We start from the raw sequence: 72,089 nt of genomic DNA, 5'->3' as shown, positions 1-72,089 counted from the left end.
TTCCTCACTCAGTTTGGGGGAATTGGCCATGCTAAATTGCCCGTAGTGTTAGGTGCATTAGTCAGGGGTAAATGTAGGGGAATAGGTCTGGGTGGGTTGCTCTTCAGAGGGTCGGTGTGGACTTGTTGGGCCGAAGGGCCTGTTTCCACACTGTACGTAATCTAATCTCTGAACAGGTTAAATAACAGAATAGTTCAATCACTTAAAGAAAACACTGGGTGGTGTGGATGCACTTAGCAGGCTCTGAGTAAGTGTATTTTTCTCAGGTTATTCAGAATAACTGGGACTCTCTAGGAAAGATATTTTAAAAGCCAAACAAGTAGTTATTCCACAGATTTTATTTTGAGATTTGTTTAACTACATACATGTGGGTCACTTAGGCACAGAAAACAAATAAGCAATTTACAGGTGGATCCATCTATTGGCCCAGCATCAATAAAGATATTGATCATGAAACGTGACAACTCGATCAGCATCAGAGATTGAGAGATGCTCCTATTCCATCCCAAGTTCCTCTGAGCCATGGTTCAAGATCAGAACTGATATTTTCAATGCTTAAGGGCATGACTGCATTCTGTTTATTGACTATTTCACAAAATTCTCTTTTTGAGGACAGTCCATGTGCAATAATTGTGAACATATCATCTACCGTGTTTGTGTGTTTGATTTTCTTTCGTGGATTGTGCCTGGGGGTGATTTGCAGTGCATTGTCGTACCCTTCACCACTGGCCATATATTCCCCTCCCCTCTCCTTCCTTCCTATGTCAGTATTCTGCAGTGACCGTTCCATCCTGGACACCTTGGTCCATTCCTATTCCACTCCCAACATGTTCCCACAGCCCCACAGGACCTTGCTGTGATATCACTAAAGTTAGAGTATCTGCTTGTTTATTTCCTGCATCCTTCCTATCCAGGACCCCAGACACACCTTCCATTTGAAGCAGCGATTTACCTGCGCTTCACTCAATCTAGTCTACTTTATTTGCTGCTCATAGTCTGTTCTACACTGGGGAGAAGAAACACAGGTTGGGTGACTGCTTTGCAGAACACCTACGTTCTGTCTGCAAAAAAGACCCTGAGCTTCCCATTGTCTGCCACTTCAACACAACCCCCATGTTCCCCAGCCAACATCTCTGCCTCAGGGTTGCTGCAGTGCTCCAGGGAAGCTGAGTGCAAGCTGGAAGAACAAGACCTCATTTTCCACTTGGGGACCCTGAAGCCTCCAGGATTTAATGTCGAGTTCAATAATTTTAGGGCCTAAGCACCTTCTCACATGTCCTTTCCCCTAACCCCCACATACCAGTCCTTGGCATCCCATGGGCTGCTACCACAACCATGCCATTCTCAGCAAATAATGGTTACATTAGCAGCTGTTGATTCTCCTAGGGTGACTGTTTCCTATTCCTTTGTCTGCTGAACTGTTGTTTCTTTCTCACTGGGGCTCCATTTCTGACTATCGTTTACTCCTCTCCCTAAGCCCCCCACTCCACCTTCGGCATAAAGACCAGTCTCCTCTTAGCTGCAATCAATTCTGAAGAAGGGTGTCTGGACCTGAAAGATTAGCTTTGTTTTCTTTCCACAGATGCTGTCAGACCTGCTGCATTGCTTCAGTAATTTCAGTTGATGTACCTCATACCTCCTGGTCTCTGCCACTTTATTCTGCAAGGGAGAATCTCAGTAGTTGGAAGGTCAATACGTTTATATCATGTGGTTGTCATGGTTGACTGGTGTGCATGGTGTGAGATAAAGGTGTGAGGATTAGAGCAATGCTATTGGTGTGAGGGTGGGGCCATGCAAGTCACGCTCGATAATAAAGTTGGGAGATGATTGCTGATCAATGGGTTCTGAGAATAGCAGTTGTTTATTGTGCTCTTACTTTTGCAGACACTTTAATTATCTTTGATAACGTGTGAAATGTGAACACTTTGAAGAGTGACGACATAGTGCTAACACCACTGGATCAGCAACCTACAAGCTCAGGTATGGACATAAAGTCTCACCATGGCAAATAAAGGAATTTGAATTCACTAAAATCAGGAATAAAGACATAGTGTAACAGCGACAATCTAGCTACTGTCAATTCTCTGGCCTACATGTGACTCCAGACCCACACTGATGTAGTTGAACCTTAACTGCCCTCTGAGTATTTAGTGATGGGCAATAAATGCTAGCCTAGCCAGCAACATTCACATTCCACGGTCGAAAGGAAAAATGATTTGTTCGTAGTCAGATTCGGACATTAACTGACTACCTGTAGCAATTCCAGCGAGAATGCACCTCTGTTTTAAGTAATCCAAGATTAACTCTAACCAGTGCCCTCTGCCCAGGTGTGGAGCACTCAACAATGGGACTGGCATCAACTGCACGCTGTGCTCATGTTCATTATGAGACAACGTGAAATTGGCATGCTGCCTGCACTGGGAGCAATAGGCACGAGTTAATTTCACTCCTGCGGGTGCTGGTTATCTCAGTGGGCTGGACAGCGAGCAAGTATTTCAGAATAATGCCAACAGTGCAAGATCCAATCCCTGTTCCAGCTAAGGTAGATATATGGGCTGTCTCCTCACCTTGAGCCAACGTAAAATCACATCTTAAGTTATGGTTCAGATAAGAGGAAATCCATTTTGACGTTATAGATAGGAGGAAGATTACGATACGGAAATGATTACTTGTGCAATATGGCACCATTGATCATTATTCTCTATATGTAGATGTCCTTTCAACAGGATTCACAGACATAATTGTCTTATTTCCTCAGAGAATTGCCCTTCCAATAACGTGGTAATGCATAAACCAGGAAGATATTTGCAGGGTGAAGTGAGGCAGTGTGGTTCTGAAGCACTAATGCTTAATGCATTTCCATTCTTTCATCCACCTTCTTAACAGAGGAATAGAGTATACTTATTTGAAATTAATTAGAATATTCTTTGACATAATGGACCTGAAAGATTAGCTTTGGATGAAGTATCTGGATTCTGATATAACGCAACAGTTCTGCTCTCATGCCAATCACATTCTAAGAAAATTGCACAATAGCCATACCATTTAAACTAATGGAGCCGGAATCACGTTATAACCAAGACAGATAAGGAACGTTCACGATCTACAATAACTGTCTAAATTCTTCAATTGCGTAAAAACCAATTTGCATTGAAGAAACACGTATTATTGCAGAGCCAACTGTATTTATTTATTGTTACGATGCTTTACATAACCAAACCAGTGATGTTGTCAACACTGTTTAATGCCACCTATCTGCATTTGGAAGTTAAGAGAGGTGCACGTAGTTATATGTTAGCTGTGTTGTATATGAAAAGTTACAATAGATTTAGGGCTATTATTACCATAAGTGCAAAGGAAGTCACATGACACTTGGACACTTACATGCAACAATTCTCTGTGATTAATTGACAGCAGGAAGCACAGTTTTGTTCTGAATGGACACAGCCTATGGCAGCTTTCTAAAGTTAAGAGCTGCAGTCAATTCAGGTTACTGGAAAATGGCAAAAGCATACACCTTTGGTTCAAATGTTTTAAAATTGGCATGCGCAGAATGAACAAACCAGTCACCCTGTTATGCATAAATGTTTGGCAACATTTCATTCAGTTCAAGCATTATTTAACTTGTTAACTTAGCCCTGAAAAAAAGCACTTGGGCCTAATCTAAAATCTGAAAACACATAAACTATGATGGCTGCTCATTGAGCTGAATTTTCATGGGAATTACAAATCAATTCCAGTCACAACAAACTCTAAGCTCTATAAAAAGGGACATGGAGGCCTACCAAGTATTAACAAACTGAATTGAAAGATTCTCACAAAATCTGCAATTCCCTTCACATTTGCCATTGTGTGTATAACCAAAGTTCTCACCGCATTTTATTAAACCTCTGCTCCAAATCTGACACAGGTGAATATTAGCACCATTGCAGCAGTGTTTACAGCATGACAGCAATGAGGTGATCATCTTATTGAGAGGTGCTACAAGTTTGCTTTACTTTATGTATTAATTATAACCAGTAGCCATTCTGCAAATTCTGTCACAACATTTCCTGCCATATTAGCCAACTCGACAGAAAATATGATTTTAGCAGCAGAGCTCTTGTTCCCTCTCCCTTTTTCACATATGTACACTCTTTCCCTCCTTCACTCACTCAGTCCAACTCTCTCATTCTTCCTCATTAGTCACGCAGTCTTTCACTCTCCTTCGCTCATGGAATCGTCCTCTCTCTCAAAATCACAAGATGCCCCTTGCCCAGGTTCCAGAAAATACCATCAGACCTCTTCTATTGTGGATGATACCTGAGCAGGAAAGAGGAGAGACTCGACATTGTCTCAGTAACTCAGTGCTCCTTCTAGACTGTCCGCAAGTATTGCTGCCTTAAGGTTTCCAAACACATTCTGAAAAGTGCAGAAGATGCAGAGCTCGAAAGAAAATGAGAGGGAATGCTGGTCACAATCCCCAATCCAGAGCGTCTGTCCCTTATAACTGCCCAGCAGACATTCCATGCGTTGTAGTCACTCCTACAGCAGTTTCACCATCGCGGATGCATCTACTCGCAATGGTCCTCAGACAGAACACAGCTACGCATGCTGCCACTGTTCGTTGATCTTCCAGTCTGAGGCCTTTTGATTGATTAGATTAGATTCCCTACAGTGTGGAAACAGGCCCTTCGGCCCAACAAGTCCACACTGACCCTCTGAAGAGTAACCCACCCAGACCCATTTCCCTCTGACTAATGCACCTAACACTATGGGAATTTAGCATGGCCAATTCACCTGACCTGTGCATCTTTGGATTAGTGGGAGGAAACCCACGCCGACACAGGGAGAATATGCAAACTCCACACAGACAGTCGCCCGAGGCTGGAATTGAACCTGGGACCCTCGTGCTGTGAGGCAGCAGTGCTAACCACTGGGCCACCATGCTGCAACCCATTGGTTCTTCACAAATCTATAAGCGGAAAATAAAGGAGAGAAATTATCTCTGATTGGAGGAACATCTCTGTGCAGAGGCTTCCATGTTTACTCCCAGAACTTGAAGCTCAAGAAGCAGAGTAGGCAGCAATCCTGGTGGGTGATCTGCGGAACTCTTGTTGTTAAAGCCTGCTCTGTACTACTAACAGTGCTAACAGATTATTGCCCCTTAAGTTTGCAGAACTGATTGCCTGGGTTCAACGTTCAGATGTGCAGCCTCTGAGAGATTCCACATATGCTAAGCAGCATGCCAACCTGGTGGCTTTCACCACTGGAAATCACTGCTGCAAATGGACTTTGGAAGTCCATGAGGCAGAAAAATATATCAGAGAAACATCAGAGCCCAGGCTCCTTTTATGTTGGGATTTGTCATCTTCTCATTTCTATCCAGTGTATGGGAGAATGGGAAACTGCTGATCAATGTGGTGAGAATGCATAAAAAATGCATGATAATGGGGAGTGAAAAAGGTCTCTCACTGCTCACTGGAGGGAGATTCTCATCTCATTATTCATTGGACATTTCCGTCTTGACTTTGAAAACTTGGTTTCTGGTGATTTTCTGACTGACTCGCCAATGCTCACATCATTCAGGAGGTGAAAGATTAAATCTACAGTGACTGAGGTAAGATGGTTCTTCAGTGCACTTGTGATATGTCAATTTCGAACATACACAGGTGATGACAGAGAATGGCTTTGACTTTGAGAAATAAGAAGAGGAAAATCTTTGTGTGGAAAATCTGCATTAGAAACGGTATTTGGAATGATCTTGGCCACTGTTGTGAGGCTATTAAAACTCTTTGTCAATATGTGGAATCATTGAGGTCACATGAATTTCTTTAGAAACTGCACTCTGTAGGATGTGAAAGAAACATCGGGATTCTTGACCGCAATAACCAATAATACCTTCTATCCAATCTTTACTGTAGCCAATAAACTGTTCATGGTGAAGCTGGGCACTCCATTACTGCTGATCCCTTCATGTTGTCATATTGTGATTACTGCTGTCCAAAAATGTAGGTTTGCCCCCCCTTTAATTAGTCACTGTGTTTTAAATACTACAGTATTACTCTGTTGACCTCCCTCCCATTGTGGAGTAGTGAATGGCATTACTGCTGTCAATGTTCCCCTACATTGTGTTTAGGAGACCTGGAGGCAAATGCTACAGATTAGTGCACAATCAGATGAATATGCCCTGCCAATTATCAGACAATTGTCAAAAAACAGACCTTCACAGAGATTTGCAAAACCATGCACTTTATTTTTGTCTGGTTGTTTAGAAATGTTTAGGAGAAAGTGAGGGCTGCAGATACTGGAGATCAGAGCTGAAAGATGTGTTGCTGGAAAAGCGCAGCAGGTCAGGCAGCATCGAAGGAGCAGGAGAATTGACATTTCGGGCATAAGCCCTTCTTCAGAAATGTTTGTATGTCAGCTGTGTTTTCAACTAATTTGGTATTCTACATTTGCTCCCTATATTGTTCCCTCTCTTATCTCTGAGCACAAACACATTTCTCTCTCCTTCCTTGGAAACACATTTTTGTAAATGCGACTTCCATTAAGAAACCTGGCATCTCTGCTGGACTTAATCAATCTCAATATGTTCAAGAAGATAATGTATGTGAAGGCAAGTAAATCATGCAATCTTCATATTAGCATTATATGGAAATTAGAAAACAGGTTTGTCCCCTCACAATATTATCTTTTAACTGAAAATCATTAAATTAAGACAAAAGATTAGAGACACAGATGGAAGAGATGACGAGATTACAGAATCCTTTTATTGAACTTTAATGCATCCATATTGCAATTGTCTCATTACTTTGGCCGTATAATTTAATATTAAAATGGATTTAAACTCCACTGGGGTAATGTATGGTCTATTGGTCCTGATTTTAATTCTAGGACATCGACCATCAGTTACTTCAGCTTCAGTGGAGTGTTCCATATGCTGTCAAGTCGATTGTTGGAAAGGGACACCATAGCTTTAATTGAAAACTGGGTAGAGAAAGAAATTTTAAATAGAGTGAATGAAGGAAAAGGGGATACAAAATTAACGCAGAGAAACTAACATTGAAATAAAACAGCAATATGTCATTTTCATCCTTTTCTAGTTTATAAAACAACAATGCACTCAGAATAATGTCTATTATGGGATTTATTTTCAACAGTGATGCCACAGAATTTTCTGCACTTCCATGTTCTTCATGCTTTTATTTTCATTTGTGCTATGGATAGTTGGAGGTTTTTAATCACCATTCACACTGATTGCTATCTATCAGGCACACTGAGATGCCTTATCTTAAAGAAACTGCACTGTGCTCCCATGACCTAGAATGTAAGAGTTTTGATGTATAATCTAAACAGGTCTTTATTATACAGAAAATGTCCCCTGAAGACAACATATGACTAGAAACAAGTTCAGAAGTGTTAGCAACCTAATGTAACTTTTCATAGTGAGCATCTGAGAATGAAGGTTCCTACTGGTTCAGGGAAAACGAAAGCATGTTAAAATTGTGAGTTAAAAACAGTGCAATGAGAAAAATGGTTTTGTGTTCTGTCGAACTGAAGCACTAATTTCCAATTATCTCAGATTAATATTTGTATTTTGTAGCCAAAAAGCCTGAGATTGGAAAATGGGGGCAGTTCTCACTTTATCATCGCTAAAATCAAATGTTAATCTTGAACTGAGATTCCAATGAATTTTAGTTGTGTTGCTCAAATGTAAGAGTACAGTCAAGCCTCCTTAAAATTAACTCTCAAACAGAAACTCTTTGAAGACAGTATTTATACATGTCTTAAGTTTCATGTACAAACCAGATTTATCTGGTGCCGTAAAAGATCATGACCTTGTCAAATTGTTAAAATGCTAAGATTATCAGGTAGTATTATAGAAATCTCAGATAAAACTTTTTGGATTTTCTTTTGTATCTTCCTGCTGGGGGCCTGTCCACAGAGCAATGTGTTGACATTGGAGGTTCCATGCCCAAACCATAAAAAGGTGCTGGGGTTTACCAGGCAGTTTCCCCACTTGGCAGAGAAACACTTGCTGCTGTCAAAATCATGGAAAATTCTCTTAATCGACACTCCAAGAGGCTCAGCTGGTATTTGTGAGAGAGAGGGCCATCTTCCCAAATGATGATAATATGCAAGTTAGTGGGAACATGTCAGACCATCTAATACCCACCTTCCTTTCCAATTTCAATACACCTCTCTCAACTCCTTCATGTTCAGAGATATTATTGCATCATAGTGTCCTATTCAAAGTATGGTTTTGACATGATTTGTAATAAAATAGTACCCATGTACACAACCTTAAACAAGAAACTTTCTAGGCAATGATGAATAGCTTCACCAAATTGGTTGGTACCCCAGCAAGATAAATTAAATAACTTACTCTTTCAAGAGACATGACCATCACTGACAAGTCCTGAATGTATTATTTATCCCTGGATGAACTTAAACTGAGTGAACATTTGGGCCATTTCAGAGAGGGGTTAATAGTCAACCACATTGCTGAGGGCCTGAAGCCATACATAGGTCAGACTAGATAAAGATGGCAGATTTTCTTCTCTAAAGGACATTAGTGAATCAGATTAGTTTTTACAATAATTGATGAGAATTATGGTGGTCACCATCACTGAGACAAACTTTCAATTCCAGATTTTATTAATTGAATTGAAATTTCACCAGCTGCTGTTGAGATAGAATCCATACAGTGTGGAAACAAGCCCTTCGGCCCAACAAGTCCACACTGACCCTTCAAAGAGTAAGCCATTCAGACCCTCACATTTTACCCCTGACTAATGCACCCAATCTACACATTCCTGAACACTGTGAACAATTTAGCACGGCCAATTCACCTGACCCACACATCTTTGGATTGTGGGAGGAAACCAGAGCACCTGGAAGAAACCCACACAGTCATGGGGAGAATGTACAAACTTTACACAGACAGTCACCCGAGACTGGAATCGCACCCAGGTCCCTGGTGCTGTGAGGCAGCAGAGCTAACCACTGAGTCACTGTGTCGTCCTATATTTCTGCTGATCTCCAAGATCTAAGCCTTTGATTTATTTAGTGGGATAACCAGTATACCACAACCTCCTTAAGGACCTATCACTCATCACATAGTACAAGGCCATTATGAGGGATTTCAACACAAATGTAGCTATGACAGCCTTGGTATTTGACAGTGGAACACACATATTTTTGGAGAAATGGCATCCTAAGGTTTAAATATTGTGACAGAAAACTCACACTGTTTACCAACTGGAACAGCATGGTTTGTCACCTAGATGAAGGCCCAAAATAGATGGGGAGAAATTTAAATACCTGAAATTAGATAATGAAAATAAAGGGCAAACATTTATTTGAAGTTCCCACTGAAAGATTAGTCTGCCATGAGATAATTAGCAGTGACCTCTATAGTGCTTGGAACGAGGTGAGCCAGATGGACCACACAGGACATGAGTTCCCTGATCGGGGCTGTTAATCTGATCCAATCAGGAGCCCTAGCTGACAGATATAAAGAAGAGTATAAGAGGTTCTGTTCACGCTGAGAGTTGGTTCTGATGAAGCCAGACCAGTGTTAAGTACGATACTTGTGTAAATAAAGGGTGACTTGATGACGGTACACCAGCCTCTGTTGAGTTATTTCAGTGGTGATGAAAAAGAAACACTCCTGAAGAAATGTGCTCACAGCAGTCACCTTTGAGTAAGGGTAAACAGTTCTGACACCATGCCATTATTTGGGAAGCTTGACTCATTTGATCCTGCTGTCTGGGACAGGGTCAAGTGTATGGAGAGAATGTGTTTTTTTTCCAGGCAATTGGCATTGAGGCAGATGAAAAGCAACAAGTGATAATCCTGACAGTTTGTGGACACAGCTTTTTCGGTTATTTGGAGCCTAACATTTCCTGAAACATCAGATTATAAAACCTTTCAGGAGCTGACAGATTTAGTTAAGGAGTATTATGACCACAATCCTTCTCTAATTCTGAGATGCTATTGGTTTTACTCAGTTCAAGATACAGGGGCATCCATATTGGGATTTTGGACTAGGTTAAGATGACTGGCAGAAGCATGTGACTTTGGTTTAACCCTCAACGAGATACTGAGACACTGTTTGGTATGTGGGTTTAATGATAGGACCATGCAAAGCACCTACGAGCTGAGGCACAACTGAACTTTCAACAGGCACCATAACTGGCGTTGTCATTAGAAAACATAGCAAGTGGAACATATGAGTTGCAGGGTATTTTGATGGAAGTGGATACCTTCACCTCTCTGACTGAGCTGATGGGACATCACTTGAGTGAAGGCAATTGCATAGCCTCACTCAAGACATATCCTGAACAGAAGGACTCGAGGTCAGCTCACAGCAAAACCTCAAAGTAAAGCCAAGCTGTGGCTAAACACTTCACATTTTCTTCAGGATGTGGGTCAGCAGGCTATTGGAATTGCTGCCAGTATGTGGACTCAAGACAGCAGAAGAGTCCCACTTGACCTGAATTGAGTAAGAGAACTCATAGGCTGGTGCCCAGAAGAGTGCACCCTGGAAAATCCATCTACGTGGTTAATCCATCTCCAGTTAAATTGCTTAACAACGTCCAAATCAGAATCAATCAAAATAAACATCTGGTTAAGTGGTCACCCAGTTCTAATGGAGGTTGATACCAGTGCAGCTGTATCAGTGATAACAGAACCAGTCTTAACAAAATTCATTCTGGACTCCAACTGTTATGTTTGTGTAAGTCCTCAGATAGACTGAGAACCTAAACTGGGGAACCTTTACAGATTAAGGGTATGTCTTCGGTTCCAATCTCATTTGAGAAACAGCTAGTTCAATTACCAGTGATTGTTGTAAAAGGCCTGGGCCCAAGCCTGATAGGGTGAAATGTTTGGGAATGGTGCATCTTGATTGGCTTAACATTTTTCAATCAGAAAATGGCTGCTTGTGTAAAATCCTAATTAAATACCTGGAAGGGGACTATCAAAAGAGCCAAGGCCACCTTGCATGTTAACCAGGTAGCAATTCCACAATTTTGCAAGGCCCACTAATAGCCATTTGCCTTAGTGCAAATGTAGAGGCAGAAATCAGAAGACTGGAAAGTGAGTGAAAGTAAAAGGTGACTTGGTGACAAGATACCAGTTTCTATGGAGTTATTTCAGCCTCTCACCGTTTGCTGATGATTGCTGCTTTCCTCCCCTTTGGCTACCATGTCTGCCACAGGCCAGTTCCTTCTGGATTTTGTTGGCCATTCTTTGTTCCACTGTCAAATATCTTGGCCCCGAAAGTCTGTGTGTCGCTGGACCACAACACTGATCCCCGGTTCCTGGTTCCCTTTAATAATTAAACTGAGAGGCAATGAGGTGGTCTTGTGTGAAAAGTTGCTTATTACAATTCGCAAAATACCTGCTTGATGACAATGAGGCTTGCAAATCAATATTGGGCACAGATAAAGTCTCAGTATTCACACAGAGAGATTGCTGTTAACATTCCCTGTTATCAAGAGTCTTGAACATGGAGTCTAATGCTCCTTTAACTGTGACGGCTTCATAGACTAAGACCCACATTCAAAAATGGATTATTAAAATTATAAGGAATAAGCAATGATATATTCTTTAAAACCTCCAAAGAGAAATTCTCGAACAATTCTCACAGAACGGAAAGTGTGTCCAAGCACTTAAAATCTAGAAAGAGCTCTGTTTACCAGTGAAACGTTTGCTTCAGTTCATTGTTATTATTTTGCTTTGGTTCAGTTGCTTCTTTTGTCCATTGGAATGGGGAATCTGGAGTAAACATTGGAACATAGAAAAAAAGCAACAAGAGTAGGCCATTCAACCCATCGAGCTTGCTCCTCCATCAAGGTAGTCATTTAACTCATTTCTGTTTTCCTTCTTTCCATATCTTGCGATACCATTCAATGTCTTGACCTCAAAAACCTTCTGTGGCAGAGAATTCCGTAGGCTCAGCATTCCCTGAGTGAAGAAATTTGTCAACTCAATCCTAAATGGCGTACCCTGTATATCTGTGACCTCTGGTTCTGGAATCTCCATCAGGGACATCCTTCCTGCATTTATCTTAGTCCTGTTAGAATTTTATAGGTTTCTATGAGGCCTCCCCTCATTATCCTAAATCCCAGTGTACACCTTCCGCTCTCTTCATAAGTCAGCCCTGGGATTCCAAGATTCTGGTGAACATTTGTTGCACTCCCTCCACAGACAGAACATCCTTCCTCAAATAAGGAGACCAAATTGGACACAATTTTCCAGTTGTGGTTTCACAATTACAGCAAGACATCCCTGCTCCTGTACTCATATCCTCTCACTATTAAAGCCAACATAGCTTTTGCCTTCATCACTGCCTGCTGTGCTTGCATATTTACTTTTGGTGAATGTGTACAAAGACACTCAGATCTTATTGCATTTCCCCCTTTCACAATCTCTCGCCATTCAGAAAGAATCTGCCTTCCTGGTTCGTTACCAAAGACGATAATGTCACATTTATTCATATTATACTTCATTTGCCAGCCAAACACTCAAGAATGCTGAGCATCTCCTCAGTTTTGAACATAGAAATTTTGAGAGGTTTCCCCAGAGGCATTTTATCTCAGATATGGGCTTGAATTTGCACAAGTAAGGAACTTCAACTTGAGCAAAAATGTCAGAAATTGGCCACGTAAAGAGTGCAGACACAAAAAGTAGAATCACTCTAATGTAGTTGTAGCAGAAGATTAAGGAGGACTGGACGGCGTAAGGTGAACCTCAGATCTGCTGGGATTTTGTCCTTCTAAAGTTGTTCTTAAAATCATGATCCTGGATTGAAAAGTCATTCTAATTATCTCAATTACGTGGAACAGGCAATTTTGAAGTACATTGCAAGGGTTTCCTTTCTATTGATCTATGCCCTGTATCATATTCGTCTGCTGAGTACAAGTTTTGAATGAAAGCCTCATAAACTAAAAATAAAATTACAGAGGCATTCATTATGTAAAGCAAATTGCCTTTCGATTCCCTGAAAGCAATGGTGAACATTTTCTTTTCATCTTTAATTGACTTGGTTGCACCTCGGATACTTGTTCTTTGAGTGTCAGAGTATTATATGCAGACTTTTCATTGATCAATGCATGAATTGATCCAATGCTATCAAATAATAGTAAAAGATCCAGAGACAAAAGCAGTCACTTGGAGGAGAAATCCCTGGGTGCAGACAATATCAATGCTATAATATCTTCAGCTTTTTATTGACTTTTACACAAAGTCAATCAATCTTTATTTAATAGCAATTAAACATTGCAGTGACAATAATTGTGCATTAAAAGACATGCTACTGCCCTAATAAAACAATGTGTTCAACACAATGAAAAACAATGTGGAAAATTTGCAATATGGATAACGTAAAAACAAGCTAGATAGAGTACATTATTTTACTATGTAGCACATGTACGTGCTTAATTCAAATGTCATATTCATGAAACAGTGAAAAATTGGTCATGAAGAGATTTTAAAAAGGCACTGATCAACATAGAGAGAGAGGAAAATAAAACATAATTTGCTAATCGATGATTTCAACACACTTCCACTGAAATAGCCGCGACCAACAGCAAGGAGCTGAAATTGAGTCCGATTGCTCTAGTTTTTTTTGAAATCTTTTCAGCACCACCTTTGGTTGCCCACAGATATCTACATTCACTACCATTACAGCAGCACTGGCTGCTTTTTAAATGGTTGCCATAAGTTTGTTGCCTTGATGATGAAGCTTAAAGTAGAGCTCAATTTTCAAATTGAAACTTTATATACCATAATTTATTGCAAACTAACAGTCTTAATTACACATAGATTTCAACAAATAATAATGTGCTTTCCAAACAGGTTTATTCACGCAACTGTCGCATTGATTGGATTAGATTTCTGCAAAGTTTGTACAAAATCAGGAGAATTCCAAAGATATTAAGAGTTCATTTTTAAAAATAAATATGGCTCTTTTTTGCTCATCTGTCTTCTTTATGGTCTTTTTTTTCTTGATTTAACTAGCAGTTGTCAAAATCTCCACTCACTTATTACACAGAACCTGTAAAATAAAAAATGAATTAGGAAGAAAGTCAGAGCTGAATTTTATGAGAAAGTAGCAAAGTGTCATTTTCATTGAGTTTTGTGGAGAGTATCTCTCCGTGAAACCTGATGGATTCTTTCACATTCATTGTCCCAAAAATGCTTCATTAACTAGCTCCCTATGGCACCTCGCTCATCCAATAATGGCCCAATTTTTCCATTCATTGTACAATGAATTATTTCCCTGACTCTAGTGCTATCTTTGAAGCCCAGACCCACTCCCAATCAAACATTCACCACCTGGCATTGCCCTTCGTTGTGCATGTATTGAACAGCATCGACAAACCAACACTACTCAGGGCACAGGGCGGCATGTCTGTCATTTCATTGCACATGCAACTTTACGTTTCCACACCTATCAGTGTTTAACATCAGGCCACACTGTTGACCTGTCCTTAGCCTACCACTATGTCCAAGTCACTGCTATGCCCACTGTGGCTCAACATCTTATCATTGTTCAAAGTGAGACCTCACACATAGGAAAACATTCAAACACTTCAAACCAGCATTGTATTCAGCAAAAGTAAAAAGAAATCAAATGAACAGAAGCTGTATTTTCCTTTCAGAACAAAAACTGACTGTCGAGCACCAACAATTTTTACAGTCAGTGAATGATCATTTACTCTCATCTACCAGAACTGACTGTCAGTTAAGTCCTGTTTGGCTTGCTGTGCGTAGTACTGCTGCACTTTATCATGCTGATATTCCTCCTGCTCAATGCCTTCATCTCCCTAAACAGAGCACTGCTCTTGCTTTCCCAGTATGTCAGCATCCATCATATCCTGCCTGCCAGGAATATACAGCACACTCTGTCTGGACTGTATTGTAAGGCTGCTCCTGACTGATCCAACCACTGGAGACCTCAACTTCAGGTGGCCTACCATCTGCTACACTCTGCCCTGATTGAAGAATGGACTGCATTGTATTGACACTGCCCATTAGTCAGAGGTTTCTTTCATGGAGTCACCAACTCTTGTTCTTATCCACTAAGGCATTGAGCCCCTCACATTCAGCAAAAGCATGGGATTTCTCAAGTATCATAACAGTTCCCAGGTTTCTCAGATGTGGTACTGACGGTCACAGGAGACTTGAATATTGATAAGAATGAAAGACAGTACAGAACAGGCTCAGGCTCTTTGGCCCACCATGACTGTGCTGGTACATCACACCTTTTATAAACCCAAAACCTTCTGCCTCTACTGTATCCGAATCCCTCCATTCCTTGCCTGTTCATATATTTGTCAAGGTGACTCTTAAATATTGCTATTGTATCTGCTTTGATCACCTCTTCTGGCAGCTTGGTCCAGGCTCTCATCACTCTCTGAGTAAGGAACCTGCCACTCACATCTCCTTTAAGTTTTCCCCCTTGTACCTTAAACGTATGTCCCTAGAAACTAACATTGCTCGCCTGAGGAAAAGACTCTGACCATCCATTCTATCCATAGTTGTCATAATTTTTTAACTTCTGTCAGATCGCCCCTCAGCCGCCAATGTTCAAGTGAAAACAAGTTGAATTTGTCCAATCTCTCCTCATAGCGGAGACTTTTCAAACCAGCAACATCTTGGTAAACCTTCTCTGTGTCTTCTCCAAACTCTTCACATCCTTCTTATAATGTGGCAACCAGACCTGTACACAATATTCAAAATGTGGCCTAACTAAAGTTCTGTGTAGCTGCAACATGATTTGTCAATTTTTATACTCTATGTCCTGATCGATAAGGGCAAGCATGCCATACACCTTCTTGACAACATTATTCATTTGTTTTGCCACTTTCAGGAAACCGTGGACCTGTGCGCCTAGATCCTTTTGTCTGTTGATAATGAAATAGAACCATTTTCCATTGGTGAATTCAGCTGTATTATGAAATGCTCCCCTTAGAATGATGTGTGTACAATCAAATGTGCCATGCCCCTGGAGGTGCCAATTGTGTTGGTAAAGCCTTCTGCCCCAAGCTGCAGCACTAACCGCATGATGGGAAAGGAGGTGAAGTGTGCAACCGAGCACAAATAGCATCAGTAATAGACTTGATGCATTCTGATGAATGCAGCATCAGTTATGTACTGAAGATACTGTCGGAAATTTTAAGCGTTGCATGAGTATTAACATCTCCTTCCAGCTCCGCATCATTGATTTGAGAGATTGCATTATAATATTTTTTAAAATGCCTTGAAAATGGGAGCAGTTGATCATCAAACTCAGTAGCCTGTTTGGAGAAAGTGAGGACTGCAGATGCTGGAGATCAGAGTTGAAGAGTGTGGTGCTGGAAAAGCACAGCCAGGGCTAATGTCCAAAAAGTCGATTTTCCTGCTCCTCGGATGCTGCCTGACTGGCTGTGTTTTTCCAGCACCACACTCTAGAGCCTGTTTCCACTTTTCCTCCATATCCTTTGATTCCTTTCACCAAACGTCCTATATCCAACCCCTTCTTGAAATCATACAGTGTTTTGACCTTGACTGCAACCTGGAATTCCTTGTTACCACCAGCGTGGCTGAAGAGAGAATTGTTCCACTTATGGGGAAATCGATAAATAGAAATAAGCTAATAAGAAATCCAACAAAGAATTCAGAAGAATCTTCTTTCTCCAAAAAGGGTTAAGATCAGGGAGTATATGACCACTGGGAGTGGTTGAAAAAATGATTAAAACAATTTTACAGATGAAATTTAAAAGGAAGCTCCAGTTTTGGAATCAATGAACACAATAACAGATGAAGAAGCTGGGAGGAAGTTCAAGGGGAGCATTGATTCCAGAATGGACTGGTTGGGCTAAATGTCTGCTTTTGTTGCATATATCATCGCTAGGTATTCCAACATTCTACTGAATACAGTAATCTATTGATTACAGTAAAATAATGGCACTGACATATTCTTTGTCAAATATTGTTCAATCTTTTTTAAAAGCATTTATAAGGAATGTCGATGTTTTGATATGGAATTCATACATAACTGGACAAAGAAAACAGAGTAATATAGCCATATTACTGAACATCTTGTTATAATTGAATGAAAGCTATCAATGGATGGAATTTCCATTCCAAGATTCATCAGATGCTCAACATCAAGAAAAATACCGTCATGATCTGACTAGCAAATTCAGAATCTCACTCTTGAAACTCCAAATTCATCCTATTTACAACCTCCTTCCAATTGTTCTCTACCCAGTAATTAGACAGAGCAAATTCCCGACAGGTAAATCAGGACAGTTACCAGCAGATTGCAGCTTGCCAAATGCCTGTCTTAGTCATCATCTTAGCACTACTTGTCCTGCACAATGTCCCTATGTGGCCATCGGCTTCTCTAACTTCCATCCATAAAATGTCACATGGGCAATTCACCAGCCTCACCACAAAATCATGCTAGCTCTAGGACTAACTTAGTCATCATTCTAAGCCGTCAACACTTAACATTGCAGCTGATGAATTAGAATTAGAATCCCTACAGTGTGGAAACAGGCCCTTTGGCCCAGCAAGTCCACACCGACCCTCCAAAGAGTAACCCAGCCAGACCCATTCCCCTAGGAGAAAGTGAGGACTGCAGATGCTGGAGATCAGAGCTTAAAAATGTGTTGCTGGAAAAACGTTGATTCTCCTTCGATGCTGCCTAACCTGCAGTGCTTTTCCAGCAACACATTTTTAAGACCCATTTCCCTATCCTATCATCCTATAATTACACCTGACTCACGCATCTAACCCACGTATCCCTGAACACTACAGGCAATTTAGCATGGTCCATTCACCTAACCTGCACATCTTTGGATTGTGGGAGGAAACCCACACAGACACGGGGAGAATGTGCAAACTCCACACAGACAGTCACCCGAGACTGGAATCGAACCCAGGTCCCTGGTGCTGTGAGGCAGCAGGGTTAACTACTGAGCCACTGTGCTGCCCCAAATGCCTAGGAACTGCAATTCTATTCAGTCGTTTTGTGTTCAGAATAGCTACACATCTTGTGCATCGAGATAGGATACTGTTACACTACATGAATACATGCAGCTCTGGCTTATGCTTACTTGTTAGCACTCACTCACGATAGCTCTTATTTGGAGTCAACCAGTCTTTGTCTGATTCACGAACACAGAGAGGCTCAACAGGCTTTGTGTAGTGAAAAACAGAGTTAAAGTTTCAAATCTGGTATGACTCTTCAAAAATTTCAGCATTTTTGTCGGCTTCTCATTGCTTTCTTGCATCATTAACTTTAGCTTTGAAATACAAGCTGCCAGCTTCTGTGGTTTAGCTCGCTTTCTAGTGCAGAGATAGAGGCAGGAAGCTTGTGATAGCAGGGAGTATTGCGCCAGTCAAAGGATGGAGATGTATGGAATTATGCTACACCATCATCAGAACAGCAGCATGTGCCAGCAGCTTACAAAGCAAACGCACTGCTATGCTCCAGGCAAATAGCCATGTGAGAGAATCAAAGGAAAAGAGTGATTCATGAGGTAAACGGAAAATCCAGTCAGTCAGGGGAAGCCGCTATATTCAGTCAATTTACAGGGAGTTGGCTAACCGATAGTCCTGCACATCACATGCACACAGTCTTGGGATTGCAGATAGGTCAGTTGATGTGCTGGTGAGACATCAGTATGGAGAGACAATCCTGGTTTTTTCTCCCCCTGCAATGAGGTTCAGGCAGAGATTGAGTATGAGGAAAGTGAGTGGAAGAACAGTTAGTGATAACGTAGGAGCTATAAAAGTGATGAGGTATCCCCAGTGAATGAGCAGGAAGCACAAGGGGCATGAAACATCAGTAGTTTGCAAGGATGAGATAGGTATCATACTTAGAGTGATACCCCTGAGCATCTAAGGGAGTTGAAAGAAGATGGTAGCACTTACCCTTATAGAGCACACAGGGCCATTGACCTTCTTTCTCCTGGGCATCCTATCCGACTTGAAATACAGCATTGACTGTTGCTGCAATTTGTGTCCAGGTTGGCTGGAGTCTGATAATGCAGCCTTCTTTGGCAGTCAGCAGAAAAAAAATGGGCTTACCTCTCCACCTGCCCATTCATAAGATCTTCCGAATCCCTAAGCCGGAAATGATTGACTTTGTTTCGCAAAAATTTTCAGTGTTGAGCATTGCAGTTTGATGGCTTGCAGTATCTGAAGTGGTGTGTAGCTGGGCTTTAAGTATGGCATCAGAGTCATGGAAAATATGATTATCCATGAAATACATCCAATGTCTTGGTTGTATAATGGATTTAACAAAAAGCAAAGATCTTCTGAGAAATGACCCAAATGCCGTGAAACTCACTCGCTACCTCACTGTGACTGTAAATGGGAAAATTCAACCCTATATCTTGAGCATCTTGCAAAATATTTCAAAGAGCAATCCATGTCGTTTTGCAGACATGCATTGCTATTAAGCTACTGAATCACACTTGCCAGAAAGATTTGGAGTCCTAATCTGTTCTGAGTTCACTAATCCCAGGATAGTAGTGAAAGTGTGTCGAACATCATTCCTTCCAGGTTAATGAGAGGTAAACACAACTATACAGTTATAAATTTTGTTGATGTTGGATGAAAAATAAATAGGGTGTACAAGGCATTTTATCTTGCCTACACAGACACTCGCACCTGCCTCCTGCCTTTGATATACACTGTCGAGATTAGAGTGGTGCTGGAAAAGTACAGCAGGTCAGGCAGCATCCAGGAGCAGGGAAATCAACGTTTTGGGCAAAAGCCCTTCATCAGGAATAGAGGCAGGGTGCCTGCAGTGTGGAGAGATAAATGAGATAGGGGTTGGGGTTGGGGGGGGGGGGGGGGAGTGGGGGAGAAAGTAGCATAGAGTACAATGGATGAATGGGGGTGGGGATGGATGTGATAGGTCAGAGAGGAGGGAGGAGTGGATAGGTGGAAAGGAAGATAGGCAGGTAGAACAGGTCATGGGGACGGTGCTGAGCTGGAAGGTTGGAGCTGGGGTGAGGTGGGTGAAGGGGAAATGAGGAAACTGATGAAGTCCACATTGATGCCCTGGGGTTGAAGTGTTACGAGGCGGAAGATGAGGCATTCATCCTCCAGGTGTCGGGTGATATACACTGAACTAACCAGGCAGAGTTCATGATTCCTGCTCACTGCAGAAGTACAGAAATTCACTTGATGAACAAGATGCTCTTTATCAACATCTGTTTTAACTTCAGTGTCCAGAAGGAAAAACAATAAAATATGCAATAAACAAATTGACTCAAGAAAATTAGGAAAAGCCCTGAAGAAAGTCAATTAATGTTGTTTACGTTCCAGGTCTTTTGATTCCAACGGCAACTTTCATGTACAAAAATAAAAAAAACTCACTCTCCAGCTTTCTTAAAAAAACAAAATTGCATTTATATAGCAACTTTTAGCATTTCAGGCTTTCAGGTAACCAAACCAATTACATTAGATATGCACCAAACAGCCAGGGGTTATGTTCTGCCATGTCTTATGATGTTGACACACCATAATTTAGGAATTGGCTCTTTTCACTATCAATTGTCAGTTTTAAGTCACAAATCACCTCTTCAGTGGGAGTATTGGATGTTTAGATAATACCTTTATCAATGAAAATGTCTATTATCTGTAACGTTCAAGCTGGGGATGTCAGAGGCTGATGGGGGCTCCCTACAGAGCTTTATAAAATCATGAGAAGCATAGATAGAGTGAATGGTCGTGGTCTTTTCCCTGGGACAGGGGAGTGCACAACTAGGGGGCATAGGTTTCAGGTGAGAGGGGAAAGATTTAAAAAATGACCTGAGGGGCAACTTTTTCACGCAGAGCGTGGTGCACGTATGGAATGAGCAGCCAGAGGAAGTTGTGGAGGTAGGTACGTTACAAAATTTGAAAGGTATTTGGATGGGTCTATGAATAGGAAAGGTTTCAAGGAATATGTGCCAAATGTTGGAAAATGGGACGAGGTCAGTTTGAAATATCTGATTGGTGTGGACGAGTTGGACAGAAGGGTCTGTTTCCTTGCTGTATGACTGTATGACTCTTGAAGCACAATAAGCCACTTGGTACTTGAGCTTTCACCGCCATTTAATAACACTGTGACTAATCTGATTATGTTTTGAATTCCACATTCCATCAACTTCAATCACCTCTGGTTCCCCTGCCCAACAAGAAGCTAACTAATTCTGTCTCAAAAACATTTGATGAACCTTTCTCATCACCTCTGGGGCAATGAGTTCCAAAGTCGCAAAACTCTTGGAAAGAAATTTTGCTCACATTGATCCCTGATTTTGGACCATTGTCCACTAGCCTTGAACTCACCCACAACAGGAAATATCATTTCTATGTCCATATTGTCCAGACTATTTAAGATCTTATACACTTATATAGGGGCAGCATGGTGGCTCAGTGGTTAGCACTGTTGCCTCACAGCATCAGGATCAGTGTTCGATTCCACCCTTGGTTGACTGTCTGTGTGGACAGTTACACCTTCTCCCTGTGATTGGATGAGCTTCCTCTGGAGGGGCTGGCTTCCACTCACAGTCAGAGATGTGCAGGTTAGATGGATTGACCATGCTAAATTGACCATAGGCCAGGTGGATTAGCCATGTGAAATGCAGGATTGCAGGGATAGGGTAGGGGTGGATTGTTCTTCGGAGGGTCAGTGCGGACTCAGTGGGCCCAAGACCTACTTTGACCACAGGGATTCTGTGATACTCCAGTGAAGTCACCCTCTTCTATACACCAGTGAAAACTAGCCCAGTCTGTGCAACCTTTCTGCATAAGGCAAGTCATTTCAGATATCAATCTAATAATGCTCATTGGAATTGTTTCCAATTTATATCCTTCCTAAAATAAGGAGACCAACTCTCACCAATACCTTATGTAACTGAAGCATAACATTCTTACTTTTATGTTCAATCCCTCTCATAATAAATAATAGCATCCCATTAATCTTCTTGATTATGTTCTGTATCTGCACATGTATCTGTATATGTTTTGTGCCTAATCCACCAGACGCATAGATCTCCGGTCACCTCAGAATTCATAGTCGTTCATTATTAAGTCATATTCTGCTTTTTCATTCTTTCCACCAAACTGTACAGCTTTACATTTTCTCACAATACACTCCGTCAGCCAGATGTTAACCTACTCAGTTAACGTCTCCATATGCTTTTGCCTCACCCGCAGGCAGTGATGGAGGGCAAATTAAATCTGATTCGCGTATGTACCCTCACACACAGCTAAATCCTAAATTAAGATTCATACAGAACAGCCACTTAGAAGAGGTGAGGAAACAAAATCAAAAGTGTAACACGAACTTCAACCTCCATGAAGGCTCTCAGCACGTCTTTTACACTTAAAGGTAAGGTCCTAGGGAGTGTTGCTAAACAGAGACCTTGGAGTGCAGGTTCATAGTTCCTTGAAAGTAGAGTCACAGGTAGATAGGATAGTGAAGAAGGCATTTCCTTTATTGGTCAGAGAATTGAGTACAGGTGTTGGGAGGTCATGTTGTGGCTGTACAGGACATTGGTTAGGCCACTTTTGAAATATTGCATGCAATTCTGGTTCCCTTCCTATCGGAAGGATGTTGTGAAACTTGAAAGGATTCAGAAAAGATGTACAAGAATGTTGGAGGATTTGAACTATAGGGAGAGATGTCATGGAGAAAATGTAGAGGATCACCAGGCGACGCAGAAAGTTCTTCAAGAAGTAGGTCTTTTATTTGCAAACAAAAAACTGTGACACTGAGAAAGCAGGTTCTCAAAATGCCCCTGAACCTCAGTGTCCTTAGTTTTTTATATTTTTTTTATCATGTTTCTGTTAGCTTATTAGCATGTCCAACTATATTAATCAAAGTATCTCATTGTAGCTCACAATAAACCAGTGATGCGAGTTCCTACCATCTCTTTAGTTGTACATTCTACTTAATATTATTCTAATGACAGTTAGATATTTAATCGAAGCTTTTGCAACAATGGTCTTTCATTCTGGACCCTACTTAATATTTTCCTAATGACATGATTAGATATTTATTGTTATGTCTCAAATATATATTGTCCCAATCTTGTCATAATGATACTCAACAGATGAGGCTAATTTTACTAATTGTGTTATCTCATCTCGCCATAGTGACCTTTCAGCCTTAACCTTACTCTGCGAATTGGTGTAAGAGCATTCCAGTATTCTTATCCCAATCTGCCTTCCACAGACCCCTTATAACAGATTGCCAGTGGACTCCATGTTTTAACCCTTCCTTTGCTTTCATGCTCTTTATTTTCCATAGAGGTTGAATAGGCTGGGGCTGTTTTCCCTGAAGCATCGGAGGCTGAGGGGTGACCTTATAGAGGTTTATAAAGTCATGAGGGGCAAGTCCTGGGGTGGGGAGTCCAGAACTAGAGATCATAGGTTTAGGGTGAGAAGGGAAAGATATAAAAGAGAACTAAGGGGCAACCTTTTCATGCATGGGGTGGTATGTGTATAGAATGAGCTGCCAGAGGAAGTGATAGAGGCTAGTACAATTGCAAAATTTAAAAGACATCTGGATGGGTACATGAATAGGAAGAGTTTGGAGGGACATGGGCCAGGTGCTGGTGGGTGGGACGAGATTTGATTTGGGATATCTGGTCGGCATGGATGATTTGGACCGAAGGGTCTGTTTCCGTGCTGTACATCTCTATGACTCTAAGACTCTAAGTTTTAAATTGCATTTACCATGTTCAAACACCAATAAATTGATCCAGTAAAAAGAGAGCATTTCTCCCTCCTAATTGTTCGTGGGATACTAAAAAATGCAATAAAATAAATGATTATTCTTTTTCTCAGAGGAATGACAAAACCAGTTTCAAGCTTTTAAGCATCTTGTCCTAACAATTCCCCACCATAATCAATCACTGTCAAATTCTATGCAGTTTTAATGATGTTTAAATCTTGCAATTTCCATTTCCATTTTCTTTCTATTGTCCAGTAGCTTGTATTTGCTGATTTGTTTTTGTCAGAAATGACCCTACGTTATTAGGTACTGGTGATTTAATTTGGCACAATTTAAAACCAAGTGGATTACTCCTTTCACACATCAAGAAATAAAAAAGAAAATTTACAATCCAGGCTTCTGGGACAGAGAAACCCTTTGACCCAGACTAATAGTAAAATACATTTTTCCCGAAGGAAACCATATAGGTTTCAATGACATTTCAAAAATATTGAGTAGAATCTTGCAGTGGTGGTGTCGGTCCCTCCTTTGGGGCAGCTCAGTGGCTCAGTGGTTAGCACTGCTGCCTCACAGCACCTGGGATGTGGGTTCAATTCCAACCTCGAGCCACTCTCTGTGTGGAGTTTGCACATTCTCCCTATGTCTGCGTGGGTTTCCTCTGGCTGTTTTGGTTCCACAGTCCAAAGATGTGCAGGTTAGATGGACTGACCATGCTAAATTGCCCAGGGATGTGTAGACTGCGTGGGTTAGTCATGGGAAGTGCAGGGTTACAGAGATGGGAATGGGTCTGGGTGGAATGCTCTTCAGAGGCTCAGTTTGGACTTAATGGGTTGTATGGGCTATTTCCACACTGTAGCGATTCTATGATTAATCACTGCAAAGCTGATGTGATACCCTTGATGAATCTTTTCTTGATGGTCTTCTGTCAATCAAGCAGTTCTGAGCCCATTGACGGGCTTTCATCCAGAATCAGACTCCTGGCTATGGACATCCATCCTTCCCTCCCAGTCAGGGGTCATCCGTTACTGGGCATGTCATGTGGAATGCCATGGCTGCAGCTGGAAGGTAACACGAGGATACAAGGGCGAGTGAAGTATTTTTTGTTGGGGGGAGGAGGTGGAAAGGTAGGCTGGTAGCTGGTGTTTTCAATGCTGGTGAGGAGGGAGTGCAGGGTAACTCTGATCAGCCACCGTCCTGCCTGCCTAGGACCTAATTTCAGTGGAAATGGCATTATGTTGGTGATCAGCTACACCTCCACTCAGCCTAATTAAAAATTCTTTCCAACCCCAACTTCTACCCCTCTGGGACTGGACATTACTGCAACTTATGTCACATTTTGGAAAGATTGTAGGATGGATTTGGGAAAAAAAAATAGTAGAACTTTCCCAGCACCATGAGCATGGGCAGGAAGGTTACGAAAATAGCATGAGATGGCCAGGGAAGAGTTTCTCAGTAACAGGAGCAAAAAGTCCCAGATTCTCACAAGTAAGCAGCAGAGGCTTAAATATATTCATCAACATCGCATTATCTAATCTTGCCCTCCTTAATGTATAATTCCTCTTTCTCCACTCAGAAAATAGAAACTAGACAGAAACAATGCCCAACATGAAAGCCAGACTGGTGACCTGATGATGCCAGCTGGCTGTTTACTCCTGCAGATCTCCACCTTGGACACCAGGCGTCAACATCTCAGAGCAAATTCTTTAGGCAGTAACCATACGTAACACCCCTGTCAACAGAAGTTGACATCCAAACCATTTCAGTCGCTCTGTACTCTCTCAGCATGAATGAAAACCACATATGGTAAGGTTTTCTTCGGCTTGCTCCTTCGAAGGAACCACTAGAGATCTGTAGGAATCTCTCACATGTGTGAGGTGTGTTAGATTCGACACAAATTGTATGGAGAATGCCATACCATGAAGCAGCTGACTTTGTCAGTAGGAAAGGCTTCTATTCTATCAAGAAAGAGCACAGTGAAGGGTGGTAGGTGAAATGGAAGAGTCCAGAATGATTTTCTTAACCATTCAAACATAAATGTAAAGATATGAATTCGGCCATTTAATCTCTAACACCCATTGCTGTTACTTCACTTTCTTGTGTGCCCCTATATCCTTCAACTTGTTTGTCAATGAGGAATCCATACAACTTGCCTTCGAGACATTCAGTGACCCTACCTTCATTCAATTTGGCAAGGAAAATTTAAATTTGTATAAAAAAGTATTAATAACTGTTTTGCTAATTATTAGAATGCACTTTCAATGATGTCAGATCACATATAGCTAAAAACTTAAGGGGGAAATGTTCCGAAGAAATCCTGCAACAGCTTACCTTGTAAATAGTTTAACCATCCAGTCAATTCTAAATAGTTTACATGGTTCCCTGCTCTCTCACAGATATCAATCATATTTTTAATACAATAATGACACTCTGTGAAAGAGAAAAAAACTCTCCTCATCTCTGTCTCCCACACAAGGGAACATCCATTTGCCATTTACATTTTCAATGCTGGCCCTCAGACCCTTATATATTATATACACATTCAAACTGATCTCCTGAACTCACAATGCAGCAGTCTGCAAGAGAGCCTCTGCCTGTCCTTGACCACAGATTTCCCATTGTCTTCCAGAAGAAAGTGAGGACTACACATGCTGGAGATTAGAGTCGAGAGTGTGGTGCTGGAAAAGCACAGCAGGTCAGGCAGCATCCGACGAGCAGGAGAACTGATGATTCGGGCAAGAGCCTTTCATCAGAAAGCCCTTCATCCCATTGTCTTACGATGAGTTATTTAACCAACTATGTGAAACTAGAGCCACTGGGTCCTCCTGCTGTGCTCTCATATTCTGTGCACTGGTGAACCACAGTAATCATTGACACTTTTAGAAAAGTTGGAATGGCATTGAAAAATACAATCTAATTGCACCTAACAACCTTCAATTGCAATTCTGACAATGGGTCACTTCAACTCAAAACTTTTTATTCTTATTTGCTGACAGAATATCAGATACATTGCAGTCCTGCAACATCCATTCAGATTTAGGAGAAATATTTTAGTGACAACAATCCCGCAGAAAGCAAAGCCTTTAGAAAGTGTTTCCTATTAAATCGCTGCTATACACAAAGCACAAAACCGACTAAGAATGAAAGGCTAAGTTTAAGTGCAAATTGAACAAATTGTACAAGTTCGGCAAAATTTACACATATCCAATTTCAATCCATTGTTGTCCCACATATGAAAAGCACTGTCACATTTAAAAAGAAAAACTCCTCTGTGCTCAACTCAGCACTTTCTTTTCCTGTGTGTGGTGGATGCATGGTTGGTATCTATATTTGCAGCAAGTATAAATCTATCCGCTCCTGGACAGCGATGTAAGAATTGGTATCGGATTTTAAGCACTTAAACACTTCTTGGGAATCAACAAGAAAAAAATACTTCCTCAACCTCAGAATCACTGCTGTGGAAGGAAACATTTCAGGCCATAGTGCTAGCACCAGTTCTATTACAACAAACACTATATTAACGTGCACCTATGGGACCAGGAGTATGCCAGTTGATCAAATACTCTGGTTGATCAAGAGGTCCACATAACTAATGTAAAAACACACACTAAGTAATAGGAACATAATGCAGAGGGTATACACATCACCGTTATACTTTATTTATGACAGAATTGTTTAAATAATAATGTAACTTTATCTTAAATAAAACTTACCAGTAGACAGCCTTCTCACACACACCCTAAAATAACCACACAGGCATCATGGTAGATCATGGTATTTGAGGAGAAACTGATTGGCAATTGAATTAACTCTCGATATTTTATTTGGCCATTTGATTGAACATCAAATATTCTTACATAAATAAATGTATATACATACATAAATGTGACACATAAAATATTAAAAACAAACTATAATAAATGGACAGAATAAAACAGTAAGCTTTGTGGTATTTGAGGTATATAATTTTCACCAGTTCATCGAGAGTGCCGAATCATGCAGTGCAATTTAAAATAATGCTGTACCCAATATCAATTGCCTGCCTTTTCTCTGTATCCCAGTACACCATTTTGATCCAAATAACCATCCAGTGCCATCCTAAATGCCTCAATTGAACCTGTATGCACCACATTTCCAGGCAGTGTTTTCCATCCCCTAACAGCACTTTGTGAAATAAACATTTTTATCACATCTCCCTTGCCTTATTTGCACATCACTTTAAATCTACATTGTTTTTCCTTTCACAAATGGGAGCAGCTTCTCCTTAGCTACTCTGTTCCACTCACTCATGATTTTGAAATCCTCTTTTAAATCTCCTCTCAGCCTTCTGCTCTTCATGGAAATCAGTCTCAACTTATTTTTTGACTTCTTGGGATCATATTGTTCTAAATTTTCTGATGTTGGTTGGCATCAGGCCTCAGTAGAATACAGGGAAGCATCTATTCACATTTCCAATTGAAACCAATGAGAGAATCTTCCATTATTGCTGGCTGTCAATGGAACTTACAGCTTGAAATATTCACCCTCCAAAGCACACTGTTTTATAGACTGAGAATTCCAATGAAAACTTTTAAAAATCTGGAAGCTCATTTTCTATGTTTGAGATGATGCTTTTTCAAAGTCTTGTCAATGCCGTCAATGAGCAGCTGTAGCTTGTTATGAGCTCTAACCATACAATGTCTTGAAAGTTTCATTATAGATAACAAAGTATTCAGTATTCCAGCTGTTTCTAAGGAGACATGAAATTAGGTCATTACATCGAAATAATGGTGCACACCAACTGTTTCACATTAAACTACAAAGGAATAATAGAGGTTTTGTTCCCCATTAGAGCACTTAAGAATGGGGTCTAAAGAGCTCGATCTTCCATACTGGGTTAATGTGGTAGCTCATTTTTTCCAATCCAGTAAATCAAGTTTACAAATGAACATCCAGGGAGAATGCATCCTACCTGTAAAAACATTGTAGAAAAATGGATGACTGACAGTAAGCTGCTGGATGTGACTTGCATTTGCATGCCAAGAGGTTTTAGTCTTGACAGAGTTCAGGTTCATTCTGTCGTGTATTTTCTCATATATTTGAGAGTTCTCCTTAGTGTAACCTTGTCTTGCTGGTAAGAGGTCTTCTCACTAAACCCGGTCAGGAGTTACATTAGCAGCTACTAGTCTATTAAATTGGCTTTTCTCTGCAATTTTCTAACAGAAAAAAAAACTCACTCCTTTGAACTCGGTTTAATTCCCCTGACAGTCGATAGTCCCCAACAAATTCTTTTTAAGTGTTCATGTAGTTGCTTCCATGTTTCAAATTTAGTACTATTTTAAAATTAAATATTGGCAAACCATGTTATCACATCATTACACAGCTCCTGTTATAATTTGGATGTGCCCTCTGGCACCAGCAGAAATCTCTATTTGTAATTCTATAGCAGTTATACAGTGAGCCATAGATACCCTCTCCACTGTCAGTGCACATTTCAATTAAGAAATTAGTGCAGGTATACAAACTAAAAATATGGGGTAGCAAGTAAGGCAGAGTTTGGTAATTAGCAGTCAGCCATTCTAAGTAAAGTTGTTCTCAGAATATCGAACTTTTAAATTTTTTCTCAATGTTGGGCTTTAAGAATAGTATTATTAGAACACTATCCATTAAAATAATTAAATCCCTGTTAAGACATGAGGTGAAAAGGTCCACTGCTTAAAATGAGACATGATACATGAATTAATCTGAAAAGTGATTATGTGATTTCATTGGCTGCAAAGCATGCTGGGACATCCAAAAGTTGTGAAAGGTGCAATGCAAATGCAAGTACTATGTTTCCATTTTCAAACAAAAGTGGTTAAAAGGAGCTTCAGTAGAGATTTTTATAAAATGAAAGAATTGTGCAAATAGAGAAAAATGTTTTTGCAGAATGCAAATTGAACTAGGCACAGAGCGAAAACAGGGGAATGGGACTAAAAGCAATGGAAATCTAACTCATGGAGCCCTCTATTTGATTTCACAGTATTAGTAGAATTCCAGAAATGAGAATTAATGTGCCATGATTAATCCCAAGTCACACGATTATAGAGGTACCAGTCAAAAATAGATTTCAATAATACAAGAGCAAGGTTTTTAAAACATTGAATTCAAGCAACCATTATAACTCCTGTCTTTTGAAGTCTATGTACAACAAAACATTAAATAATTTGGAAACTTAAGAAGGACCAAAATATCATTTTACCTTTATTCAGTGCCATTTATTTCCATCACTTGATGACAGTGAGGCACCATAATGCTTGTTTCTCCATCAAGGTATTTCTGTGTCTAAATCTGATTATTTTAGGATAGAGAAATGTGAGACAACCTTATTTACTGACTTATGATGCAGGTAGTTCCAAATCTGAATTGACAAGTCTAAATTCAACCAGATCAGAGACAAAAAAATTGCAAACACTACAATTTCCATCGTATATGTGACTAGAATATAAAGGTTAATACTTAATTGACTGCAATTCAACACCATGCACCATGATTATGTCATGAAGACATTCATTAGGACTTGGATGGAGAATAAAATTTGATCTTGTGGGAGACAGAGCTAAGGCTTAGTCCTCCCAATAGTCTTTGATGTAATGTAGAGCCTATTCTTAAAACCTTTAACTACTTATTATAATCAGCTAGCATGTTGCTTTTCTCTATCAGATTCTTCTCACTAGACCTTCTCATTACTTTTGCATACACAAGACCATGGATGTCCCTAAAGGATCTTCACAATTAGGAGACATGGATGGCAGCACAGCATAACACTAACCATCTATCTAATTGCAGAAATAAGATCAGAAGTATATGATGTGGAGATGCCAGTGTTGGACTGGGGTGGGCAAAGTTAAAAATCACACAACACCAGGGTATAGTCCAACAGGTTTATTTGGAACCAGCACTTTGAATGTTAGCACTTCCAAACTGTTGGACTATAACCTGGTGTTGTGTGAGGTTTTAACTACATCAGAAATATAAGAAGCGACCTCATTCATCATTGATATCAGTGCAAGGTGCCCGGCATCCTAATCAGTCCACATTGGCAATTCTGACAACTACCACTCACCTTTTTCCGTCAGGCCAACAAAAGAAAGGGCAATACCTACATTCTGGTTATGTGCTGAAAGTTTGGTGAGGCTCTCTACCTTAATAATAGTTTGTAAAGGCACTAGTGAAGGGTTTTAAACTTTTTACTGTGATCTTTTGATGTCTGTTTTTGAGTGAAATAATGTATTTGAAAGGCTGTATTACAAGGCAAAATAGCACAGATCTGTCAGTTTATTATCCAAGATGTTTCAAAAGATAAGTTACCAGTCAGCAAGATTGAATGGAACTTTGGTACACTACATGACCCTTGTAACCAAAAACCCAGGGGAGCTGATAAGAAACAATTTCGACAGTTTGCTGAAATAAGAAGCAAGATCTGATGAATGGTTAAGAAATTGTCAAGTGTTAGAAGTGAGGGCAAACAAAATATGGTATGTTCAGCAGCAAATCCCAGAACTTCTTTCAAGTCACAATCCTGAGATAACCTAAGGTTTTATTAAAACAAAAGTGACATCTCAGCCCAGACAATGCATTAAAGGTGTGAGGTTATAGGCTGTATGTATTCCAATTTTGAGTCAGACTGGTTCTTTTTCCAAAGTAAGAACTTATGATATGTCACATAGATTATATAAAAGAAAAGTAACTGCCTACAGGTTGTGTGCTTTTTGAACAAAATAGAATGTATCTGCAAATACAAATTCACCCCACAGACCTATATGTGTGTGTGTTTGTGTGTGTGTGTGAGAGAGAGAGAGAGAGAGAGAGAGAGAGAGAGAGAGAGAGAGAGAGAGAGAGAGAGAGAGAGAGAGAGTGAGTATGTGTGAGTGTGAGAGAGAGAGAGTGTGTGTGAGTGTGAGAGCGTGTAGGTGTATGCATGATAGAATGTGCACGTGAATGTGATGGAACATATGCCTGTGAGAGGGTGTGCCCATGAGTGTGAGTGAGGGGTGGGTATGTGTGGGTGTGCCTGAGAGAGAGTGCATCACTATGACAAAACTCCTTTTGCACAGGTTCAATGCTTATTCCTGGAGACAAGTTATAGATTACACTGTAATGGTATAAACTTCTCATTTTCTTCAAAATGAATCCATCTGAAACAGTTTCTGGCTCCTCTTAAGTTTTATTCCTGAATTAGCTGTTTAAAGCACTGGACCATGCCATAGGGGTACACATTATAAGAGTAAATGGTATATATTAGATTAGATTCCCCTACAGTGTGGAAACAGGGCCTTTGGCCTAACAATTCCACACCGACCCTCCGAAGAGTAACTCACCAAGACCCATTTCCCTCTGACTAATGTGCCTAACACCACCGGCAATTTAGCATGGCCAATTCACCTGACCTGAACATCTTTGGACTGTGGGAGGAAACTGGAGCACCCGGAGGAAACCCATGCAGACACGGGGAGAACGTGCAAACTCTACACAGTTGCCTGAAGTTGGAATCAAACCCTGGTGCTGTATTGCAGCAGTGCCAACCACTGAGCCACTGTGCCGCCACGTTTACGTTGTGTTATTCAGCTATAAGTGATTTAATTAACTTCTGTGTATCCCGTCATGAGTGGCTATCCCTATGGACATCCACATGGTTTTGCTGGCTGATGATGCTTGCGGAGTTTATCTAGTTGGCCCACCTTTGAAGTTCCTCTGGGCACATTGCATGTTTTGAGTTTGGCGTCAATTCACGTTGAAGCAAATTTCAGTACTTGCCTCCAGTTATTCTGGCTGATAGCAATGTTTTCCCAAGAGAACTGATCTGTAATTTGTAAGGCCCTTCCTTAAGGCATCAATACATCATTTGTACTGATTTCTTCATGTTGTTTGCCCGGAGGCAGTTCCCCATTGAAGACCTTTGTTGGGATCCTGCAGCATTCATTCAACATTACTAGCCTGCCTATTTAAGTTTAGTTACAGAATCAAGGATTGTTACGGTGCAGATGGAAGGCATTTGGTCCATCGTGCCTGCACTGGCTCTTTTACCCAGACCAGCTTTATTATCTCGTGCCAATCTCTTGCCTTTTTCCCATGTCACTGCACATCATTATTTATCAAAAAGAAAAATTCAGTGTCCTCTTGAATACTTCACTTGAAACTGCTTTCACCAAATTTCCAGGCATTGCATTCCAAAATCCTAACAAACCTCTGGGTGAAAAGTTTTTTTTCTCACAACACCATTGATTCATTTGCACGTCACTTTAAATCTATGCCCTCTATCCAGCCTGCTCATGATTTTGCAATCCAATTCTTTCTCAGCCTTCTGATTTCCAAAGGAGAACCATCCGATAATTCTTCAGTCTTTTCTCAGATCTGAAGTTTCTCATTCCTGGAGCCATTCTGGTAAATCGCTTCTGCACTGTCATGGATGTATTCTATCTTTCCAATAGCGTGCACCCACAACTGTGCACAATACTCCAGCTGAGATCTTAATAAGTGTCTTACACAAGTTCAACACTATCTCCTTGCTTTTGTACTCTATGGTCCTATTAAGAATGCAGAGAACTTTGTATGTTTCATTTACTGGTCTCTCCACCTGCCTTGCCAACTTTCATGGTGGTTCAAGGTTGTAGAAAGAACTTCATACCTTGCCAGCATACTCAATATTAATAAAAATGTTTATGCATGAAACCAGTAATTGGCTCTGTCAATGGCATATCCATGTCATGAAGCCATATGGTATTGATATAAAGCATCAATGATCAGGACGGTGTAGCAGAGAAAGCTTCTTATTATCTCAAATCAAAGATCAATTCTTTATCCTGAGTTTTGACCACTACGAGATTGTGTGTTTATATGAGATGCTGTATGGATAAAATGAATATGCATTTAATGCTTGAAAATTTTGCATTGATCTGTAATCTTTTCGATCTTAAGAAAAATAAGATACACCACGCACTCTTACAATCTCATGTAATTTAAAATCTGATAGACATCTGACCTTAATCTTGACTTTCTTTACATTTTTATATTAATAAAGTTTCATTAAAATATCAAATGAAGCTGATTGGGTGTGAATTTTCAGTTTAAAATATTCTGAGCCTACTTGGCTGTCTAACACAGAATTTCATGTTAGATCTGGTATCAGGAGACTATTGTAATTCTTATATGAAGTCTAAGTATTGGTATATGTAAGAATTTATGTTGACACAAATATACGCATTATAGTATAAAAAATGAAATGATTGGAACAGCCTTACATACAAATTTAACAATAAACATAACTAAGTTTGAGTGAGTTTGTATTCCTTCTGGATGTGTTATTTTTGTCTCTGCAAAGGTCTGTGGGTGGCACGGTGGTCAGCACTGCTGCCTCATAGTGCCCGAGGCCTGGGTTCAATTCCTGCCACAGGCAACTGTCTGTGTGGAGTTTGCACATTCTCCCTGTGTCTGCGTGGGTTTCCTCACACAGTCCAAAAAAAATGTGCAGGTTAGGTGAATTGACCATGCTACTTTGCCCATAGTGTTAGGTGAAGGGGTAAATGTAGGGGAATGGGTCTGGGTGGGTTGCTCTTTGGAGGGTCGATGTGGACTTATTGGGCCGAAGGGCCTGTTTCCACGCTGTGAAAAATCTAAATATCAGGCCTCATGAAAATCTACCTTTAGTTTTAACTTGGAAGCATATTACTCTAATGACATTTTATTTACCCAAAAGTAGAAGAGTGTTACATAAACATCAGTGAGTGAATTGTTCTGCATATGGTTAAATTTGAAAATAATTAGAAAATCTGCAATTCCTGGATTTAGAAATCTAAGGCATGTTGTTTCCAATGAGAATGCAATAGAGTGCAGGGGTAAGAGAGGGGATATCGCACAGACGTTAGTGGAGTGGATTCTCCAATGTCTTGGATTTAAACATTACAGTTTATAACAGCTTTGCATCTTTTGCATGGTTTGATCTGTAATCCACTGCTTACAGGAGCAGGTCAGAAATGGAATGTGAATGAGCTAGGAGGTGATTAGGATATATACAATGACAACAATGCCAGTATTCAGATTCAATGCTGAATCCCTGGAGATGCCACGGGACACAGTCAGCAGCGAAAGGTACAAACATTTCCCTTGCATTTGGAAGAAGAAATCTGCTGTCTCCAAGAGGATGTGGATTAGAATTAGATTACTTACAGTGTGGAAACAGGCCCTTCGGCCTAACAAGTCCACACCGACCCGCCAGTGCGCAACCCACCCAGACCCATTCCCCTACACCTAACCCACACATATTTGTTTGGATTGTGGGAGGAAACCGCAGCACCCGGAGGAAACCAACGCAGACACGGGGAAAATGTGCAAACTCCACACAGAGAGTCGCCTGAGTCGGGAATTGAACCTGGGTCTCTGGCCCTGTGAGGCAGCAGTGCTAACCACTGTGCCACCGTGCTGCCCATTGCAATGATTGCAATGACTGAAGAGACAACAGAGTCATTGTTTGTAGATCATAAATAAAATGTAGGAAACAATTTAGTGATCCCACCAGACAGACAAAACGAATGCATATGCTGATTTACTTGCATCCTAGGGCTTAAATCTTAGTACAACTCACCAATTGCACAGATATCACTTTCCATCCATAAATACCTTCTCTTGCTAAATGTGAAACATCACATCTCTGCTCTCACTGGCTTATATTACAGCAGCACCCCACCTCTATGTTGTTTAACATGCTCATCTCCCCATGTATCCAGCCACCGCTGCTATTAACAGCACTGAATGCACTGAAGCCTTGGGTGAAAACGTGAGCCTGCATCACTCACAAAGATCTGTTTTTTTTTTGTCCCCTGCCAAAAGAGTGAGCGCAAAATGCAAGTGACACATGGAGGATGGAAGTGGTCTGTGATAACTTGAGGAACCTATAGATTCAGGAGAGGATGTCATCGAGATTAGTTATACATCTGGTTTGGGAACTCAGACAGGGAGCTCAAAAATATTTTATATTCAACCTGTTCTGAGATTCGATTACACACCTCTGGAGAACATGAGTCTTGAGCCGAGGCCTCTTGACTCAGAGGTCGGGACGCTACCACTGCATGAAGACAAACTTGAGGACTGTAGATGCTGGCATCAGAGTCAAGGCCAGAGTGATGCTGGAAAAGCACAGCAGGGCAGGCAGCATCCGAAGAGCAGAAAAATCAACATTTTGGGCTAACCCCATTTCTGACGAAGGGTTTTTGCCTGAAACGCCGATTTTCCTGCTCCTTGGATACTGCCGGACTTGCTGTGCTTTTCCAACACCACTCTAATCTTGACACGACCACTGCACCACAGCACCTCTAAGGAAGCTCATGGGTAGTTTGTGACTGAATTAAATACGTCTGCGAGGCACACATTGACTTTAAATCTTTAATGACTGAACATTGAGAAACCCAACAGAAGTGGGGATCTGAGTGACTTTGCCGGAAGCCATGGTTACTGTACCACCCTGAAGCAGCAGAAATCATAAATTTAAGAAAAGTAATTCACCAACGGTGTTTTCATTCAGCAAATGTTCATATTTCATTCAGCAGAAAGGCTGTTTAATGCAAAGGGTGCATGGATGCAGAGCTTTGTATGAGAAACCAAAATTTGGTAATTGTCAAAATTATCTCTTTCCCACAACTAATTCACAACCAAATTGTTTGAATTCAAGGGTCCTTGCATGTGGAGCAAAAGCTGCTGGAGATGCTTGAGATTGACATGTTGAGGACCAATTTCCTTCTACGATTGCTTTTTCAAAGGATACACACCCCTGAGCCAGCGTAAATGTTTACTGAATGCATTTAGACAATGACTGAATTTTCATTGATGTTTCACAGCTCACAACTGCACATAAGCAGACTTGGTGACAGGAACAGCTGTTGTAGTCAACCACTGGTAGTGCACTGTCACAAAATGTCAAAAGCTCAATGAAAGCTTATAGATTTATCAAAATCAAATCACAATATCATTACTAAATGGTTGTTGCAGTTCTGAGGAAGGGTCACTTGACCGAAACATTAACTCTGAATTTTCTACACAAATGCTGCCAAACCCGTTGACCTTTTCCAGCAATTTCTGCTGTTTTCCTGATTTACAGCATCCACAGTTCCTTTGGTTTTTACAAAATATCATTGCTCGGCTGTTGATGCACCTCAATCCCTGTGGGTCTGACTCAGGTCCGAAAGGAGGGGAGACCAGTGCTATCCAAGCTCTGGAAGCAGATGCTAAATGCTGATATAATTGTGGGAAAGGAGAGTGATGCAGGTTGAGGAGCAACTTTGGGAGATGTGACAAATGTGCCAGGCAATCCCCATAATAGTGGAAAGTATGGAGCAGTCCAACTTGACCAGTTGTGAGTCAGTTCTGTATTTAATTGTGGAAGCATTGAGCATGGAGAATGTAGCTGTCTCTGTTAGTATTAGCAATAATGGTCTAATAATCAATCATTTGTCAGAGACAAGTCTGTGGGCTAGTCTAATTAAAACATAAAACACATTATAAATGATGAAGTAGACATTATGGCAAACTAACTGAATTCTACATATTTATAGATCTAAACAGTCTATCTGCCAGGCAGAGTCACATTACTGTACACTCACAACATGTGGATTCCTTAAAGCGGAACTCTCTTAAACACAAAGTACGCATACCGCAGTCTCTATGGATTTTCAAGCGTAGCTCTGAAATGTGTTTATTGAGATATGGACCACATCAATGCAGGAGCTGTCCCTCATTTTAAACAGCATAAGAGAAGTTTTATTCATGATTTGTTACAACAGAGATCTTTGTTAAGCTGCTGTCCAACAGAATGATAAGAATAGAATGTGCTAGTGCAGGAGAGCAAAATGGCAAAAAGTAATATGCTAGTGGGAACTTTGTACAAAAACTCCCGTGTCTCATCCATTACCACTTACAAATCCTGTGTACACAATATGCTGTTTCCCCTCTTAGTTGGTAGAGACTGCCCCTCAGTAGGTGATGGTGAAGTAATCTTTAACAAGATCCCTGGGGGCTGCAAATTCTAGTCATCACAAATCAAAAACAGAAGGCAGTGTGGGGATCTGCGGAGTCAGGTTCTTCTTCTGTTGAAGCCTGCAGTACATGGAAACTGTGGAAGTCATAAATTAAAAATTTATAATTTAAATGGTAATGTAATTGAATAGACATTGAGTATTACTGAACAATAGATACATTCCGTTGAAGCTTTTCATCTTGTACTCATCAGCACAATTCAGCAAGAATACATTCAAGGAGAAAACTAACAGGTATTCTACATGAGAGAAGAGTGTTGATAGTCTGGCTCGTGAACTCTGATTAATAGAATGTACTAATTAGTGCTGATAGACAGCTAAGAAGCAGGTTTTAATATTTTAAACTGATCAGATTGATTCAGACTGCTCTGAATAATGAATCAATGGCTGTTACCTATTTTGTTCAGTTGAAATAAGCACATTCAGTCTTAAAAGATTTGTAACTTCCAGTGCACGCATGTATACCATGCTGTTAAACTGACTAAGACTTCGAAACTGTTGTCAATGTAACTTCTCACACATTCAGGATTATCCAGCAAAATTGCACTCTGCAGGCAGAACCCCATCTAACAGGAGATATTGTGTTAATTTGGCAACCGTGAGTTAGTTGAATATGATCATTAGCTTGCTTGTTGCAAACAGCCAAAGGGACGTGCTGTTTGATGCAATTTACCAGACTGTAAGATGCACAGCATCCATATCTGGCATCACACTAGCACTGAAATTCAGATCCCACATCACTCATTTGTCTGATAGGCAAAATGTCTTTTTAACTTGACAGGAACATCTGTTAGTGGCAAACACTACTCATGTTGCGATAGTACTGCACTAGGGTGAAACACACTGTTTCACATGTGGTTCAAGCATTTGAAATACCTTACCTCAAGTTTACATGGTGAGAAAATGGTTTGGATTCGATTAGCAAGTTTTCAATAAGGCCAAGTTTATAGCTATGGAAATGTGGGGATCCCAATGTAGATAGACTTGTGGTAGCTAGTTGCAGAGAGCCCTTGTTGGTTTCTTAAACAGCACATTGAGGAAAGGGAGTTTATTTGACTGCTCCATTCAAATATGAACTCGAATGAAGGATGGAGTCTAGGTGGACATGCAGCTATGGATTTAAATTTAGCAAATGCATCAACATATCAGAAAAAAAAATTGGAGGTTAGCTGTAATTCCAACAAAGACATATTTCATATGGAATCCAGCAAAAATATTTGTGACAATGACTTGACAACATCATCAACTTGCATAATTCTAAGTTACAAAGGGCATATTGACTCGGCAGATGTGCAATGATTGCTGATTGATGTGAAAGATTGTTTTATGTAAAGTGAATGGAATGCAAGGTAGGAGATTGATAATGATTGATTATAATTGCCATTTTTTTCTAATCTAACAACCTAATTGAATATTTCAGCAATATGTGCATCCCTCTCAAGCCAGAGAGTAAGGTTAGTATCTAGCCTGGTGGTTGCTGCCCACGTTTATATTCCTGTTCATCCTCCTTTTCTTCCTCTTCTTCAAAGTATTCATCACGGTCTGATGAATACCTTGATCATTTCTACCTCTAATCCTCTTTGCCATGTGCTGAAGTACAAATGACACATGAGATGTCTTCAGTGCAATGGAGAGAACAAGAGGCAAAACAATTGAGGGCACAGGTGACTTTTACAGTTTTAGACAACGTGTACCCACCAGATCCAATAGGATGGAACCCCTCTCAAAGGACATTATAGATGCTGGCAACCACCTGCCAAGGACTACTAGATAAAGAAAGCTGAACCTTTGCCCTCTGCCCTTTCACATTGGTGATGACACCTTTAATATTTGTCATCCTATCATAAAACAGAATTGTGCTGTGTGGCTTCAACTTACATCTTTTCTTACAGTACACATTTTTTTAGATTACTTACAGTGTGGAAACTAGTCCACACCAACCCTCCGAAGAGCAACCCACCCAGACCCATTCGCCTACATTTACCCCTTCACCTAACACTACAGAGAATTTAGCACAGCCAATTCACATAACCTGCACATGTTTGGATTGTGGGAGGAAACCGGAGCACCCGAAGGAAACCCACGCAGACACAGGGAGAATGTGCAAACTCCACACAGACAGTTGCCTGAGGTGGGAATTGAACCCGGGTCTCTGGCGTCATGAGGCAGCAATGCTAACTACTGTGCCTGTGCCACGCAATTCTCTATGATAGCAGAATAGTTTTTGCCAGAGAGTATGCTTGTCTTCCTTGTTTGGATCCATTGAAGTTGCCTGTTTCAAAACCTTGAAAATTCTCACAAAGCTCTGTCCTCCCAAGAAACTCTGAGAGAGGGATCTGACAAAGCAACTAGAAGCACTGAGTCTTTATGGGCATAGCAGAATCTGAGTATTAACCAACCTCATGTAGTGTCACTTATTTGCACCTCTTTCTCACTGGTGACTAACAAACCCCAGAAATGTATGCTGGAGATCTTAAATTCATATTCCTCACTGATTCAATTCAGAAACATCTTCATACCATCTGCTAGCAATGTTAACATCTGTGCTAATTACTGGACACCAGAATGTTAATCCTGCTTCCAACAGGCAGCAAATGGTGTACCTGTCAAATCTGGAGATCTGGACGTAAATTGGCCCACACTTGAAATCTCTGCATTTTTACTGCTCACCAGTGTGCAGTTCGGTCTGTCTCTACATGTAGCAAAACCCGGACAACATTCATATTGAGGTTAATAAATGGCAAGTAAAATTTGTCCCACACAAGTGCTTTGCAATGTTCATTTCCAACTAAAGTGAATCTATTTCCCCTTGACATTCAAAGGCATTACCACCACGATCAACATACTGGATGTTAGCATTGATCAAAAACTAGGCATATGAATACTGTTGTTGTAAGGGAAGGTCAGACATTGGGAATTCTGCAGCAAGTAACTCATCAAGGAATAAGAGCGGAGTGATTCAGGACTAAGACGAGGAAGAATTTCCTCACTTAGAGTGTTGTGAACCTGTGGAATTCTCTCCCATAGAAAACTGTTAGGGCTAGTTCATTAGTTATATTCAAGAGGGAGCTGGGCATGACTCTTGTGGCTAAAGAGTTCAAGGGATATGGAGATAAAGTGGGATTTGGATACTAAACTTGCATGATCTGTCATGATCATATGGAATGGTGGTGCAGGCTCGAGGGGCCGAATGGTCTACTCCTGCACCTGTTTTCTATGTTTCTTTCTCCTTACTTTGCAAAGCCTGCCCACCAGTGACAAGGGCTCAATTCAAGATTGAGGTTGTGATGAATGGTCTCCATTTGTCTGAATAAGTCCAGCTCCAACAACAATCAAGAAGTTCAACACAATCCAAAGCAAAGCATTGCATTTTATCAGTATCCCATAGACGGCAGCTGCATTAATTCCCATCACTAGTGATACATAGTTGTAGCTGCATGCACCATCTTAAAGATGCACTGTGGCAACTGACTACGTTTCTTCCTACAGATCTTTCAAACTCATGATCTCTGCATCCTCAAATTTCAAGGGCAGCAGTTACATGGGAATGCCACATCTGCATGTTTTCCTCTAAGTAACATACTATCCTGATGTGAAACTATATTGCTGTTCATTCACTTGTGCTGGGTTTACATCCTGGATATCCCTCCCTATTGGAACCATGGGTGTACCTGCATCAGATGGACTGCATATGTTCTACAAGGCAGTTCACCATCACCTACTGAAGGTTGAAGTATAAATATTGACCCAGCCAGCAATACCAATGTCTGGAGCAAGAATTAAGCAAAACTATTTTATTGAAAAAGTTCTATGCAAAAAATTGCATATTTGCATGAGCAAAATTTGAACATAAAAAAAGTCATAGCAAGACAATGTTTTTGTGGAAAAATATCAAAAATTGGGATTGATTAGAATGGAACTGCAGTTTGTGTCTGTAGTATTTCTCCTGTAAATTTCAGCACAAAGGAATATTCCTGAATTTATAATCTCCCTCTACTAACCACGGTCTTATTGCATTGTAACTTACGTTCAGGAATGTTGCTTCATTTCGCAAAGAGTCCATGTGACTTGACTAATTTATTAATAATGTTTTGTGATTTTTGTGATCGGTAAATTTGGCAAAAGAGAGAAGATTCAGAAAGAAAACTTGAAAACCAGGATAAATTATCTGATCTCAAAAACACACCAGAAAGACGACATCTCGAAAGGGGTTAAGTGATAAAGTTGGAGCATCAATTAAGTGCTGAATGATTGCATTTATAAATAACTTAAAAGGAACAAGTATTCAGCCAAATGCGACACATTTTGTGAATAGGTCATCCTTACATTCATTATTGAATTATCGCACCATTAACTAAAATCCATAAAACCTTACTGACATCTCATCAATGGACAAATCTTAAAAGCAAGTGGTTTTATTTGTAGATGACATACACGACAGAATGTAATGAAAATCATGAGAATTACATGCAAATTAGATTGTCATTAGGAATTACAAATCTCAGTTGGCCAATAAGTTGTAGAACAAAATGTCTCAAAGGTCAAGGTTACACATTTTTAAAAATATAATTAAAATTATGTGGGGAATTCATCAAAACATCCAACTCACTCATAAAGTGACATGATTTTCTATTTATTGACATAGTTTTCAGACTTTCACAACATTTTGATCATCCTAAATGATCAGTCATACAAGCATTAAGAACATTTAATAGTAGGCTGACATGTTTAGCACTCCTGGTATCTTAGCTTTTGTTTCTCTTGTCTCTTCTGAAGGGCCATTGAATTTGGTAATAGCTTCTTGCTGGAAAATTTCATCTCTTTGATCTCTCCCTATATTACGTTTTATCTCATTTGGTTCAAACATGAACTTCTCTGTCATAAGAACAGAAAATGCTGGAGAAACTCAGCAGTTCTGGCAGCAGCTGTGGAGAAAGAAACAATGTTTCAAATCCAATGATTCTTCTTCGAAACAGATGCTCTTCCAGTGTTTTGGTTCCAAAGTATATTCATTGGTTACAAACATTACCTCTCCAAATGTTCTGTTTTGTTTCAAATTTCCAGAATCCACAGTATTTTGCTTCCAGTTAACTTCCCTCTACATTGATTTTCCTCTTATTCATCTTTGGGTCTGTTCAATAATTGCTGCAACAAAAAGCTGGAGATCTGAAAGTGAAATAGGTAAAAAGACATGCCAAGCTCATGAGCAGCAATGAGGGACAAAAAAAATGGTGTTCACTCCACCCAGACTGAGTAACTCACAGTGTTTGCTGAGCTGGTTCAGAAATGTTACACGGTTATCAGTTTTCTGCCCAGTCTGCTTACTACTTGATGTATCAACAATGTTTATCGCCAACTTTAGCAATAAACAAAACACAAAGTAAAGACAATTTACATTTGCAGGATAGTCACTGTCTAATTCTATTGGCACTGTTATTTCCTCATTGGTACAAAGAAAGGTTTCACTCTTCCTGTTTTGCTCAGTTCAGATTATGAAGGAACAATGATCTACCTTCTTGTAAAGAAAGAAGGTAAAAGAACTTTTTTATCAGTGGAAGTCAGCAAATGTGTCAGCAGTAGTGTCAGCTACCTTGTGGTACGTTCAGTTCAGATTGTGATTGCTTAAGAAAATGTCTAATCTGCAGTTTTTTGAAATATTTTGTTTACTTTAATGGCACCCTTCAACTTTTTTCATAATAATATCTTGTTTTCTTTTTGAACACTACACACTAAATGGTGTTGCTTTGTTTTTAAAAAGAAAAACGTAATCACATTGACAATTTTTCACGAATTAAAGACTATAATGCTGTTTCAATCGCTGGAAATTATTTCCAGATGATATATTGTCAGACCAGAAAATTTGTTTTATCTCATTATTCCTCTTTTCTTTTTCACCTGTCTCTTATTTCTATTAAATTACTCATCAGGTAAACAATTAAAAATGATGTAAGGCACTCATGAAATATTTTATTTTGCTATTCAACTGTAAATCCACTTTGTATTATTTTCAAGGAGCAATATTGCAACTAATATTGATTGGAAAACAATATACTGCCAGCAGTTGTATTCAATTCATACAAAACATTCCACATGATTATAAATGCAGCCAGGATGTGGAAGCAATGTGTGGAGTGTGACATTCTTGCCACAGGGAGTAATGTTTATCTTCAATATGTTTCTCCCACCAGTTACAGAAAGCTCTCAGTTATTCTTTTCTAGGATTCTCAATTCCTGATTATCAGTTTGGTTCGTGCTGATACATGGATATCATATTAGCATGGATAGCTAATTGGTTAGCCAACAGGAAGGAGAGTGTAAGGATGCAAGCAATAATTTTGTGGTGAACCCTCAAAAATATTGTAATAGGTTCATTAAACATTATCATAAAATCCAGTTGACTCTGCCTGATTACATTACAATTTTCAATGTATTCTGCTGCAACCTCCTTAGTAATGGATTCAACCAATTTCCCTACAAGAAATGTTTAACTAACTGGCATATTGATCCTTGCTTCTTCCTTCGTTCTTGAGCGTAAGTGTTACATTTGCTGTTTTCCAAGTTCTGCAGGGATCCTTCCAGAACTATGGAATTTTTTGGAAGATTGTAACCAATGCTGCTACTATCTCTTCTCAAAACCAGGGATTCAGGTCATTGGTTCTGGAGACTTGTCAGACTTCAAGTTGAATTGTTTTTCCAGTACATTTTCCCTGGTGACGGTAATTATTTTAAACTTCTTTTTACCTTTCATCTTTTTGATTTTCAGAACTTTGTAAGAGTTTTAAAGCTTTTACAATGAAGAAAACACAGAATACATGTTCAAAGCCTCAAGTGCTTCCTTGTTTACTTTTTACCAATTTCCCCAAGCTATTCAAGGGTGGCATGCTGGCTCAGTAATTAGCACTGCATCACAGTGCCAGGGACCCAGGTTCGATTCCAGCCTTGGGTGACTGTCTGTGTGGAGTTTGCATGTTGTCCCTGTGTCTGCATGGGTTTCCTTTGGGTGCTCTAGTTTCCTCCCTTGTCCAAAGGTTAGGTGGATTGGCTCTGCTAAATTGCCCTGTAGAGTCCCAGGGATGTGTAGGCTAGGCACATCTGCATGGGAGACATTGGGTTAGATTGGGTGCAATGCTCTTTGGAAGGTCAGAATGGCCTGATTCCACACTGTAGCAATTGTATCATTTGCTAAAGAATGAATACTAACTTCAGTTATTCTTTTCCCATTAAGTAAATTGTGGAAATTCTTGTCATTTAAAAAAAAAATTATTAGCACGCTTTTTCCATGCTCTATCTTTATTAGTCCTTACTTGCTGGTCAAAAAATCTGTACAGTCTTCAGACCAAGAACCAACATCCACAGAATTGTATAGTGTTCCTTTCAAACTGATATATCCTTAACTTTCTTGTTTAGCTATATACCTAGAGATAATTTAGATGAGTCAATAAAAATTTATCAGACGGGATACAATATAGGAACATGTGAACTTGTCCAGTAGGCAGGAGAGATAGAAAAACAACACCTCATTAAATGGAATGAGAATCCAGAATCCTTGGTGACAGAGTGATCAAAATATCTGGATGAATGTCAGAAAGTTAATTTGCAAGTACAGTAGGTGATTAGGAAGACACATGGAATTTTGACATTTATAAAAGTAATGAGGTTTTGCTTTAGCTGCATAGAGCCTGAGTGAAATCACAGCTAGTTTACTTCATATAGTTTAGTTCATCACTTAAGAAATAATTTAATCACTTTAAAAGTGCTTCAGAGTGTAGTGCTTGTAATGAGGTCAACCAGGTAGACTTCACAAACCTTGACTCGGTCTTTTCTTCCCTGGTCCGGTCCCTGCCCAGATTAATCCGCAATTCCTCATTTTACACCAGTTTCTGAATTTCCAGTTTGCGAGCTCCAGCTGCCTCCTCTTTACCATGGATGTGCAATCCCTTTACATGTCCATCCCCCACCAGGATGGTCTCAGGGCTCTTCGCGTCTTTCTTGAGCAAAGGCCTGAACCGTCCCCATCCACCATCACCCTCTCAGCTTTGCCGAGCTCATCCTCACCCTCAACAACTTCTCTTTTAACTCCTCTCGTTTTCTTCAGGTCAGAGAGGTGGCCATGTTTATCCAAATGGGCCCCAGTTATGCCTGTCTCTTCATGAGGTATATGGAACATTCCACATTAAAAAGATCATCAGGCGTCATTTCTGCCACTTCCAGCAAGATGTCACCATCAGATACATGTTCTCCTCTCCTCCCTTCTCTGCCTTCTACAGGGACCATTCCCTCCAGGCCACTCATGTCCACTCTTCCTTCACTCTCAACACCTCTTAACAGCCCCATGGCACCTACCCCTGCAATCACTGAAGGTGTAACACCTGTCCATTTACCACCTCCCTCCTCAGTATCCAAGGGCCAAAATGTACCTTCCAGATGAAGCAGCACTTTACCTGCACTTTACACAATCTAGTCTACTGCATTCGCTACTCGCAATGTGGTGTCCTCTACATTGGGGAAACAAAGCTTGGTCTGGGTGAATACGTCACAGACCACCTACGTTCTGCCTGCAAAAATGACCCTGACCTTCCAGTTTCCTGCCGTTTTAACACACCACCCTGCACCCTGGCCAACATCTCTGTCTCAGACTTGTTGCAGTGTTCCAGTGAAGCTCAGTGCAAGCTGGAAGAACAGCGCCTCATTTTCCACTGGGGATCCTACAGCCTTCTGTATTCAATATCAAGTTCAATAATGTTAGGGCCTGATCTCTCCCATGTCCTAGCCTCCAGCCCCACACACCAGGCCTTGTTATCACAGTCTGCCAACACATATTACCCATTATTAGCCACTAGCAGTCTGCATTAATTGCTATTCACTCTCCTAGCCAGATCATTACCCACTCTTTTGTCTGTCCAACTGTTCTTCTCTCTCTTTTGGCTCTATTCCCTCCTATTGTTTAGTCCTTACCTTCCTCCCCCCGATTCTATATTGTGCATATAAAGTGACATTTTCCTAGCTGCCATGAGTTCTGAGGAAGGGTCACCGGACCTGAAACATTAACCCTGATTTTTCTTCACAGATGCTGTCAGATCTACTGAGCTTTTCCAGTAACTTCTGTTTTTGTTCATAGAATATGAGTTCCCTGATTGGGATTGTAAATCTGGTCAGAGGTTCCTGGAGTTGGACCAGTGTCAAAGACTTGCCACGTGGAAATAAAGAGTGACTTGGTGACGAGGAGACAGGCCTCTGTGGAGTCATTTCACTAAGAAGGTTTAGTCAAGTGATTATGATGATACATGTGGACATACAAATTATAAGCAAGATTAGACTCAACAATCACTCAAATGTTCTGCCATTCAATAAGGATATAGCTGACCTAATTTTGGCTTCAACTGTACTTTTCCACCTATGCCAGATAAATGTTGAGCCCCATATTTATCAAGAATCTATCTGCCTTTGCCTTAAAACTATTCAGTGACTACTGCCTCCATCACTGTTTGGGGAATTGCAATCCAATAATTTCATGACTCTTTGCCAGAAATATTTTCTCCATCTTAAATAGAAGACCTCTTATGTTTAAACTAATTCTTCTGGTTCTAATCTCTCTCACAAGTAAAAATATGCATTCAGCATCCAGAAGTCCTGGGGTTAAGGGATTATCTTCAATCCCAAATGGAGAATTCATGAGAGCTGGTGCTTGTCCTGTTTCCAGGTGTCTTATCTTATCCTAATCCCCCTTTTAACTGTTGACAGTTTCTGTTGAACATCTTCATAATTGTCTTTGGATCCTACATCATACAATAGTGCAGCATAATAGTAGGCCATTCAACCCATCAAGTATGTGTCAGAGAAAGTGAAATCCCATCAGTCCTATCCTCTCCTCCACTTCTTATTTTTTCCCAGTTTTATTTTTCTCCTGGCATTTATTTAATATCCTTCTGAATAGATTTTGAATCTGTCTCCACCACAATATCAGGGATGGAGAGTGTTCCAGACCCCAGTTATTCTTCATGCAAACATTTTTTTCTCATGTTGCTCTTGGCTCTCGTTTCAGACAACTTCTGAATTTAAATCTGGCCGTCTGTTTAACCAACTTTCACCCATTAGAAATCGTTCATATTTATTCTATCTAAAACCTTCATGATTTTCATCAAATTTCCCCAGGTCTCTTGAATGTATGGGGAGTGATCTCAGCTTCTCTAAACCTTTATCCTCACATTTTGTTTCGCAGCAGAGAGCGGCGGGAGCTGGGCGGAAGTTCAGGCGGAGCGCAAAGCCGGTCGGGAAGGTAAGTGATTGCTATTAGAGTGGGTGTGATCTAAACCCCAGGTCCTACAAAGTAGGGTCTCCCTCCCTCTCTCCCTCCTCCTCTAACCTAAATTAAGAGTCCACAGACTTGCCACAAAAAGAGGATCTAAGGAAGTTTGGATCGAAGAGTGAGGCTTCAGCTCAGGAGTCTTTGACAAGGAGGTTGAGTGAAGTGATTATGCCACAGTTGAAGAGAGTGAAGACATGACTGCCCAGCTGGTTCAGTGTGCTACGTGCTTGATATGGGAGGTCAACGACTCTGGTGTGTCTGACTCGTATAAGTGTGGAAAGTGTGTGCACATTCAGCTATTGACCAAGCATATTGCGGATGAAAGAACTCGAGGACCTTAGGCTCATCTGAGAGAACGAGATCTTTCTGGACAAGACCTTCAGCGAGGTTATTACACCAATCATGCCAGAAGAGAGCAGACAATGAGGAAGGCAGAGAGGAGACAGGTGCAAGAGACCCCGCGAGAAGTACCTGTCAGGAACAAGTTGAAGCTTTTGGAAACAGTAGAGACTGATGACACTGCCAGTTCGCAAGGCGGCCAGGTCTGTCAATCAAAAGTTGGCACAGAGGCAGAGCGGAAGAGTCGGACATCGCACAAAGCCGTGGTATTAGGGGACTCCATCGTGAGAGGAACTGACCGGGGTTTTTGTGGTAGCAGACGGTACTGAAGGATGGTGTGTTGCCTTCTTGGTGCCAGGGTGAAAGACATCGCGGACAGAGTGCAGGAAATCCTCAAGGATGAGGGTGAAGAGCCAGAGGTGGTGGTACATGTCGGCACAAATGATGTCGGGAAGAAGAGGAGGAACATACTACAGCGGGACTTCGGAGAACTAGGAAGAAGGCTGAAAAGCAGGACGTCCAAGGTGGTTATCTCCGGTTTGCTTCCAGTTCCTCGGGCTGGTGTGGCCAGAAACAGAGAGATCCTGGACTTGAACGTGTGGTTGGGGAACTAGTGCAGGAAGCAAGGATTTAAGTTCTTGGATCACTGGGGTATATTTTGTGGTAAGCATAAATTCTACAAGAGAGACGGTTTGCACCTTAATAGGTTAGGGACCAGCATTCTGGCAGACAGGTTTTCTACTGCAACACCGCTACATTTAAACTAAGTAGCGGGGGGAGGGGACAAATTGGATGTTTTAAAAGGAAATTGAAGGGAGCGTTAGAACAAGAGAAGTCAAGAAAGACAACTGTATCAATAAGGCAGAAAACTCGGAAAGGGATCATGCTGTAAAGTTGAGTGAAATAGCGGTTGATGGGAATGGTGAGAGCAGTAACAAATTAAAAATACTTTACATGAATGCACGAAGCATTAGACATAAGATAGATGAGCTTGAGGCTCTTTTAGAAATTGGCAGATATGATATTGTGGGGATAACTGAGACGTGGCTTCAAGTGGACAGGGCCTGGGAAATGAATATTCAAGGCTACACATGTTATCGTAAGGAGAGACAGACGGGCAGAGGGGGTGCGGTGGCCATGTTGGTAAGGGATGATATTCAGTCCCTTGCGCGGGGGGACCTAGAGTCAGGGGATGTAGAGTCAGTGTGGATAAACGTGCGAAATACTAAGGGTAAAAAGACCCTCTTGGAAGTCATCTACAGGCCCCCAAACAGTAGTCTGGATGTCGGATGTAAGTTGAATCAGGAGCTGAAATTGACCTGTCGCAAAGATGTTACTACAGTTGTTATGAGGGATTTTAACATGCAGGTAGACTGGGAGAATCAGGATGGTATTGGACCTCAAGAAAGAGACTTTGTGGAGTGCCTCAGAGATGGATTCTTAGAGCAGCTGGTGCTGGAGCCGACCAGAGAGAAGGCAATTGTGGATCTGGTATTGTGTAACGAACCAGAATTGGTCAGAGAACTCGAAGTGAAGGAGCCATTGGGAAGTAGCGACCATAATACATTAAGCTTCAATCTGCAATTTGAGAGGGAGAGGGTACAGTCGGAAGTGACAGTACTTCTTTGAATAAAGGGAACTATGAGGCTATGAGGGAGGAGCTGGCCAAAGTTCAATGGTGCAATACCTTAGCAGGGATGACTGTGGAGGAACAATGGCGGATATTTCTGTGTATAATGCAGAAGTTGCAGGATCAGTTCATTCCAAAAAGGAAGAAAGATCCCAGGAGGAGGCATGGGCGGCCGTGGCTGACGAGGGAAATTAAGAAACATATAAAGTTAAAAGAGAAAAAGTATAACATAGCAAAATAAGTGGGAAAACGGAGGACTGGGAAGCTTTTAAAGAACAACAGAGGATTACTAAGAAGGAAATACACAGAGAAAAAATGAGGTACGAAGGTAAACTGGCCAATAATATAAAGGAGGATAGTAAAAGCTTTCTTAAGTATGTGCAAGGCAAAAAAATGGTTAGGACTAAAATTGGGCCCTTGAAGACAGAAACAGGGGAATATATTACGGGGAACAAAGAAATGGCAGAAGAATTAAATGGGTACTTCAGATCTGTGTTCACTGGGGAAGACACAAGCAATCTCCCTGAGGTAACAGTGGCTGAAGGACCTGAACTTAAGGGAATTTATATTTGCCAGGATTTGGTGTTGGAGAGACTGCTGGGTCTGAAGGTTGATAAGTCTCTGGGGCCTGATGGTCTACATCCCAGGGTACTGAAGGAGGTGGCTCGAGAAATCGTGGATGCGTTGGTGATTATTTTCCAGAGTTCGATAGATTTGGGGTCGGTTCCTGAGGATTGGAGGGTGGCTAATGTTATACCACCTTTTAAGAAAGGTGGGAGAGAGAAAGCAGGAAATTATAGACCAGTTAGGCTGACCTCAGTGGTGGGAAAGATGCTGGAGTCTATTATAAAGGATGAAATTACGGCATATCTGAATAGTAGTAACAGGATAGGACAGAGTCAGCATGGATTTATGAAGGGGAAGTCATGCTTGATTAACCTTCTGGAATTTTTTGAGGATGTAACTCTGAAGATGGACGAGGGAGATCCAGTAGATGTAGTATACCTGGACTTTCAGAAAGCTTTTGATAAAGTCCCACACAGGAGGTTAGTGAGTAAAATTAGGGTGCATGGTATTGGGGGCAAAGTACTAGATTGGATTGAAAATTGGTTGGCTGATAGGAAACAAAGGGTAGTGATAAACTGCTCCATTTCGGAATGGCAGGCAGTGACCAGTGGGGTACCGCAGGGATCCTTGCTCGGACAGTAGCTTTTTATAATATATGTTAATGATATAGAAGATGGTATCAGCAATAACATTAGCAAATTTGCTGATGATACAAAGCTGGGTGGCAGGGTGAAATGTGATGAGGATGTTAGGAGATTACAGGGTGACCTGGACAAGTTAGGTGAGTGGGCAGATGCATGGCAGATGCAGTTTAATGTGGATAAATGTATGGTTATCCACTTTGGTGGCAAGGACAGGAAGGCAAATTACTACCTCAATGGAATCAATTTAGGTAAAGGGGCAGTACAGAGAGATCTGGGTGTTCTTGTACACCAGTCAATGAAGGCAAGCATGCAGGTACAGCAGGTAGTGAAGAAGGCTAATAGCATGCTGGCCTTCATAACAAGAGGAATTGAGTATAGAAGCAAAGAGGTGCTTCTGCAGCTATACAAGGCCCTCGTGAGACCACATCTGGAGTACTGTGTGCAGTTCTGGTCTCCAAATTTGAGGAAAGACATTCTGGCTATTGAGGGAGTGCAGCATAGGTTCACGAGGTCAATTCCTGGAATGGCGGGATTACCTTACACTGAAAGACTGAAGCGACTGGGCTTGTATACCCTTGAGTTTAGAAGACTGAGAGGGGATCTGATTGAGACATATAAGATTATGAAAGGATTGGACACTCTGGCAGCAGGAAACATGTTTCCGCTAATGGGTGAGTGCCGAACCAGAGGACACAGCTTAAAAATATGGGGTAGACCATTTAGGACAGATGAGGAGAAACTTCTTCACCCAGAGAGTGGTGGCTGTGTGGAATGCTCTGCCCCAGAGGGCAGTGGAGGCCCAGTCTCTGGATTCATTTAAGAAAGAGTTGGATAGAGCTCTCAAAGATAGTGGAATCAAGGGTTATGGAGATAAGGCAGGAAGAGGATACTGATTAGGAATGATCAGCCATGATCATATTGAATGGCGGTGCAGGCTCGAAGGGCTGATTGGCCTACTCCTGCACCTATTGTCTATTAATTCTCTGATAATGCTGCTCCTTTAACAAGGTGAGGTTGTCCTTGTTTGTTTTTCAAGAGACCGTAAGGACTCCGAAATGTTTGGGTTTGATCTACGAGAGAATGCCTTCAAGTTTTTTTAAAATACACTTGTGCAATGAAATGGGAGTGACCAGTTCTCCCAGCTCAACTTCACTCTGGTTTGGTTTGGTTTGGTTTCAGCCATCTGGCTGCTCAAGAAAGCAGGTAATTAGTTTCAGGCTACTGGTTCAAAGAACAACTACATGGAAGACAGTGTTCCATGCTGAGTCCCTCTGCCATCTCTCCCTCTCTCTTGTACGACCCTGTGTTCAATTTTACCTTTTTTGCCAATGGGTGTTTATGGGGATTGTTCCATGAATTTGGAACAACGTCATTAAATTGGGATAATCTGTTGGGTTTTCAGATAGGACAAGCTATTCTATATTCTGTTCTCTTGGACCAACTGCATCCCTCTTGGAATATCCACATTACCCCTGCTCAAAACCATTATCAAAGATAGGGTCCGGGCTACTTGCTTGAAATGTTTTGATGGGTCTGGCCTGGTCCACAACAATTCTAATAAATTCTCCCCAATGCATTCTTGTTCTTGTGACTAGATTTTCCAATTCAGCAAACAATGTTTTGCACTGGTTCAGCAAACAGAAATGTTTTTGAATTCTCTGCCTCTGTTTATAAAGGCCATCAAAAGCACAGGTTTTTAATAAGACACACATTGCAGCTGCAGTTTTGTCAGACAATTGCACACAACTTGGTTGTTCACAGTATACAGACAGCTCAAATTCTTTGAACTTTCCCTATGTCAAAATTATTATTTTGAGCGTTCTTAAGATTTTCTCTGAGCCCACTTCTTCTTGTTCAGGAGCTGCTGTTTCTTTTTCATTAGCTCATTTATTCGGTAAAGTAGTCAATTAGTAACAATACCTTTTGTATATAAGTTCACAAAAATAGTATCCGGACTTAGGTAGTGAGAATTGGCATAATTCATCAATGTCCTTACCAAGCCACAACATACAAGGAAATCATTCATTTACTGGATACCATAATTTTAGAATTGGTGCAAGATTTCAGTGTAAGATAGCAACAAAAGATTTGTTCACAATAACTGACAGATACTTCTGCACACAAGAAAAAAGGCATCACCTTAGACTGATGAGATCACAACTGCAGAGTTTCTATCATATATACACAAAGCAGAGACATTTTACCTGGACAGTTCCTGCTCCTTTTTTATTGCATTTCAGATCTAAATCTCACATTTAAATTTAACAATTGACAAACGTGTTCCATACAGGCTGTGGAAGGGTTAATGTTGGAGACATGCGTTGCACACCCTCCCCATCAAATGATGTCATTCCATCTTGATGGGAGAATTATAAGCCTTGCTCCTAGTCTTCTTCAATCAGTTGTATCTTTGATATTGTAAACTCAGATCTTCTATATTTTTCTCCTGGCTTGAATGAATGTCCTTTTACTGTTGTTGCCTTAAGGTATTTAAGGAACAGTCTCACAAGTCATCATCATGTCGAATGTCTTATGGAACCAGCTAATATTTCGGGTAGAATACTGCCTTCAAACATTGAATGATAGTATCACACTGTGCACAAGAGGCCCTTCAGCTCATGGAGTCTGCACCAACAAAATAGTCTTTCTCAGTTCAAGGCTTTAATGAGGTTAAGAGCTCAGTGTCTCTGATAGAAACAAACTATGTGTCAGTGAGCAGATTGTTGTGAAGCAAGTGCTGCTTGATGGTACTGATGATCAACCCTTCCATTACTTTATTAATGATCAAGAGTTAACTGATGGGGCAATTGTTGGCCAGGTGGAATTTTTTTATGTAAAGAACATACAAAAACAATTTTCCATATTGATTTCTATCGTTGTCGCTGTATTGGAATAGCAAGTTCTGGAGCACAAAGTGTAAGTACTATTGCTGGACTGTTGGTGGGCCCCATAGACTTTGCAGTTTTCAGCCATTTCTTGATATCATGTGGAATGATTCAAATTAACTGAAAACTGGCATCTGTGATGCTGGGGAGCTCTAGAGGAGGACAAGATGGATCATACACTCTGTCTGTTCGACAGGGACCAATCAAGGCCAAGATCAGAAATAAGAGAAACAATCACCAAAGTTAAAAGCCTGCCAATCTTTCAAGTTCAAAGAAAATGTGTTCTGGAAAAGCTGTGAAACCTCCAGACTGCCTGAAATTGTGATTTAAGAGACTCAAGGATAAATGAAGAACAAAGAATAAAGGAAAGAAAGTGGTAAATGTAAAATAGTAATACATCTAATTGGATAAATTATAGGAAGAGAAAATGCTGAGGGAGGTGTTGTATAAGATCTGAAGGCATAAGATTTTAATATTTAATCAAATCATAGGCCCAGGTATAGAAACAAACTGGACAGCATTGTATCCCACCCAGTAGCTGTTAGTGGAACAACATATACATGAACATTGTAAATTAAAACGGTATCAACTACATTTTCCCATATTATGGGCAATGAATAAATGCAGGCTTAAATTAGAATTTCCAAGAAATTTATTACCTCAGTGATTTTCTAGCTTTTTGTTAGTTCAATGGCCTTTTGAAGATAGCTTTAACATGGTTCTCCTACCTTCTATACCACAATGTAATCTTTCCTACAGCCTCACATTGCAGCCTTCACCTTATTCCTCAACACTTGCAGTCTTCTGCATTACCCCCACCCACCCTATGGCTCTCCTTCTCCCATATCCCCCATTCCAGGAATCAGGAAGTATCCCACAAAATTTCTGTGACTGTCTTCTGTAAACTCCCAATGCCTAAATTTGGCAATTCCCTGAAGGCTCAGTGTTAGCAATCCCAAAGGCCTGGTATCCACTCCCCATTCCAATCCCTGAGGCCTGGGCTCCACATCCCCTGGTAATTCCCTGGGCTGTAGCCTGGCTCCTGTGAGAATTTCAGAGACCTAGGCCCAGCTCCAGGAAGTAATCACTGAAGCCTGAGCCTGGGTCCTGGCAGTAAACTCATGACTCACTCACTGCAGCCATTTTCCTTCTGACTTTCAGTGGACACCGTATTAGACTTGACAGGTCAATGGCCTGCTCCTGCTCTTAATGTTATGCCTTTATGTTCAATTAATTTGAAAGTCACATGGATGCATTTGCAATTATAGAGTCATACAATTGTATAGCACGGAAATAGACTTTTCAGTCCAACTTGTCGATACTGACCAGATATCCTAGATAAATCTAGTCCCATTTGCCAGCATTTGGCCCATATCCCTTTAAACCCTTCCTATTCACATACCCATCTAGATGCCTTTTAAAACTTGTAATTGTACCAGTCTCCACAATTTCCACTACCCTCTGAATGAAAAAGTTGCACCTTCAGTCCCTTTTAAATCTTTCCTCTCTCATCTTAAGCCGATGTTCTCTAGTTTAGGAAAATATCTTAGCTATTCACCCTGTCTACACCCCTCATGAATCTATAAACCTCTATAAGGTCCCCCTCAGCCTCCAATTGAGTGTTCCAATTTATCATCCAAGCTGCAATGGTAAAAAATGGCTCACAGAATCTTGTCTATAGTTGAAAGGATGAGTATTTATTCTAATCTATGTTCTTTTCCACACTTTGGAAACATCTTGTCACTGCTATGGTACTGAATTGAGTATGCCTCTTGTGGGCAGCACGGTGGCACAGTGGTTAGCACTGCTGCCTCACAGTGCCAGAGACCTGGGTTCAATTCCCACCTCAGGCATCTGACCTGTGTGGCACATTCTCCCCATGTCTGCGTGGGTTTCCTGCGGGTGCTCCGGTTTCCTCCCACAGTCCAAAAATGTGCAGGTTAGGTGAATTGGCCACGCTAAATTGCCCATAGTGTTAGGTGTAGGGGAATGGGTCTGGGTGGGTTGCACTTTGGTAGGTCGGTGTGGACTTGTTGGGCCGAAGGGCCTGTTTCCACACTGTAACTAATTTAATCTAATTACAATGGAGTCAGAATATTAGGGGTGTTTGCAGCAGCTGTGGTTTTGAGGGCTGTGGTTATGAGCATTCAAAGATTTCATATCCATTGAGATTGGAAGCACTAGTGCAAGGTTCAATAAGAAATTTACAGAAGGCACAAAGAGAATTATTATCAACTTCCAAAAATCTCAGATACATGTACCACTGCATTATTCACATACACCCAAGAGATTTGAGTAAACGGGTCTTTTGCATGGACCTGCTCCTCAATGAGTGGTAAGGGTGATACTGATTGACCTATCTTAGGAGCAGTGTAATCTATTAAGGGAAAAGCACGTATTGATGGTTCAGTGGGAAGCTGGTGTGCATCCAGTATGTAAAACACCCTTTGGAATAAGTGGCTCAGCAACACTCTAACTAATTACACAAACCCTCCCAGGAAATCCTAAACCGAATGCTGTTTGTAGTCAACGATGAACTGTTTTGAAAGAACTAAACACACCAAACGAAAGAAGACTGAGATGGTAGGGTGCTTTTGTTTCAAAGGCTTACCCTCTGTGAGTGTGTGTGAACTGGATCAATTAAATAAAAGTGTTTTACTGGTGAAGCACAGCATACCCTCAAGATACAAAATTCTAGCTCGTGTTTGGCAGATACTTCTATCAAAAGTATTTGCAGTGCTTACAGCTTTCATCACACCCACTGTGCCGGTTCTCTTTCAGTAGACTAGCATTTGATATTTCTCCAGCTCTTGGGAGGTTTCCAAAGAGTAGGTGTACAAAACTGGCACTGTTCTAGCATTCAGAAAGAACCAATTAATTCATGGCTGATACCTCCATTCTATCTGAATGAAGGGATAGAAACTGATATGATGATGGGTGAGAAGTAAGATCTCAAAGACCAAGTCCCATTTCTGACATGTTATATTAATGCTGGAAGATGTAAAAACACATCTCAACAGAGCCAGGCTGCAAGTGTGTGCAGATGTTCATAAACTTGAATAGGCACTAATCATGGACCAGATTGAGCCAAATGGCCTTTCCCTGTGCTGTAGGACAGTGACTCTGACTCTATGATCACCCATCATTCACCTGGCCATCCTGAGTTCAAGCTCATCAATACAAGATCAGTAAAATTCAACCTGCAAACTTGTTACTGTATTTGAATGCACAGGTGGAAAAATTGTATGAAAGTTCAGTAATAGCAGGGGAATTGATGGAGAAAGATACATCCTTCCTGAAAGATAGGCAGCTGGGGATTATTGTACTTACATGCTGGAAGACAATACATGCAGGACACAAAGAGATCTGAAAAAATAACAAACCAGCTCTGCAAATTACATGGTGGCATGACGTAAATAGATATTGTGAATAAATCATGCGGAATGATCCCAAATGTGCAGAGAACAAACCCAGTGAAATTGTGGAGGCCTTCTGTTCTGTTGCAGTGTTTATGGAAAAACGTGGAAACGATGTTTAAATTTGAAAGAATTTGTGTATCCATGGCTTATAAATCCCTCGCCGCTCATCTCTAAATAGTGTCACTATTGTAGATTGCTGGTTATATGTTGAACTTTGAATAAAAATCCTTCCAAAAATGGTGAGGTGGAGGGGAGGGGTCAACATAGACAACATCCAAGAAGCTTGATACCATCCAGGACAAAGCAGCCCACCTAATTGGCATTACATCCACAAACATTCAGTCAATTCCACCATTGACATTCAGCAGCAGCCGTGTGTATCATCTACAAGGTGCACCAGAGGAATTCACCAAATATCCTGAGACAGTACCTTCTAAAGTCACAACCTATTCCCTCTAGAAGGCAAGGACAGCAAATACATGGGCATGCCATTGCCTACAAGTTTCCCTCCAACCTAGTCAGCATCCTGACTAGGAAATATATCGTTCTTCCTTCATTGTTGTTGGCTATGTGAAGAAAGCGTTTGGTACTGTTGCCTTTATTGGTCAGTACACTGAGTATAGGAGTTAGGAGGTCCTGTTGCAGTTGTGCAGGACATTGGTTAGGGAACATTTGGATTATTACATTCAGTTCTAGTCTCTCTGCTACAGGGAAGATGCTGTTAAACTTGAAAAATTGCAGAAAGGATTTACAAGGATGTTGCTGGAGTTGAAGGGTTTGACGACGGGGAGAGGTTGAATGGGGGGGGGGCGGGAGGCTATGTTCTCTGGAATCTTGGATTTGAGCAGTGACCTGATAGAGATTTACAAAATCATGAGGGGCATGGATAAGGTAAACAGCCAATATCTTTCTCTCAGGGTGGTGGGAGTCCAAAACTAGAGGGTACAGGAGAAAGATTTAAAAGGGACTTTAGGGGCAACAATTTCACATAGAGGGTGGTGTGTGTACAAAATGAGTTGCCGGAAGAAGTGGTGGATGCTGGTACAATTACAATATTTAAAAGGCATCTGTACGGGTATATGAATAGGAAGGGTTTAGAGGCATATGGACCAAATGCTGACAAATAGAATGAGATTAATTTAGGATATCCAGACGGCATGGATGAGTTTTCTGAAGGGTCTGCTTCCATGCTGTACAACTCTATGACTCTATAACATCCTGGAATTCCCTCTGCAAGCCAATTGTGGGTCAACCTACAGCAGGTGGACTGCAGCAGTCCAAGAAGGCAGCTCATTACCACCTTCTCAAGGGCAACTAGCGATGGGTAATAAATACTGGCCAGCCAGTGACCCCATGTCCCATGAGTGAATGAAAAAAAGGACAGACAAAAGGGTGTAGCCCATTTACTGGGGTGAAATATTTAATATTTTTATGAGTACAGCCATGGGAAATGCAAGGTTACCTGAATAGGGTAGGGGCATGGGTTTGGGTGGGATGCTCTTTGGAGAGTCGGTGTGGACTTGTTGGGCTGAATGGCTTGTTTCCACACTGTGGGGATTCAATGATTTAAGTTAACAATAAAACAGAAATCTGGAAAACACATAAGTTCATGTATCTTATTCGAAATGTCTGTTCAGAATATTTTTAGTGCAGCGGGATTAGTCAGGGCACCCGATGTCGGTCTGCAAATGCACCTGAATTGGAAACAGCCCATGTTAGGTAAATGAGAAAAGGGATTGTCAGTGTAGTTTCTGTGGCAAAAGCACGGAACTGATGTTGAGGACAGCCAAGGCCAAGGTATCCTTACGGGGCGAAAAGAAGGACTTGTGCACCATCTTGTCCACAAGGACTTTACCTGGCCCACAAAACACACAAAAGACAAAATAAGTACAACTTACCTGAGCTATCTCTGAGCAGGATGCTGCACTCTGCTAAACAGGGAAGGTTAAATAAAAGCTTATCTGTAAGCAAACATACGGTGAATTGAGTTTAGGAGAGGAAAGAGTTGCAAGGAAATGGAAAAAGGTATGAATTACAAGTCAGCTGAATTCCTTGTTATCAAAACCACACACGTGGCTACATTTCGGATGCAATCCAATTTTAAAGGATAAATTTAATCTCATATTGCAACTACATCAGTGGCATTAGTGGGAAAACTTCACTTCTTGCAGACACTAGCACAACTGTCAATTGTTGTTCAAAGATGCAAACATTAAATAAATTCTCAAGGACATTATCTACCATTCCCAGCTTTTGCTTACAAAAGCGGGTAAAGAACACTCTTAGAGGCACTGTGGCTTGATTATTAATCTATACACTTTCAAGCAAAGGTAACATGCTCGATACAGATTTTATTATCCTCATTTAATTGATGATGTATAGCATGATGAAAATCTAATACTCATCAAATTGATTATAATTGAGTAATCCCGCCCACATGTAATAAAACTGGATCCCAAGTGATCCATATGTTTGACTCTGGGGTCCTCTCACACTGAGAAATAGCACACTTGCCTCTGAGACAGAAGCTTGCAATTTCAAGAACTATGCATGAGACTTTAACCTGTACTCTGTGCAAAAGTATCTATCTAGTACTGAAGGAGTCAGTAGGACAGGATAGTGGCATGTATAAACCCTTTTGTCTTTCCTCTTTGTTAGAATTGTCTCCTGTGCAGGAAAGGTCTTGGCTAGCCTTCCTACTCAGACTTCAGTTTAGACACTTAAGTAACAAATTAAGAACTTAAGGCCGTTAATTTACACTAGCTGAGCTTCAGCCAGCTGCAACAGGGCTGGGTGCTGTCTATTGTACCTGACAGGTAAACCTGTCTGGACACTTGTCAACTCTCTGGGGGAGGGGAAGGGGGTGGAGTGTGAGGGAGCTTGATTAAAGGTACTCAGTACCCAAGCAAAGGTTTGAACTTTGGAAAGGCTTATTATCCTCACCGCAGATCATTTGGGATACAACTGTGAGTCTAAGCCATGAATTTGCCCTTACCCTCTGACTATCATAAATTACTTATCTCAGTCCTGTGATAGCAGAGGTTTGTCCTTCTGGCAGCAACAATGACCTCCTCAATGGCATCGCTGCCAGGTTCTGATAGATCAGAAACTCTTGCTGGTTTGGACCTCTGCAGCATGTGGTCATGCTTCTGGGAAACCAGTGGATGACCTCAGCAGTGCCTGAGTGCCATGTGGTTTGCTGGGCCTTCTATAGAGAGACGGCACAGATCTCTCTCCAGCTCTCTAGCGTGCTGACAAGATCCTGTGTTAGGTAAAAACAATAACTGCAGATGCTGGAAACCAGATTCTGGATTAGTGGTGCTGGAAGAGCACAACAGTTCAAGGAGGAGATTTTATTCCTGATGAAGGGCTTTTGCCCGAAACATTGATTTTGCTGCTCCTTGAATGCTGCCTGAACTGCTGTGTTCTTCCACTAATCCCGAAGATCCTGTGTTGCACACTGTCTTGCAGATAAATGGTGCTTTTATTGAAAATCCAACACCAGTATTTTAGCATAGACACACTTGGCTATCCACACTGACGTATCCCTTAACTAGCAATACAAAAGCATAAAGAAGATTAGCTGGTCGTTTATCTCCAAACTTGTTTGACAGAGCAGCGAGGAGAGAAGGTAAAGTGAAGCGAGGGCTGCCGGGAAAGTAAGGGCTTAATTTATATTTGGGTAGTGGCTAAACCCAAGATACTACACGTATGGTATCTCTCTCCCACCCCCCTCCCCTAACTGGAAGAAAAAGAAAGTAAGATAAGGCTTCTTTTGTTCTTTATCTTTCTTTTTCATATATTTAAGTGCATTGTTTGGTTTTAGTTAGTTCATATAAAGTTAAGCTTACAATGGCAGGGGACCTCAGACCCATGGCATAAGCTTCTTGCTTGATGTGGGAGCTCAGGGACGTGGCTGACGTTCCTGACTCTTACGCTTGCAAGACGTGTATCCAGCTGTAGGTCTCGTTTGACCGCATGACGGCTCTGGAGATGCGGATGGACTCACTGTGGAGCATCTACGATGCTGAGGAGGTCGTGGATAGCACGTTTAGTGAACTGGTCACACCGCAGATTAGAATTACTGAGGGAAACAGTGAATGGGTGACCAAAAGGCAGAGAAAGAGTAGGAAGGCAGTGCAGGTATCCCCTGTGGTCATCTCCCTCCAAGACAGGTATACCGTTTTGGATACCATTGGGGGAGATGACTCACCAGGAGAGGGCAGCAGTTGCCAAGATCGTGGCACTGTGCAGGCACTACTGTTCAGAAGGGAGGGAAAAAGACTCGCAGGGCCATAGTCATAGGGAATTCTATTGTAAGGGGAGGAGATAGGCAGTTCTGTGGCTGAGAACGAGACTCCCGGATGGTATGTTGCCTTCCAGGTGCTCAGGTCAGGGATGTCACCAATCGGCTGCAGAGCATTCTAAAATGGGAGGGTGAACAGCCAATTGTCTTGTTGCATTTAGGTACCAACGATATAAGTAAAAAATGAAATGAGGTCCTGAACAAAGAATTCAGGGAGCGAGGAGAGAAGTTAAAGAGGAGGACCTCAAAGGTAGTGATCTCGGGCTTACTACCAGTGCCACGTGCTAGCCAGCGTAGAAATGAAAAAATAGGCAGGATGAACACATGGCTTGAGGGATAGTGTAGGAGGGAGGGTTCAGATTTGTTGGACATTGGAACTGGTTCTGGGGAAGGTGGGGCTATTACAAAATGGATGGTCTACATCTGAACCAGACTGGAACCAATGTCCTTGGGGGATCTTTGCTACTGCTGTTGGGGAGGTTTTAAACTAATGTGGCAGGGGACTGGGAACCAGAAGAGGAAACTAGTAGGCAGCGAGGTGAAAACTGGAGACTGTAAGAATCATGAAGGTAGCATTAATAAGGGGAAGAGTAGGCAGAGAGCAGATGAGTGCAAAAGAACTGATGGCCTGAAATACATCTAATTTAATGCAAGGCATATAGTGTGTAAGGCAGATTAACTTAGGGCTTGGACTGGTGCCTGGGAGTATGAAGTTATTGCAATCACAGAGATTTGGTTGAAGGAAGGGCATGATGATTGGCAACTAAATGTTCCAGGATATAGACGCTTCAGACAGGACAGGGAGAGAAGTAAAAGGTGGGGTGGAGTTGCATTGCTGATCAGGGATGATATCATGGCTGTGCTAAAGGAAGACACTATGGAGGGCTTGGGTAGTGAGGCATTATGGGTGGAGCTGAGAAATAAGAAGGGTGCAGTTACACAGTTGGGGCTGTATTACAGGCTTCCCAACAGTGAGCGTGAGGTAGAAGAACAAATAGGTAAACAGATTATGGAAAGATAGAGAGGCAATAAGGTAGTGGTGATGGTAGATTTTAATTTTCCCAACATTGACTGGGATACACTCACGTCAGAGGTCTGGATGGGGTAGAATTTGTATGAAGCGTTCAGGAGAGTTTTCTAGAGCAGTATGTCAATAGTCCGATGAAAGAAGGGGCCATATTGGACCTGGTACTGAGGAACGAGCCAGGACAAGTGGTAGAAGTTGTGGTAGGGGATTTCTTAAGGAACAGTGACCACAATTCTGTAAGTTTTATAATACTCATAGATAAAGATGAGAGTAAGGGAAGCGTACTAAACTGGGCCAAGGCCAATTATATGAAAATTAGGCAGGAGCTGGGAAATGTGAATTGGACAAAGCTATTTGAAGGGAAGTCCACATTTGATATGTGGGAGGCTTTCAAAGATAGGTTAAAGATAGTGCAGGATAGGCATGTCCTGTTGAAGGCAAAGGATAGTAAAGGCAAGATTCGTGAAACGTGGATGACAGGAGAAATTGTACGACTAGCCAAGAGGAAAAGGGAAGTGTACATGAGGTCTAGGCAGCTAAGAACAGAACAGGCCCTTGAGGAATATTGGAAAAATAGGACAAGTCTTAAACAAGGAATCAAGCCGGCTAAAAGGGGTCATGGAATAGCTTTAGCGAGTAGAATTAAGGAGAATCCCAAAACATTTTATTCTTATATAAGAAGCAAGCGCATAACTAGAGAAAGGATTGGTCAACTAAAGGATAATGAAGAAAGGCTGTGTGTCGAACCTGAGAGAATGGGTGAGATTCTGAATGAGTACTTTGCATCAGTATTCACTGAGGAGAGGAACATGATGAATCTTGAGATTAAAAATAGAAATTTGGTTAGTCTGAATCACATAACAAGAGAAGATATGTTGGGTAGACTAGAGGTTATTAAGGTGGACAAATCCCCAGGACCAGGTGGGATCTATCCCAGGTTGCTGAGGGAGGTGAGAGAGGAAATAGCTGGGGCCCTGACAGATATCTTTGTGGCATCCTTAAATACAGGTGATGCGCAGGAGGACTGGAAGGTTGCTCACATTGTCCCCCTGTACACGAAGGGTACTAGGGATATTCCGGGTAACTACAGACCAGTGAGCCTAACGCCTGTGGTGTGTAAGTTGCTGGGGAGGGTACTGAGGGATAGTATCTATTTATATTTAAAAAAGAATGGGCTTATCAGTGATAGGCAACATGTTTTTGTATGGGGGAGATCATGCCTTACCAACTTAATAGAGTTCTTTGAGGAAGTGACCAAGTTGATAGATGAAGGAAGGGCTGTTGATGTCATATACATGGACTTTAGTAAGGCATTTGATAAGGTTCCCCATGGTAGACTAATGGAGAAAGTGAAGTCACACGGTGTGCAGGGTGCTCTAGTTAGGTGGATAAAGGACTGGTTGAGCAACAGGAGACAGAGAGTAGTAGTTGAAGGGAGTTTCTCGAAATGGAGAAAGGTGATCAGAGGTGTTCCACAGGGGTCAGTGTTGGGGCCACTGTTGTTTGTGATGTACAACAATGATCTAGAAGAGGGCACTGTTGGTATGATCAGCAAGTTTGCAGATGACATGAAGATTGGTGGAGTAGCAGAAAGCATAAAGGACTGTCAGAGAATACAGGAGGCTATAGATAGACTGGAGAGTTGGGCGGAGAAGTGGCAGATGGAGTTCAATCCAGACAAATGTGAGGTGATGCATTTAGGCAAGTCTAATTCTAGAGCGAATTATACAATGAACGGAAGAACCTTGGGAAAAGTTGATGGGCAGAGAGATCTGGGAGTGTAGGTCCATTGTACCCTGAAGGTTGCTGCACAGGTGGATAGAGTGGTCAAGAAGACATATGGTATGCTTGCCTTCATTGGACAGGGTATTGAATATTATAGCTGGCAAGTCTGTTAAAATTATACAAGACATTAGTTCAACCGCATTTAGAATACTGTGTACAGTTCTGGTCGCCACATTACCAAAAGGATGTGGACGCTTTGGAGAGGGTGGAGAGAAGGTTTACGAGGATGTTGCCTGATATAGACGGTGCTAGCTTTGAAGAGAGATTGAGTAGGTTAGGTTTGTTTTCATTAGAAAAAAGGAGATTGAGGGGAGACCTGATTGAAGTTTACAAAATCATGAAGGGTATAGACAGGTTGGATAAAGACAAGCTTTTTCCCAGGGTGAAGGATGCAGTAACAAGAGGTCACGGTTTCAAGGTGAGAGGTGGGAAGTTTAAGGGGGATACACGTGGCAATTACTTCACACAGAGGGTGGTGGGCGTCTGGAACGCGTTGCCAGCAGAGGTGGTACAGGCAGGCACGGTCGATTCATTTAAGATGAGTCTGGACAGAAGCATGAGTAGGTTTGGAGCAGAGGGATACAGATACTTAGGAATTGGGCGCTAGGTTTAGACAGTAGATTTGGATCAGTTCAAGCTTAAAGGGCTGAAGGGCCTGTTTCTGGGCTGTAAAATTTCTTTGTTCTTTGTTCTTTGTCGTTGTTGTTTGTGGGTGTTTGCTGTGCATGCATTGCCTGATGCTGTTCCTTTCAGTACAACAGTGACTACACCTCAACAGTAATTTTTTTTCTCTCTGTGAAGACAGTTGGCCCAATTCAATCATGTAACAAAATTACAACATGAATGCAAACTCTTCTTTCCAACCTCTTTTGCAAGCATGCAGTCAGAGAGGACGAAAACTTACCATGCCTGAAACAAAGTCTGATTGCCTGTCCATGTTACACAATCACCATGAGCAATTGAGTTATCCTGCTGAGCTTTAACAGCCAAGAGTGTTTGCAGCCTCCGCAGGGTAGAAGCCAGAACTGCTGACAATATCCATGCTGCTGCAGCAAAGAGGCTGGATTTACTGATACTTTACATCACAGCTGACAATGTCGTACTTATTTAACTTGACATTTAATCAATAATGAAAAAGGTATATTTTGTGAAAATAAAATTTATTTGTGGCTTGTACATGCAAGCTTATCACAAGGGATGTTCTGCCTGTGGTTCAGTGAAAATAGTCAAGATCCACACTCGAACCACACTGTTGTAAATATTTGTTTATTCTTTTGCAGGGTGTGGCCATCATCGGCAAGGCCCACAGTTGTTCAATGAACAGAATGGTTTGTTGGCCATTTCAGAGAGCAGTTAAGAGTCAAACATGTAGCTATGAGTCATGTGTAGATCAGATCAGATAGAATAATCTCTCCTAAGGGACCTCAGTTAAGGAGTTGGGTTTTTAACAATAATAAATGATAATTGTCATGGTCACAATTACTGGACACAAATTTCAATTCTAGATGATTAACAATTGAACATAAACTTCACCAAATGCTGTTATGGGATTTGAACACACATCCAGAGCATTAATCTAAGCTTCAGTTACACTGGTTCAGTGGCATCATAACTACACCAATACCCACTAATGCAGAGCTGGACAGTAAATCACCCAAACCTCTTCGAATTTGAAAAACAGCCATGCAATAAAAGATATATTTTAAGAATTGCAAATTCTCCTGCAGGTGGAAGCAGTGTCTTTATGTTTATTAATCGACATTGATCCTTACTCTCATCCACAATAGCTTTCACACAATCTGGTGATAGTACAGAAATGTTATTCATAAAGAATTATTTTAGACTTAGTGCTGGGCTGTTGCACATCAGGAGATGTAAGTAACTAAGCTTGTGTGCTTTGAACCATTAATTAAAGGAGACGTGTTGGCATTCTCCTTTAAAAGTAAAATTAGTTTCACAATACATAATAATGCCACATTTGTACTACTTAAATTCCACTTTGAGCTATTTCATTGGGCAACTAACATCTGCACGCAAATAGACCACACTTGATTCCTTTTCAAACTAAAATTCGGGTACTTTCAAAACAAGTAATTAGTTTTCTCTATTAACCATGATGACTCATTTGTCAGATTTCTCACCACTGAGTCTGAAATCTGTGGGATCAAGTTCCATCTCAAAGAATTAAGAACAAAATGCTGCACTGACATTCCAGTCCAATATTGAGGAAGACACGTACAGTTGATTTTTGCTGTAAAAAGCATTGGTTCAACCCTAGTTGGCTGTTACACAGTTGAAGAATTTAGATTATTATTTGTAAAATGTGAACTTTCCTTACCTTTATTGGCTCTCATGCAATTCCTGTTCCATTGGTTTAAGTGATGTTGCTATCATGTGATTTTCTTATGATGTGAGATTGCATGGGGTATCATGTTATATCAGAACAGATTATATAGTAGTCAGAGTCTTTGGATGAGAAATAAAACCAAGGTTCCATTTGCTTTCTTATAAGCAAAGTGTACTATTTTGAAGGAGACTAAAAGAATTCTATTTTCATCACTCTGTGATCTGGAGGTGGGCACATAGCAACAGATGAGGAGCGTCAATGCTCTATGTAGGACTGGATACTGTCTCTGCCAGCTTGGGTTCTACTGCAGCTCAAGGCTTCTCTTCTGAAGAGCGACTTGTTACCACCCCATCACCCCAATTAGCTTCAGAATGTCTGATTAAAACACAGAGAGAGAGCTAGAGAAATTCAGCAGATCTGGCAGCAAGAGTATAGAGAGAAACAATGTTAGGGTATGAGTCCATGATATACCCATACTTAGTTTACATGCTCTGATTTGTTTTAGATCCAAATGAAATATCCTAAATTGTGTACTTTCTCTGAGAGGGCACAGTGTGAGCATTTGGCATCTCTCAGTGGGGAGTTTGAGGGAATGGGAGAGCTTAATCAAAAACACTCAGTACCTGTTTATGGAGTTGAAGTTTGGGAAGAGGTGTGTTATTGGGACCTCACTGCTGATCAGTTGCAGTCCTCCCACCACCTCAATCCTAGCCAGTCACATTAAGTTCCCAGATAAGAAGGGATCAACCCATTTTCATTCACCTACCCCATGGTTGGTTGTAATAAGGTTAATTTAAAAATTGATCCCTTCACTTGTGGATGCCTTTCTCTCAGACCTCAATAAAGTCATTTTTTCAAAAGGACCCAATTTAACCAGACTTTCCTGAGTTAACAAAGATTGAATTTCTTACCAAGTAAAGTTGAGTATAATTGGTAACACACAACACATGCACAATGATTAGAAATAAGGAATTAGTCCAAAAGGATAAAAGTTCAAAAATAAGCAGAAATACAATCAGTCTCTGAACTGTTAATGAAGAACAGATAAAGTTTGTGCGAAGATTTGTAGCTCGGGTGCTCGTTGCTGTGGTTCTGTTCGCCGAGCTGGAAGTTTTTGTTGCAAACGTTTCGTCTCCTGGCTAGGTGACATCATCAGTGCTTGGGAGCCTCCTGCGAAGCGCTTCTTTGATGTTTCCTCCGGTGTTTATAGTGGTCTGTCCCTGCCGCTTCCGACAACCGGAAGCGGCAGGGACAGACCACTATAAACACCGGAGGAAACATCAAAGAAGCACTTCGCAGGAGGCTCCCAAGCACTGATGATGTCGCCTAGCCAGGGGACGAAACGTTTGCAACAAAAACTTCCAGCTCGGCGAACAGAACCACAGCGAAGAACAGATAGTTGGATGTTGTAGTCATTGCAGTGAAGATTACCAATAATGTTGATGTTGATAATTGAACAGTTAGCTTCAGGTTCATTAGGTTTGCAGATTGTTTTAATTGTGACTTGGAAAAGGTTTTTCACCTGTGACCTTCACAATGCACTAATGTTTGAGCTCAGGTTGTATACTTGAGGATATCCACTCCCACTAACACATTCCTGTTGAGTTTAGGCCTGCTTTATAATCCCTACCCCTGTGTATTCTTCAGATGGAAAATATAAAATGCACCCACAGGTTGAGATATACAGGACAGTCTCGATTTATCTGAAAATCAATTATCCGAATCTCGGATTATCCGAACAAGATCTCAAGGTCCTGTAAAAATGGCATTAGGCAACTCAGCATTTAGTTATCAATTAAAGAGCATTATGTCGTGCATTGCCAGCTAACCAAGAAATGTTCGATAACTGGCATTGAAATTACTGCTTGTTTATGACAGAGCAGTTATCAGTTAAATGGCATTATGGTGTGCATTGCTGGATAACTGAGAAATGTTCGACTAACCGGCATTCATATATTACCACTTGTTTACGAACAAATTGATTATCTGAATGATTAATTATCCGAACAAAATACTCCCCAGCCATCTTGTTCGGATAATCCACAGTTGGAAGCTGGTTGCTGAGCAGGGGTCATTGATCCCTCATTATCTTTGTAGCCGCAAGAGATCACCATCTAGTTTGTTTTGATTTGTCTTTTCCCCCTTTTAAAGAGCTGATGTTTGAAGTTCTCTTTACATCTGTGAATGTGGTAGCAGCCATTTTAACTGTATCGGCCCTCTACTAAAAGACACGTATTTTGGAATTGCAAATTAAAAATGTGCACAGAACCTTAACCCATGCTTATTACAAAACTGAAAGAACTGAAAAGAGACTTAAATGCAATGGGGCTGCAAGTGAGGTGGCTGGGGGTTGTGTGCCTTTTGAAGGGCATGTGGAGAAACATCGAAGAGAAGCTCAGTGAGATGTTTGTCGACAAGAGAAATTAATACTCAAAGGTGTCATGGAACAAAAGCTAAAAAAGTCATAATAGTTCAGAAAATAAAGCATTGGGTCAGCCTAGGTGTTAGCAAAATAAAGACCAGCAATGACTGAAAGCAAAAGCAATCATGACTGGTTAGATAACTTGAGGAAATTAAAAATTGACAATTTCAATGGACCCAAGTACCTCAAAAATTGACAATAGAGCTTTCAAGGTTCAGGAACTAAACTTTCAATTCAGGGAAATAAATAAGAGTTGAGGTTGTTTGCAGATTGAAAGCCTACTTTGCCATACAAGGAGGTGAGCTCACTTGTCAGTTTACTGATGGAGACACCTCTTTAATTGACTTGGAAACAGGATCCCAATCCGATTGTATTAGTTAGCAGGATCTCAGTCTGGAAGCCCACATTCAATACCATACACTATTCATTCCAGAGGTGAAAGTGAGGACAGCTCCTCAGATGCTGCCTGACCTTCTGTGCTTTTCCAGCACCATACTCTCGACACTACTCATTCCATAATTTACCCATTTCCTAGCCCATCATACCCATTCTGCAAGATAATTTACCCATCCCATAACATACTTTGTCCATTCTATATCCTACTTTACCTGTTCGGCACCCTACTCTGCTCATTTTATACACTTTTTTCTAATCCCTACTCTATCCATTTTATACTTCATAATATCCATTCTATAATCTACTCTGCCAGTTCAATACTCTACTCTACCGATTCCATGTTCTACTCTAATCATTTCCTATCCCATGCTACCCAGTCTAATGTCAAGAGTGGTACTGGAAAAGCACAGCAGGTCAGGCAGCATTCGAGGAGCAGGAAAATCGATGGTTCAGCAAAAGCTCTTTATCAGGAATGGGGCTGGGGGCTTCGGTGGTGGAGAGATCAATGGGAGGGGGTGGGGCTGGGGAGAAAAGAAGCTGAGAGTGCAATAGGTGGATGGAGGTGGAGGTGAAGGTGATGGGTCGGAGAGGAGAGTGGAGTGGATAGGTGGGAAGGAAGCTGCTGGAAATGTGTTGCTGGAAAAGCGCAGCAGGTCAGGCAGCATCCAGGGAACAGGAGAATCGACGTTTCGGGCATAAGCTCTTCTTCAGGAATGGGAAGGAAGATTGGCAGGTGGGACAGGTCATGAGGATGATGCTGAACTGGAAAGTTGGAAGTGGGGTAAGGTGGGGAGAGGGGAAATGAGGAAACTGGTGAAGTCCACATTGATGCCCTGGGGTTGAAGTGTTCCGAGGCAGAAGATGAGGCATTCTTCCTCCAGGCGTCGGGTGGGGAGAGAGTGGCGGGAGAGGAGGCCCAGGACCTGCATATCCTCCATTTCCAACTGCCGCCGGGACATTAACCGCCTCAACCTGTCGACCCCCCACCCCCACTCCAACCTCTCACCCTCACAACGTGCAGCCCTCCAATCCCTCTGCTCTAATCCCAACCTCACCATTAAGCCAGCAGATAAAGTGATAGTCTGGCGCACTGACCTCTACACCGCTGAAGACAAATGCCAACTTGAGGACACCTCTTCCTACTGCCCCCTCGATCATGACCCCACCCCCCATCACCAAACCATCATCTCCCAGACCATACAGAACCTCATCACCTCAGAAGCTCTCCCACCCACAGCTTCCAACCTCATAGTCCGGGAACCCTGCACTGCCCGGTTCTACTCCTTCCCAAGATCCACAAGCCTGACCACCCTGGCCGACCCATTGTCTCAGCATGCGCCTGCCCCACTGAACTCATCTCTACCTACCCCGACACTGTCCTATCCCCCCTAGTCCAGAAACTCCCCACATACGTTCAGGACACCACCCATGCCCTCCACCTCCTCCAAGACTTCCGTTTCCCTGGCCCCCAACGCCTCATCTTCACCATGGATATCCAATCCCTCTACACCTCCATCCGCCATGACCTGGGCCTCCAAGCCCTCCGATTTTTCCTCTCCAGACGTCCCCATCAGTACCCTTCCACCGACACTCTCATTCGTTTGGCCAAACTGGTCCTCACCCTTAACAATTTCTCCTTTGATTCCTCCCATTTCCTCCAGACCAAAGAGGTAGCCATAGGCACACGTATGGGCCCCAGCTATGCCTGTCTCTTTGTTGGCTACGTAGAACAGCTGATCTTCCGTAATTACACCGGCATCACTCCCCACGTCTTCCTCCGCTACACTGATGACTGCATTGGCATCACCTCGTGCTCCCACGAGGAGGTTGAGCAATTCATCAACTTCACCAACACATTTCACCCTTACCTTACATTTACCTGGACCATCTCTGACACATCCCTCCCCTTCCTGGACCTCTCCATCTCCATTAGTGACAACCGACTCCCACAGCTACCTGGATTACACCTCTTCCCACCCTATCTCTTGCAAAAATGCCATCCCGTATTCCCAATTCCTCCGCCTCCGCCGTATCTGCTCCCAGGAGGACCAGTTCCACCATAGAACACACCAGATGGCCTCCATCTTTAGAGACCGCAATTTCCCTTCCCACGTGGTTAAAGATGCCCTCCAACGCATCTTGTCCACATCCCGCACCTCCCCCCTCAGACCCCACCCCTCCAACCGTAACAAGGACAGAACGCCCCTGGTGCTCACCTTCCACCCTACAAACCTTCGCATAAACCAAATCATCTGCCG

At 41.4% G+C, this 72,089-nt stretch overlaps 1 long non-coding RNA gene across 1 annotated transcript; it reads right to left on the bottom strand.

The window, feature by feature from the left end:
• Positions 1-37,793: 37,793 nt before the first annotated feature.
• Positions 37,794-65,615, bottom strand: LOC148146860 (uncharacterized). The gene is made up of 3 exons (XR_015760084.1): positions 65,571-65,615; positions 59,447-59,509; positions 37,794-37,835 (listed from the first exon to the last, which is right to left on the bottom strand). It is a non-coding gene; the product is annotated as an uncharacterized LOC148146860 (long non-coding RNA).
• Between the last annotated feature and the right edge of the window lie 6,474 nt (positions 65,616-72,089).

This window comes from Chiloscyllium plagiosum, unplaced genomic scaffold (genome assembly GCF_037043375.1).
Source record: "Chiloscyllium plagiosum isolate Xiang-an unplaced genomic scaffold, Cpla_swu_hap1 HiC_scaffold_18, whole genome shotgun sequence".
In the NCBI taxonomy this organism is placed as follows: domain Eukaryota; kingdom Metazoa; phylum Chordata; class Chondrichthyes; order Orectolobiformes; family Hemiscylliidae; genus Chiloscyllium; species Chiloscyllium plagiosum.
This window is presented reverse-complemented; position numbering and strand designations above follow the sequence as displayed.